The 72089-nt window shown below is 44.1% G+C and overlaps 1 protein-coding gene across 1 annotated transcript; it reads left to right on the plus strand.

Moving 5' to 3' along the window:
* Positions 1-17153: 17153 nt before the first annotated feature.
* LOC144491664 (coiled-coil domain-containing protein 3-like) lies at positions 17154-48124 on the plus strand. The gene is made up of 3 exons (XM_078209824.1): positions 17154-17733; positions 29597-29771; positions 45925-48124. The coding sequence occupies exons 1-3, from the start codon at positions 17378-17380 to the stop codon at positions 46216-46218; spliced, it is 825 nt and encodes a 274-aa protein (XP_078065950.1). The 5' UTR covers positions 17154-17377; the 3' UTR covers positions 46219-48124.
* Positions 48125-72089: the final 23965 nt, after the last annotated feature.

Below are 72089 nucleotides of genomic sequence, written 5' to 3' on the forward strand. Positions count from 1 at the left end.
AGTATCTACCCTGTCAAGCCCCTTAAGATGTAATTTTCCAATGTCAGCCAAGTTCAATGGAGAAATATTCTGAGTGCGACCAAGGTGCTTTCACCTTGATAGAACAGAGGGGAAATTGTGGCACTCGATCATGTCTGCAGTGCAAACTTCGGAGATCTGACAACAGGCCAATGACTTTGATTCGAGCTTGTTGTAAAGGGTGCTAAGACAAGCCTACAGAGGGAGGAATACTTAACTTGAAAAAGGGAGGATTCCTACAATATGTTCAGTGCAGATGAACTACCAATGTCGACGTGACTCTTAAAATGATCAATATACACATTTACCAACCCCACCTAAGGCACACAATCAAATTCAAGCTGCGCTGTAAACAACTCCATAACAACCAATTTACAATTAAGTTAAAGACTGATATATGTACACAAGAATTCTCCATAGTCACCCGTAGCAAGCATGTTCTAACCACTCTCTCAGACCCATTCAGACTTCTCTTCATGCCAATATTCACTTACTGATCCACGGCTTTTATGAGAAAAGGCTAATGTTAGTTTTCTGTATCTTATTTTTCTACATGTCATTGTCCAATAATTTAGAACTGAGATGAGGAGAATTTGTTTTCTCTCAGGAGGTTGGAACTCTCTTCCTCAAAAGGCGGCGGAAGCAGACTCTTTGAATGTTGTTAGTTCTCCTGTTGGGGAACATTTCAGCAGTCAAGGGCATTCAGCCTCCGATCTTCGGGTAAGGGTTCTCCAAGGCGGCCTTCAAAGACACATGATAACACAGAATCGCCGAGCAGAAACTGATAGCCAAGTTCCACACGCATGAGGACGGCCTCAACCGGGATCTTGGGTTCATGTCACACTACATGTAACCCCCACCATTTGGCCTGTGTTTGCAAAATCATACTAACTGTCCTGGCTTGAGCCAATTCACACCTCTTTAACCTGTGATTATCCCTCTCTCCACTCGCGTTGTCTGTGCCTGTAAAGACTTGATTACCTGTAAATACTCGCATTCCAACCATTATCTTGCAATTGTGTCTCTGTCTATATATGCCGAGTTTGTGAACCCACCTCTCCACTTACCTGGTGAAGGAGCAGCGCTCCGAAAGCTTGTGATTCCAAATAAACCTGTTGGACTTCAACCGGGTGTTGTGAGACTTCTTGCTGTGCCTACCCCAGTCCAACGCCGGCATCTCCACAATATTATTAGGGCAGAGGTAGATGGGTTCTTGATAAACAAGGGGTGAAAGGTCATCGGGGAGAGGCGGGAATGTGAAGTTCAGGTGACAATTAGATCAGCCATGATCTTATTGAATGGCGTAGCAGGCTCGAAGGGCCGAGTGGCCTACTCCTAATTTGTATGTGCAATCTGTCCTTTAAAAATTGTTGTTATTACTGAATCTTTCCCTTGAGAAAGGAACAGTAAGCAATTGTGGATTTTTAAAAAAAATCATTATTTTATCATCTTTATTTTTCATCTGCCAAAAATACGCTCCCACTGTTATTCTAGGCAATTGGAAGCAGAAAGCTGCCTGATTACTATGCATGCCCTAAATAGAATAGAGTGGGATAAAACCGACTGACAGACTGCTACACAGAAGACAATGGAATCATCACTGCTCACTATTATGAACATGAGGTTCAAAATACTGGGTTGAATATTTATTTCCCTGTAGCAGAATCTAACGGTATTGGGACAGAAAACCTACAGTTTTATTATCTCCCATTTATTAAGGTTAAGTCAAGTAGACCTATATTTGAGGAAGTGAATGGTTCAGTGGTTCAAATCCAGGACAGATTGATGGAAAGAGATTTCTCTGGATGAGCATGCATCCAACAGAATGTGAAATTGGGCAGATTCAATCCACTTCTCATGGGGAATAGACTTAAGTCTCAAAGTTTTTCGTAATTCAGCACTAATTGGCACAGTGGTTAGCACTGCAGCCTCACAGCAGTGCCAGGAGCCTGGGTTCGATTCCCGGCTTGGGTCACTATCTGTGCGGAGTTTGCACATTCTCCCCATTTCTGCGTGGGTTTCCTCTGGGTGCTCCTCCCATAGTGCTGGTTAGGTGCATTTGCCATGCTAAATTCACCCTCCGTGTACCCAAACAGGTGCCAGAGCGTGGCGACTGGGGGATTTTCACAGTAACTTCATTGCAGTGTTAATGTAAGCCTACTTGTGACACGAATGAATAAACTTTAAACTAATTAGCCATCTCATCTTGAGGAACCACAGTATCAGGAATGACGATCATGGAATGACTGGATTGTTGTAAAATCTACCTGGCTTACTAATGCCCATGAGGGAATGAATTCTGCTGCCTGGTCGGTCCTGTATGTGACTCCACAATAATGTGATTGACTCTTAACTGCTCTCAGAAATAGTCTAGTAAGCATATCAGTTATAAAGAAGGCTCCTCATGACCACCTTCTTAAGGGGAATTAGGGATGGGCAATAAATGCTGCCCTTGTGAGCAACATCACATAAAGGACAAGAAAACAAATATTTCTACTAAACTTAATCATTCTATCCTTTATGCATTTAGAAAATAACATAACTCTTGAATGCAGCAATTTTGTTTTTTGTAATTTCATTTGCAGGATGTGGGCGTCACTGGCTAAGCCAGCATTTATTGCCCATTCCTAATTGCCCTAGTGAAGTGGTAGAGAGCTGCCTTGAACTGCTGCAGTCCCTATGTTGTAGATATATCATGAGGTGGAGATGCCGGCGTTGGACTGGGGTAAAGGTGTGGCTTTTGCTACCAAATAAACTTGTTGGACTTTAACCTGGTGTTGTTAAACTTCTTATTGTAGATATATCCACAGTGTTGTTCGGGAGGGAGTTCCAGAATTTTGACTCAGCGACAGTGAAGGAATGGTGATATATATTCCAAGCCAGGATGGTGAGTGACTTGGAGGAGAATCTCCAGGTGGTGGTAGAATCATAGAATAGAATCCTATAGTGCAGAAGGAGGCCATTTGGCCCATCGAGTCTGCACCGACCACAATCCCACCCAGGCCCTATCCCCGTAACTCCTAGCTAGTCCCCCGACAATAAGGGGCAATTTTGCATGGCCAATCCGCCTAACCCGCACATCTTTGGACTGTGGGAGGAAACCAGAGCATCCGGAGGAAACCCATGCAGACACAGGGAGAATGTGCAGACTCCACACAGACAGTGACCCAAGCCGGGAATCAAACTCTGGTCCCTGGTGCTGTGAGGCAGCAGTGCTAACCATTGTGCCACCGTGCATGGTGTTCCCGTGTCTGCTGCTCTTGTTCCTCTAGATGGTACTGGTTATGGGTTTCAAAGGTGCTTGTTGAGTTCCTGAAGTGCATCTTGTAGATGACACACACTGCTGCCACTGTCAGCGATGGAGGAAGTGAATGTTTGTGGAAGAGGTACCAATTAAGGGGGCTACTTTGTCCTGGATGGTGTCAAGCTTCTTAAGTGTTGTTGGAGCTGCACTCATCCAGGCAAGGAGAGAGTATTCCATCACACTCCTGACTTGTGCCTTGTAGATGGCTCCAAGGGTTTGGCTTTGGGGAGTCAGGAAGTGAGTTTTCTCTGCAGGGTTGCTAACTTCTCATCTTTTCTTGCAACCACAGTTTTTATATGGCTAGCCCAATTCCATTTCTGGTCAATGGTAGCCTCCACGATGTTGATTGTGATGGCTCTAGTGGTGGTAGTGCCATTGAATGCCAAGTGGCAATAGTTAGATTTTCTCTTGTTGAAGATAGTCATTGCCTGGTACTTGTGTGGTGTGAATGTTATTTGCCACTTATCAGCCCAAGTTTTGATATTGTCCAAGTCATGCTGCATTTGGGCATGGACTGTTTCAGCATCTGAGAAGTTGTGAATGGTACTTAAGATTGTGCAATCATCAGCGAACATCCCCACTTCTAACCTTATGATGGAAGGAAGGTCATTGGTGAAGCAGCTGAAGATGACTGGTACGAGGACACTACTCCGAGGAACTCCTGCAGTGATGTCCTGGAGCTGAGATGACTGACCTCCAACAACCACGACCAGTTTCCTTTGTGCCAGCGGAGGGTTTCCCCCCTGATTCCCGTTGACTTCAGTTTTGCCTGGGCTCCTTGATGCCACATTCAGTCAAATGCTGCCTTGATGTCAAGGGCAATCACTCTCACCTTCTTTTTGGAATTCAGCTCTTTTGTCCATGTTTGAACCAAGGCTGTAATGAGGTCAGGAGCTGGGTAGCCTTGGTGAAACCCAAATTGAGCATCAGTGAGCAGGTTATTGTTAAGAAAGTGCTGTTTGGTAGCACTAGTGATGACCCCTTCTATCAATTCACTGATGATCGAGAATAGACTGATGGGGCAATAATTGGCTAGCTTAGAATTGTCCTGCTTTTTATGTACAGGATATCCTTGGGCAATCTTCCATGTTGCTGGGTAGATACCAGTGTTGTAGCTACACTGGAACAACTTGGTTAGGGGCGTGGAAGTTCTGGAACATAAGTCTTCTGTACTATTACTGGAATATTGACAGAGCCCATAGACCTTGCAGTATCCAGTATCTTCAGCTGTTTCTTGATATCATGTGGAGTGAATCGTATTGGCTGAAGACTCACATCTGTGATGCTGGGGACCTCAGGAGTTGGCTGAGATGGATCATCCACTCGGCACCTTTGGCTGAAGAGTATTGCAAGTGCTTCAGCCTTATCTTTTACACTGATGTGCTGGGCTCCACCACCATTGAGGATGGGGATACTTGTGGATCTTCCTCCAGTGAAGTGTTTAATTGTCCACCACCATTCACGACTGGATGTGACAGGAGTGCGGAGCTTAGGCCTGATCCATTAGTTTTGGAATCGTTGAGCTCTGCCTATTACTTGCTGCTTATGCTACACATATGCAGCCATCAGAAGTTGCTGTCAGATTTCTGATTGGTAGTCTTCTAATTATTTCCACAGCAAAATGTAGCCCAATAATCATTTTTCATATAAGTGCATTTTTCTTAAAATTATCAGAATATACTTTGAGTTAAAATCCAATATTTAAAAACTAATTCTTTTTCCTCTCTGACAAAGTGGTTAAAAAAATTGTGAAACATGACATTATTCTAACACAACAGCTCAGAAGTCATTTGTTCTTAAGATGCAGCGACTTTTAATCTGACACATTTTCCTTAGGTGTGGTTCCATTAATACCATAGACCAATGGTTCCCAAAGGGTGCGGCGCGCCACACTGGTGCGGCGAGAGAGGATGGCAAGTGTGGTGGGAAGATTCAAGGACAGTCAGAGAAACCTTTAAACATGGTTTAAACAAGCATTGTTTTATACTTTCTGGATGTCCCATGATCATATTATAAAGTAGTTGTGTTCTATGTTATGAATCAAGCACTGCTAGGAGTTGTTTTTTTAAAATGTATTTCTTATCAATAAAAAATTCGGTGTGGTACGAGCAAATTTTTATTCTGAAAGTGCGGCCCAGTGAAAAAAGTTTGGAAACCACTGCCATAGACTTTTCCCCAACAGATAGCCATTCAGCATCTCTATTGCCACTAAGGGTGGCACAGTGGTTAGCACTGCTGCCTCACAGCGCCAGGGATACCGGTTCAATTCTGGCCTCAGGTCACTGTCTGTGTTGAATTTGCACATTCTCCCCATGTCTGCGTGGGTTTCCTCTGGGTGCTTTGGTTTCCTCCCACAGGCCAAAGATATGCGGGTTAGGTTGATTGGTCATGCTCAATTGACCCTAGTGTCAGAGGATTAGCAGGGTAAATATGTGGGGTTATTGGAATAGGGCCTGGGTGGGATTGAGGTCAGCGCAGACTCTATGGGAAATGGCCTCCTTCTGCACTGTAGGGATTCTATAATTCTATGATACTCGGTGCTCATTGTTTACGTGTATAGCTAACACCTCTCTTTCCATCAAAGTCAGGGGGTGCAATCTTACTGGCTGTTCATGCCACGCTCCCACTGCAGCAAAGTCGAAGAATTTGACGGCCAGCTAAATCTCCGTTCACTGCAGCAGGATGGGAAAATCCCGCCAGTGGGAACAGTGGTAATATTCCAGCCAAGGACTATTCTCTCTATACGATTCAATGTTTCACAAACCAACTCAAAATAATGCCCAATGCAATTTCTCCCATCTGGAATAGACAGCTAGCTTAAGCCAACCAGATGTTTCAGAAAAGGCTCTTTGCTGAAATATCCAAGGTGAACAGATCAGAAACAATGTAGTCACTTTGCACTTCATGGAATCGAAGTAGCATTGTCAAAGCCATCACTGTTGATTAAACTTGTCATTACTCTAAACATGTTAACAGAATCTAAGTTGCTTGGTGAAGTTGAAACCAAGAAAAGAAACTTTTCCTTGTTGAGAGAGTTTATTGACTTATCACAGCTTTCCTCCCACACAACCCCGTGTCCCAGCTATCCCCGATTTATAATCTTGTGAATAAAATGCAACATCAGTAAATTAAAACAATATGGTGTGGCGCGGGGTGGGGTGGGGGGGTGGGGGGGTAACCCTGTAAACGAAAATAAAACATCCAAATGGAACTTAACTAATTAAACCAAAATGTCATTACCGGAGGGTGATGATACACCCCAGCCCTGCATCCCCTGTTAAATCAGGCAGCACGGTTGCACAGTGGTTAGCACCGCTGCCTCACAGGACCTGGGTTCAATTCTCGGTTCGGGTCACTGTCTGTGTGGAGTTTGCACATTCTCCTCGTATCTGTGTGGGTTTCCTCCGGGTGCTCCGGTTTCCTCCCACTGTCTGAAAGGTGTGCTGGTTAGGTGCGTCGGCCAAATTCTCCCTCAGTGTATCTGAACAGGCGCTGGAGTGTGGCAACTAGGTGATTTTCACAGTAACTTCATTGCAGTGTTAATGTAAGCCTACTCGTGACAATAATAAATAAACTTTCAACAAAGACAATTAATACACATCACTTGTTTCTCTGAACCATAACAATGTAACTGACATTAACAAACTGTAACAATGGAATTGCTGAGGCATTGACATAAGGTAGAAGATTTGGTTGTACATACTAAATTAACCCTTAGTGTCCTGGGACGTGATAGGTTTGAGGGATTAGCAGGGTAACCAAGTGGGGATAGGGCCTGGGTGGGATTGTTGGCGCAGAGTCGATGGGCTGAATGGCCTCCTTCTGCACTGTGGGGTTTCTATTACAGTTCTATTTGTAATAAATAAAATGTAACCTTCCCAAGACCATTGGAATGTGGCACTGGACACGTCACAGCAAAAAAAAGGGACATTAATGGTAAGACCACATTTGGAATATTGTGTGCAGTTCTGGTCACCTCACTATAAGAAGGATGTGGAAGCACTGGAAAGAGTGCAGAGGAGATTTACCAGGATGCTGCCTGGTTTGGAGGGTAGGTCTTATGAGGAAAGGTTGAGGGAGCTAGGGCTGTTCTCTCTGGAGCGGAGGAGGCTGAGGGGAGACTTAATAGAGGTTTATAAAATGATGAAGGGGATAGATAGAGTGAACGTTCAAAGACTATTTCCTCGGGTGGATGGAGCTATTACAAGGGAGCATAACTATAGGGTTCGTGGTGGGAGATATAGGAAGGATATCAGAGGTAGGTTCTTTACGCAGAGAGTGGTTGGGGTGTGGAATGGACTGCCTGCAGTGATAGTGGAGTCAGACACTTTAGGAACATTTAAGCGGTTATTGGATAGGCACATGGAGCACACCAGGATGATAGGGAGTGGGATAGCTTGATCTTGGTTTCAGATAAAGCTCGGCACAACATCGTGGGCCGAAGGGCCTGTTCTGTGCTGTACTGTTCTATGTTCTATGTTCATGGGCCATTGTGTAGAAACAATCATTTGTTTCCCCTAGCTATGTACAGTTTTGTTATTATCTTCTATTAATTCATTATATACCATTTGAACAGGACTGAATTGGCATTGGGACTTACCTGCAAAGTGTAGGCACAACAAAACCAGGCGTAGCGAATGATAGATGAGATTGATCTGTTAGTTTATCAGTTCCGTCTCTGGTTAATATATTACCACAATGCAGTTTATTAATTAATGCTAACATTAGTTTCATCATTGTTTACTTTGGCTTAAAGTCAACTCTGAATATTTAAATAAGAGTCTCACATAAGGAAGAGCGTGGAAAAGGACTCGCAGATATTGTGGGACTCCCTGCCCTTTACAAATTGTTGATCCAGTTATGGTGAGTGAGGGCCCGAAGAAAGGGACACGTTTCCCTCCTTTGCCACAGAAGGAGAACCAGGGGCCTGCAAGCCAGACTCGGAGGAATGGTACAGACACCTGGACTTGGTCCAAACCCATCGGCAGCACCGAGACATCGCTTCACTCCAAACTTCAACCCAGCAGAAACTGTCGAGCTCGCTCAGCTTCGCTTGGAGCCTGTGGGGGAGGCGAGGAGCCGGGCTGCCCCTTCCTAAAAACACAGCAACCTGCACACCCTCCAAGGAGATCCATGGTCAGCTTCAGTCTCCATTCGAAGGACTTCAGGAGGAGGTTCTCCGTCCCGCAGGAGGCAATTCTGATGCTCCCGAACAAACCCATCCTGAAAAAGGCGAGCCCCGAATTGCCTCTGGGTCGGGAGGGGAGCATTTGCCTAAGTTGCCCGTCCTCTGACAGCTCTCCAGGCAGAGACTTGACTCCTGCTCTCTTCCTGCACACTCCCCGCAGAAGATCCAGTCTCCAGGGGGTGATGTGCAGCTCAGAATTCACCTCGGTTCTGCTGGAACTGCAGAAAGGGGACCAGGACCAGCCGCCCTCGCTGTAACCGGCGGCAAGTTCGCAAAGTTTACTCGCCGTCTTAAGGATTTGCGTCCGGAAGATTGGCGAGGACTTTCTTTTTGGAAGATGAAGCCTTCGAGAATCTAACACAAACCTCAGAACCTGTGGCTGGAAATGCCCTTCCAGCACATGGACAGAATGAGACAAGATGGACTGGGGGACATCTCAGAATTCCAGCTTTCAAATATTGTGCCATGCAGAGAGGACAATGTGAGATTCTGCTTATTTGTATTCACCATGCACTGAATCATGTTAGAATGTGATTATGTCCTGAAGCGATTGCGTGTACCAAATCCTCGCCCAAAAGGGCTTTTTAATAGTCTCATATCTTTTGACCCTTACATGTATCCGGTGTTTTATAGTTTTACTCAGCAGCATTGAATAAACTTTAAAAATAATCCTGCTTTTTATTGTCTTTATGGCTCCCTTCATTCATTAACATAAGAACATTACAATCGCCACGCATCTGCTGGAGAGATAGGTCCCTGACTTTTCACCCGAACTGGTACAAGATAGAGATGTAATAGGTTTGAAACAATTACAGGCTGGGAGATTGGGCGGAGGGGAAAGAATAAATGGAAAGTAAGTTTATTTATTAGTCACAAGTAGGCTTACATTCACACAGCAATGAAGTTACTGTGAAAATCCCCTAGGCCACAATCCGGCGCCTGTTCAAGTACACTAAGGGAGAATTTAGCACAGCCAATTCACCTAACCCACACATCTTCGAACTGTAGAGGAAACCGGAGCACCCGGAGGAAACCTACGCAGACATGGGAAGAACATGCAGACACCACACAGACAGTGACCCAAGCCAGGAATCGAACCTGGGTCCCTGGCGCTGTGAGGCAGCAGTGCTAACCACTGTGCCATCCCAGGTCAGTGACCAGCAGGAGAGATGAATTGACAAATGGGATGGGAGTGGGAGGTGGGTATGAGATCAGTAAAGGATGAAAAGATGGGTGCAGGAAATTGCACTGCACATCTTCACAAGTATGTCTTTTATGGCTTTGCAGGAAGAAAAGAATGCAATAGCTCTGTGATTTTCATAGAGAATAGCACCATATCAGGCCATGCTTGCCACGATGAAGAGAGGACAAGACATTTATAGCTTTAAAAGATGGCCTTGAAAACTAGCAAGATGAGAAAAAGTCAATTGACACAATGGCTTTGAGTAAAGGAGGCAGTTGAGTATTTACAGAGATTGTCCTTCACAAAATTATTTCCTTAGATATGTCTTGGACCAGAGTCTTGATGTATCCACCATCACTGAACCTCAGGTCAGTGAACCTCTTTCAGTCCTCCGTGTGGTAGAGCTTGCTTGACTGCTTCTGTCATCTCCCTCCAGACATGAGTCTCATATGGGACCTCCTCTTCACCCAAAGGGTTGTGAATCTGTGAAATTCCCTGCCCAGTGAAGCAGTTGAGGCTACCTCGTTGAATGTTTTTAAAGCAAAGGTAGATAAATTTTTGAACAGTAAAGGAATTAAGGATTATGGTGAATGGGTTGGTAAGTGGAGCTGAGTCCACGAAAAGATCAGCTATGATCTTATTGAATGGCGGAGCAGGCTCGAGGGGCCAGGTGGCCTACTCCTGCTCCTAGTTCTTATGTTCTTACGGCACCCAAGACTGGGAGCATATGGTTTGACCAGAACCCTTGAAATCAGTACCAAAGATTCCCTATATGCATTATCATTCCATGTCAATTTCACCGGCGTAATGCAGATGGCCTACTCCTGCTCCTCGCTCTCATATTCTTATGTTCTTATGTTCCTGCTCTCAATGGTCAGCAGACACTCCTTCCTGACCTTCACCTCTGTCAGCTGCATCTCGAAAGACATATGAGAATTTCCAGCTGCTGATACCTCCAAGGTCATTCTGCCATCTTACTGAGAGGGAATGTTGCCCTTTAATTGCCAACATGCCAGAACTAGATTTCCCTTTCAGCAGTGATATGACATTGAAAAATGGTCTTCCAGCATCCAAGCTGTCCTACATCGTGAATGAGGAGAAAATTGCAGTAGGCAAGGTCATTTTGGCAGATGTGAGGGTTTTCCTAACGCCAACCTACCACCAAGAGAAAAACCAAATGGGAGGGTAATTGGAGCAGGACTGTTTGACCAATATCTTTATTCCAAAATGACTTAACTATTTCTTGTGACTGCCCACAAACCGGGCAACCCTCGAATACACATTGTGAAGTGAAGAAACGTTTGACTATTTCATAGAATCCCTACAGTACAGAAGGAGACCATTCGGCCCATCGAGGTTGCACTGACAACAATCCCACCCAGGCCTCATCCGCATAACTCCACATATTTACCCGCTAAACCCTCTAACCTACGCATCCCATGACACTAAGGGGTAATTTAGCATGGCCAATCAACCTAACCCGCACATCTTTGGACTGTGGGAGGAAACCGGAGCAACCGGAGGAAACCCACACAGACATGGGGAGAATGTGCAAGCTCCCCACAGACAGTGACCCAAGCCAGGAACCAAACCCAGGTCCATGAAGCTGTGAGGCAGCAGTGCTAACCGTGCCACCCCTAAATCAAAGTGGAGAATGTGGGCATCAATCCCACCACCTCTCACAAGACTGGCATGTAACGTTGGTGTGTTGCTTCCATTAGTCTATCTTGAAGTCAAATCAAATCAATGAGAGTTTGCAACGCTCCAACTTCAAGGGAGAGAGGAGCTCACTTTCAGAAGTGTTCTAGAATGTTACATAGCCAATAACCAGAATAATTTGCCTTGAAATATCTCTGCTTCATCCCCTTTATGCCGTGCTCCATTATGCATTGATTAGAATCAATGAACCACTAATGCTGTTGCTATCTCTTGAATTAAAATATTTCATTGAATTAAAAGTGTATTGAATTTTCCAGGATTTCTTAAGTTTCAAAGACTCCACATCTGTTCAGGGCTCCCTGAAAAAAAACTACCCAGTCTAATTGAATTAAATATCCCAACGTTTTAAGGCATGTGACTGGATTTCAGGAAGCCATTACCCCTACTTCCCAGGAAGTTCAAGTAATGAAATTTTTATTAAGTAACAATGTTACTCATTGTAATTTTTAACTTTGGATCTTTCTGGTCTGTAGGGCATATATCACTTATACGGTGTAACCTGCTGAGTTTTCAAGAGCGTATTCATGAGGGAGCCTTTCTCCACATGCAGGAGAAAGGATAATCAGAGGGTTATGCTGGTGGCACAGTGATTAGCACTGCTGCCTCACAGCACCAGGAACCCAGGTTCGATTCCCGGCTTGGGTCACTGTCTGTGTGGAGTTTACACATTCTCCCCGTGTCTGCATGGATTTTCTCTGGGTGTTCAGGTTTCCTCCCACAGTCCAAAGATGTGCAGGTTAGGTGAATTGGCCATGCCAAATTCTCCCCCAGTGTACCCGAAGAGGCGCTGGAGTGTGGCAACTGGGGGATTTTCACAGTAACTTCATTGCAGTGTTAATGTAAGACTACTTGTAACTAATAAATAAACTTTTTAGATTAAGATAGATGGAAGGAAACTTGTGTGAAGTATAAATTGTGGACCAGTTTCTGTGCCGCACACTCTATGCAATGTAAGGTGAATGGTGCACAAGTAATATGAACCTGAAAATGGGACAGGATAGCCCATGAATCAAATGATGATTTGTTGATTAAAATGTCCATTCTATTTTGTTGCAATACTTTGATATCATAAACCATTGGATTTGCTCGACCTTGTCTGTTCTAAGAAATTAAGCAGAGTCAGATTTAGTTTGTACTTGCTCAGGACACTGTAAGCTTTGCCTGTGGCCATGCTGTTCCCCTTGTGTCTGATCTCTGAATATAATCAGACTCAGGCCTGGTCAGTATTCAATTACACAATAATGCTCTTGAATGCTAAATGCAACAGCCTTTGCATAGATAAGGTGAACAGTTGGAAGCATTTTCCCAGGGCAGAAATGACAATTAAAAAGGGGCACCAGTTTAAGATAAGTGGGAATGGTTCAGTAGAGATGTGCGGGGGATGTTTTTTACATAGAAGGTGGTGGGGACCTGGAGTGCACTGCCAAGTGAGGTGGTTGAGGCCGACACCTTAGTGACACTGAAGACTTATCTGGATAGATACATGAACAGGCGTGGTGTAGAGGGATACAGGCGGTTGGTCTAGATAGGACAACGTGATCGGCGCAGGCGTGGTGGGCTGAAGGGCCTGTTCCTGTACTGTACTGTTCTTTGTTCTTTATTCCTGCTACCTAATGTGTCAATTGTGATTGTACTGAATGTTTAATTTGGGTAAACCATATGTCATTGTTAGCTGCGCCGCTTAACAAAGTGCAGGAAAGGGAATGAGTTTGTAGAACCCAAAGGGAGAAAATGCTGGAAAATCTCAGCAGGTCTGGCAGCATCTGTAAGGAGAGAAAAGAGCTGACGTTTCGAGTCCAGATGACCCTTTGTCAAAGGGTCTCGAAACGTCAGCTCTTTTCTCTCCTTACAGATGCTGCCAGACCTGCTGAGATTTTCCAACATTTTCTCTTTTGGTTTCAGATTCCAGCATCCGCAGTAATTTGCTTTTATGAGTTCGTAGATGCTTCTGGTGGCACTGGGAAAACAGCGCACCAACAATAATTTTTAATTAAGTATATCAACAGCAAGAACAGATTTGCATTTATCTGGCACTTTTAATGTAACAAATTGTCCCAAAATGCTTTGCAGGAACGTGAAAGCTACATAAAGAGATATTAGAACATGTCATCCAAAGCTGGTGAAAGTGCTAGGCTTAAGGAGCATCTTACCCCAAGGAAGAGAGGGAAGGAGGCGAAGAGGTTTAGGGAGGGAATCCCAAAATTTAGGACCTAGGTAGCTGAAAACACAGATACCAATGGGGAAGTGCTTAAAATCAGAGATCAGAGGAGTGCAGAGATTTTGGAGGGTTGTAGTGCTGGAGGGGGTTACAGTGATGGGGAGGGAAAAGTTCAAGGAGAGATTTGAAAACACAGATGTGAAATGTAAAATTGAGGCATCTCCATTTCAGGAGCAAATGTGGATCAGGCACAGGGGTGTTGGGTCAATTTGTCTTGTTTACCAGGAAACAGTAGTGTTACATCTTCCATCCCATTGGATTTATCATGCTAAATTTTAGGCAATTACTTCTGATTATTTTCATTTCTTCTTCTGTTGCGATTGAAAGAATTATCATCCTGGCTCTGTGAAAAGCAACCATTTTATTTCTTCAAGTGATGGATCTTTATCTGGTATAAACTAAGAGCTTATAAATAGCACAGCAATTAAACTGAAAGAGAATGACCCACAAGGAGATATTGCGAGTAATTAATTGGGAAAATTTGAACTGAACAAATGGGTTAAAGTGTCTCCCAACGACACTATGCAGTGAGTAAATGTACTTTGGCCCCTAAGAGACTGCTCATTGCAGATTCATTATCTCCTAATGGCTTCATGTTTATTGATTCAAGTGGTATTATCCTTTAGTACACAACTTTGGCATGCTGGTACCTAGTTACAGAAAGCTTTGGAAGTGTAATTTATGCAGCAATTATATCATAGATCATAAAATCATACAATCCCCACAGTGCAGAAGGAGGCCATTCAGCCCTTCGAGTCTACATCGACCACAATCCCATCCAGGTCTTGTACCTATTGCACAACAACAATCAACTCTTTTGTTTCTCAGGGATTCCATCAGTAGTCTTGGGAAGTCAAAAGGGTTCTACGGCCAGGAAAGATTGGGAAACCCTGCCCTAGATTATGTGCTATGATCCTGGAGTAAAATTAAACCTGCAACCTTGTGACCTGAGTCAAACTGACACTGAAATCTGTGGCCTTACTCCAGCTGTGTAGCGTTAGATTTCAGATAGATCCACATTGGAAATGTTCCGAGGGATGGAATCTGTTGCATCTGTACCTCCCAATCATTTTCCAGAGGGAAACCCAGTGAGCGAGGTAGGTCCATTCAAAATCTGCTGGCAGCAGGGAAGAAGCTGTTTTTGAGTCGGTTGGTACGTGTCCTCAGACTTTTGTATCTTTTTCCCGATGGAAGAAGGTGGAAGAGAGTATGTCCGGGTGTGTGGGGTGCTTAATTATGCTGGCTGCTTTTCCGGGGCAGCGGGAAGTGCAGACAGTGTCAATAGGTGGGAGGCTGGTTTGAGTGGTGGACTGGGCTTTGTTTACGACCCTTTGTAGTTTATTGCAGTCTTGGACAGAGCCAGAGCCATATCAAGCTGTGATGCAACCGGAAAGAATGTTTTCTATGGTGCATCTGTAGAAGTTGGTGAGAATTGTAGCGGAAATGCCAAACTTCCTTAGTCTCTTGAGAAAGTAGAGGCGCTGGTGGGCTTTCTTAACTATAATGTCCGCATGGAGGGACCAGGACAGGTTGTTGGTGATCTGGACACCTAAAAACATGAAACTCTCGACCATTTCTACTTCGTCCCCATTGATATAAACAGGGGCATGCTCTCCACTACGCTTCCTGAAGTCGATGACTATCTCCTTCATTTTGTTGATATTGAGGGAGAGATTATTGTCACTGCACCAATTCACCAGATTCTCTATCCTTTTCCCGATCTGTGTCTCATCATTGTTTGAGATCCGACTCACAATGGTGGTGTCATCAGCAAACTTGAAAATCATGTTGGAGGGGAATTTGGCCACACAGTCAGAGGTGTATAAAGTGTATAGTAAAGGGCTGAGAACACAGCCTTGCGGAGCACTGATGTTGAGGATGGTTGTGGAGGAGGTGCTGTTGCCTACCCTTACTGACTGCAGTCAGTGGGTTAGGAAGTCTAGGATCCAGTTGCACTGAGTTCAACAACTTCAGAACATGAACTCTCCCCTTCACCTTCACCCCATTTCCATTTATTTTATTTCATTCTGTTTCTTCTTACAGTGGTTAGCACTGCTGCTTCACAGCTCCAGGGTCCCGGGTTCGATTCCCGGCTCGGGTCACTGTCTGTGTGGAGTTTGCACATTCTCCTCATGTCTGTGTGGGTTTCCTCCGGGTGCTCCGGTTTCCTCCCACAGTCCAAAGATGTGCGGGTTAGGTTGATTGGCCAGGTTAAAAATTGCCCCTTAGAGTCCTGAGATGCGTAGGTTAGAGGAATTAGCGGGTAAATATGTGGGTGGGATTGTGGTCGGTGCAGACTCGTTGAGCCGAATGGCCTCCTTCTGCACTGTAAGGTTTCTATGAATTTCTATGAATTCATCTACTTTTATCATTCTTCTTTCTCTCTTCCATTGTTCCACTTTTCCATTCCTGCTCTTCCCCCCCCACTCCACCCCCCAAAAGCAGGTAGCACTCCTTTTGTTCACGCATTTCTAACAGCAAAATAATGTGTGAATTGCAACCGTTTTAAGGACCAAGAAGGCACTGAGGTGACCGGAACAGAAGGGGAGATAAATTGAAGCATTGTGGAGGGTTGGTGTGTAGAAATTCTAAAACAACATCCACTGCCCTAATGATCCTGTTCCTTTCCCATTGCCTTATGGACGGGAACGTAACCAAATATAAATTAACGCAGAAAGATGGATGGCTGCATGGTGGCACAGTGGTTAGCACTGCTGTCTCACAGCTCTAGGGTTCCATTCCCAGCTTGGGTCACTGTCTGTGTGGAGTTTGCACATTCTCCTGGTGACTGTGTGGGTTTCCTCCGGGTGCTCCGGTTTCCTCCCACAGTCCAAAGATGTGCAGGTTAGGTACATTGGCCATGCTAAATTGCCCCTTAGTGTCCCGGGATGCGTAGGCTAGGTCCAAAGATGTGCAGGTTAGGATAAATTACCCCTTAGAGTCAGAGGAATTAGCAAGGTAAATAGGTGGGGTGACGGGGGACAGGGTCTGGGTAGAAATGTTGTCAGTGCAGGCTCGATGGGCCAAATGGCCCCCTTTTTGCAACTGTAGTGATTCTGTGATTGAAAAAAAACTCTAATCTGCCCCTTTCCCTTTTGCTGGCTGCTGTGACTCTGCAACACTCCCTGTGTTTATTACTGATTGCCAAAAGTTGCATCTTTTCCCTTTGTAAAGAATAAATAAATAGTTGTTTGTTTGCAAGCATAAATCCAAAGGAGGGTCTTTAGGGAAGTAAATCACTGTGATTAAACCCAAGTAAAAGTCCCAAACAAAAAAATCACTGAATACAGCCATTAGAAGCTCAAACTGTCAGGAATAGAATGTTTTAAATGCAACTTTGTAAGTTCATAGCCAGCTTTTGAACTGCTGCCAGAGGCTGCTTCTGGTGCGCTGTCGCTTTAAGAAAATGTTGGCGACTCAAACCCCTTGAAAACTGATCTTGCTTCTGTGAGGTTTTTTTTTAAAAAAAAAAGATTTGCATTCAGTGCCCGGTGACAGATTAGCCACACACAAAACAAAAATCACACAAATTCGGCAAGCCACTCGGTGGATGGCATGTTATTTGTGGTTAATGAAGTTATTTTTTTAAAAAAACAAAAGATGCAGGGAGGTTGCAGAGAGTAGTGAAGAAAAAAAGAACAAGAAGAGGTTGTACAAGTTGGTGAGGGTTTAAAGGATTTTGCCTCCTGACTCTGCAGACTCTTATTGAAGACGGTTCCTCCACTGCTGGATTGGGGCTGTGATAGAATGAGGTGGCTCTTCCCAATCCTGCTGCTGAGCCTCCCGGGGGGAGGCTGGGGCTGTCAGCTACCCCACGACTGGAGACCACAGAGTGAGCCGTGCCGAGCTGAGCTGGCCGAAATCATCATCTACGCCAAGGTGCTGGCTGTGCACAAGGACACTTACAGCGTGTACAACTACCTGCCCTGGCAATATGACACCCACCTCTTCTACTCGGCTGAGGTCGAGCTGCTGTGTGACCAAGCCTGGGGCAGCATGTTGGAGATGCCAGCAGGCGCCAGGTTTAACCTGACCGGATTGGGATATTTCCCTTGTCACTCCTACACGGTCGTGGAGAACAACACCTACTATTTCTTCGTCAGGTAAGATTGAGGCAGTGTGGAGTGAGGGTTGGGGGGGCGGGGGGTGCAGGGAGGGAGGTGGTCTGGCTGGTCAGTAGTTCACAACAACTTGGACTTCACTCCCCCCTCCCGCCCACCCCGCACTGAGTGCCTTTCTTAGTCCAAGTACCGAGGACCAGTTTGATCCCAGTTGCAGTCAGCTGCATCCAACCTGTCCTCCTTCCATTCGGATATGTTCTGAAGTACTGTTCAAGCCGCCTTACATGGAAAAAGAAAGGCAGGATCCATTCACATTGGTGGGCATCTTTTGGACAGATGTGATTGTGCCTTAACTGTGGGATAGTAGATCTGACTGTACGTTAACTGTGAGGTAACAGGTCTGACTGTACCCTAACTGTGGAGTGACAGGTCTAACTGTACCCTAATTGTGGGGTGACAGATCTGGCTGTACCCTAATTATGGGGTGACAAATTTGACTATACCCTAACTGTGGGTTAACAGGTCTGACTTTAACCATCTGTGGGTTAACAGGTCTGGCTGTACCCTAACTCAGTAAGAGTTTTAACAACACCAGGTTAAAGTCCAACAGGTTTATTTGGTAGCAAATGCCATTAGCTTTCGGAGCTCTGCTCCTTCGTCAGATGGAGTGGAAATCTGCTCTCAAACAGGGCACAGAGACACAAAATCAAGTTACAGGTAGTTCTGTAACTTGATTTTGTGTCTCTGTGCCCTGTTTGAGAGCAGATTTCCACTCCATCTGACGAAGGAGCAGCGCTCTGAAAGCTAATGGCATTTGCTACCAAATAAAACTGTTGGACTTTAACCTGGTGTTGTTAAAACTCTTACTGTGTTTACCCCAGTCCAACGCTGGCATCTCCACATCATGTACCCTAACTGCCAGGTAACAACTCAGACTATACCGTAGCTGTGGTGTGACAGATCTGACTGTGCAGTGACAGATCTGACTGTACCCTAACTGTGCAGTGACAGATCTGACTGTACCCTAACTGTGCAGTGATAGATGTGACTGTACCTTAACTGTGGGGGTAACAGCTCTGACTGTACGCTAACTGTGGTGTGCCAGATATGACTGTACATATGAGGAATGTACTGTCTTCTTCAGTCGGGAAACCCAGTCCAGCGTCAGAGACAGCAATGTAACTTCGAAGGATCTGTCTCCCGCCAATTTTCTGCTTTAGTGGTGAACCTTCGTAACTATTTCTGCATTAGCTTATCGAAATACTTATGACAGAAATCAGGTCCATTTTGGGGCAGGGGAGTTTAATGGGGAGGTTACAATGGAGGGTGGGGAGAAGAAGATGTTCCTGTTATTTAATGATGGCGAAAGTTCTTATTTACATCTAATGGCATTGCTGCCTTATTTATGTTTATTTTGATGGCAAATAATACAGAAGTTGAAATGGTTCAGGTAATAAGTTAGAGGCTTCAATATTTCTGCTCAGTTGAGGTTTGCTGTCCTGTCACATTAATATTTTCTGTGCAACTAAATTCTAGTCACTGGAGAGACATTTCTTTCTAATGGAAAAAAGGAATGTCCTTTTGTCATTGTTTGGAGCTGGGGACACGCGGTACATGCTTCAGGTTCTCAGACTGGAATGGGAATGTTTCCGCTTGCCTGATGAAGACACTTTGCTCCATCAATCACAGATGTTTTCTTTCCTGGTGGAGATTTTTTTTCTCTGTTCATCAGAGCGAGGTGTTTATATTTGATACAGATGTTTCTCTCCATCAGAAGCAGGCGCTTCTGTTTATCTGCTGGGGATGTTTATATCTGGTGGAAATGTTTCTGTTGATCAAGCACAGATGCTTCTGTCCATCAGATGCAGCAATTTCTGTCTATCTGATGGAGATGTCCCAGTCTATTGGATGCAGAAGTTGCAGTCTATCCAATGCAGATGTTCCTATCTGATGCATAGATTTCTATCTGCTGCAGATGTTTCTGGCAACGAGATGGGCATTTTTCTGATATTTCTGACCATCTGACATTTCTGTCTCTCGAATGGAGTGGCTCTAGTCTGTATAATGCAGGTGTTTCTAGTTTTTTTTTGAAGATTTTATTTATTAGTGTCACAAGTAGGTTTCCATTAACACTGCAATGAGGTTTCTATGAAAATTCCCTAGTTGCCACAGTCCAGCGCCTATTCGGGTGCACTGAGGGAAAATTTAGCATGGCCGATGCACCTAACCAGCACATCTTTTGGACTATGGGAGGAAACCAGAGCACCCGGAGGAAGCCCACGCAGACAGTGGGAGAACATGCAGATTCCACACAGACAGTGACCCAAGCCGGGAATCAAACCCAGGTCCCTGGCGCTGTGAGGCAGCAGTGCTAATCACTGTACCACCGTGCCACCCCCCCCCCCCCTCCTCAATGAGACACTTTCTATCAATAGGCCATTTTAGCCCAACTGGTGTGATTGGAGTTGGAAGACGTTTCTCTCCATCTGATTTCAATACGGATGTTTTGGAAGTCATTTGCCCTTAAGCAATCTTGAATATGATTGATAATAAAACCGGCACTGGATTTTCTCAGAATGCGCTCCGCAATGAATTAAACAGTTATTCAAAATGTGACAAGTCAAACTGTTGTTTAGAAATTCATTTGAAAAATAATAGTGCAAGTTGATATGTTCCGATGGTGGACCTCTCTGTGACAAATACGACTGAATCTAATAATAGGTGTGGCAGATTACAGGAAAGAGTTTGCAAAAACAGTTATCAAAAGACTTTTTGATGATTTCCCTGTCTCTAGTTTTCAAGCAGCTGGAAAAATGAAATGGAAAGTTCAAAGTGGCGGCTGAAGACAGCAATCTTTCACCTGAAAATTAAATTATTCTTCGGTCTTTTAATGAAAAAGCTTTGATATGATTGCAAGTGAGAGTGTGAGCAGCCTGCATGGTTAGAATGTGCTCCGACTTGGCATTGCTGTCCCTATTATCCGCATCCCAGTGTGAGGTCAGTGGTGCTGTGAGGCTAGCACATCTTGTTCATTAACTGTGAGTTTTATTTTAAAAGGAAGTATTCCGTCATTGGATGTGGGTGTCACTGGAAAAGGCCAACCTACATTTATTGCTCATTCCTAATTGCCCTTGAGAGTGTGGTGATGTGATGCCTGCTTGAACCACTGCCCTCAGTGTGATGACGGTACTGGCACAGTGCTGTTACCGGGCATCCATGGTTTTGACTCCACAATGATGAAAGCATAGCTATAGATTTCATAGAATCATAAAATCCCTACAGTGCAGAAGGAGGCCATTTGACCCATTGAGTTTGCACCGACCACAAACCCACCCAGTCCCTATTCCCATAACCCCATGCATTTACCCTGCTAATCCCTCTGACACTAGGGTTAATTTAGCATGGCCAATCAACCTAACCCACACATCTTTGGAGTGTGGAAGGAAACCGGAGCACCCGGAGGAAACCCACACAGACATGGGGAGAACGTGCAAACTCCACGCAGACAGTGACCCAAGCCGATAATTGAACCCGGGTCCCTGTCACTGTGAGGCAGCAGTGCTAACCACAGTGCCACCAGGCTGCCCCTTTTCCAAGTCAGGATGGTGTGTGACTTGGAGGGAAAGTTGCAGGTCACGATGTTCCCATGCGCTCGCTGCTCTTGTCCTTCTAGCTGGTAGAAGTCACGGGTTTGGAAGGTGACTATCGCAGAAGTGAATTACCGCAGTGCAGCTTGTAGATGCTGCCATTGTGCACTGGTGGTGGAGGAATGATTGTTGCTTTAGGTGGTGGATGGGTGGGCTGCTGATTAAAAGTTTAAAGTTTATTTATTAGTGTCACAAGTAGGCTTACATTAACACTGCAATGAAGTTACTGAGAAAATCCCCTAGTCCCACACTCTGGCACCTGTTCGGGTACACTGAGGGAGAATTTAGCATGGCCAATGCGCCTAGCCACCCCTTTCGGACTGTGGGAGGAAACTGGAGCATCCAGAGGAAACCCACGCAGAACGTAAAAAAGCTTGCTTTGTCCTGGATGGTGTCAAGCCTCTGGAGTGTCATTGCAGCCACATTCATCCCAGGGAGTATTCTATCACACTCCCGACTTGTTGGTGTTGGAAATGCTTTGGGGAGTCAGGAGGTGCCCACTAAACACAGAACTCCCAGCCTCTAACTCGCTCTGACAGTCAAGATATTTACCAACTACAACTTTAACGTGACCAGACAGGTAGTGATCCCCAACTGTTTATGGCGGGGATTCAATGATAATAATACTATTGAACGTCAAGGTGAGGTGATGGTCATTGCTGCTACTTGTGTGGTGTGTATGTTCCTTGTCACCTCCTCCCCAAAAACTTGAATGAGGTGTTCAAGTATTGTGGCAGGCAGGTATGGACTGCATTATCTGACAAAATGCAAACAAAAGTGAACACTTCAGTCAACAGCAACCATTCCCCTTCTGACTTTAGATGGAGGGATAGCCATTGATGAAACAGCTGAAGATATGCGGGTTAGGTGGATTGGCCATGCTAAATTGCCCCTTAGTGTCAGGGGGAGGAGCTAGCTTAAATGCATGGGGTTATGGGGATAGGGCCTGGGTGGGATTGTGGTCGGTGCGGACTCGATGGGCCGAATGGCCTCCTTCTGCACTGTAGGATTCTCTGATTCTATGAAGATTATTGAGCCAAGAACACTGTCTTAAGGAACACCAGGGGCAGTGTGCTCTGCTCTGAATGAACAAGGCACTTAGTCTCCCAGCTGCCAGCTGGCATGAATTCCTCTGTATAGTTATTATCATTTTAATAGCACTCTTTAAAATTCAGTTCAATTGTCTAGTAAAACAAACAAAATTATCTCAGAAATTAATGCTCCCCCTGAGAGGATTTTGCTTGTTTTAATGGGGCAAAATGCAGTAAAAAGTATGTTTGTTTAGGGATTTCCATGGAACATGTATTTTCATATAGAGACAGATATTAACATTGTTGTTTGGCTTTTAGTTTGAAATGCAGTCCAAACCGTCAACCTGTTTTCAAAGGATTTCACCATCAAAACTGCCGAGTCCTAAATAAATTCAGATTAAAGGATATCAAAGCATGCCTTGATCCTCACCAGGTTTAATTCGCCATGCAAGGAAAGGAAAACTGTCATATAGGCAACCATATTAAAATTAGGCTTCCAGCTTTTTATTACAAGCCAACCTGGGAAACCAGGAAAAAGCTCAGCAATTGTTTCCAAAAGAGATAACAACTCAAATGTGTTACCCCAGAATTTCCTGTATTGCCTGCATTTTGCTAGATTTGCCCTTGCACAGTTAATTTCTGTGCTCAGATACAGAAGGTAAAATTAAGGAGGGAAGGTAAAGTAGGTTATAGAATAGGTTAAAAGAAATAAAGTCAACAAAGGAAAAAAAAAATCCTACAACGAAAAGCTAAAGGAATGAGATTCCACACTTGTAATTTGTAACTTCCAATGGCAGAGAGGTTGTTTGACAGTAATTAAGAGATATCACATCATTTAAAAAAGGGATTTGGATTGAATTGGACCAGCCCTAACTTTCTGTCGTGAGCTTAGTCCATATCTATGATACAAGTGCAGGAACTTTACATCTTTCAATATATTTGAATGGGGAGTCAGATGATGAGAGACTTTTTACACACACTCTAAAGCAGAACAGCTCACCAAGGCCAACAACTTGGGGATTTTGCATTTAACTGTCCATTTGCACTTACCTGAAATTTCTGTCTGGCTTGTGTATAGATAATGTTCCACACTATTATCCTCACTAGTACAGTAAATTCTGACCTAATATTTAAATACATTGAAAGTGCAGTGGGATACCAGCTTCTCATAACTTAATATGCTTGTACAAGAGAGATTTTGGAAAATCTGCAGAGAATTTCACTTATTTCATGCAGAGTGGTGGCACAGTGGTTAGCACTGCTGCCTCACAGCATCAGGGACCCATGTTCCATTCCCAGCTTGGGTGACTGTGCGGAGTTTGCACGTCTCTCCGTGTTTGCGTGGGTTTCCTCCAGGTGCTCCAGTTTCCTCCGACAGTCCAAAAGACGTGCCGGTTAGGTGCATTGGCCATGCTAAATTTTCCCCCCCGTGTACCCAAACAGGTGCCAGAGGGTGACGACTAGGGGGTTTTCACAGTAACTTCATTACAGTATTAATGTAAGCCTACTTGTGACGGTAATAAATGAACTTAAAGAAGTTGTTTTGAATATATTGTGGTGTTCTTCTGCTAAACCTGATTGGTAACTTGTTTTAAAGCCATGGATATGTTCTGCTGTATAACATGGAGGCACACTTCTCTCCCTCTCCCAGATGATGCTGGAGCTCTCCATTCCTCACTTTCATTTGTTTAAATGGTTATTTGTCTCCTCAACTCAGTTTTTTCTCCTTCAGTTCAAATTTGTGTTGCATTCTTCTCCTTTCCCCTCTAGTTCATGACAGTCACCCTTCACCCTTCTGACCTTAAGCCGCTGACTAGCCACACATGTATTTTTATCGTGCTTTTCGAGGCCAGAGATCTTCGCAGAAGGAACACTGAATGCAAAGCATAAAGTAGAACCAAAACCCTTCTCTCTTTCCTCAGGGATGGGAACAGCCACAGCTCCAGCTCATTACTGAATACTGCTCCATGGTTATTATTAAAGAGGCTAGCATTGGAACATCAGACCAGCAGCACAGGTCAACAGGTTAATGCTACTTTGCTAGGTTGTCATGACTGTACGAGACTAACTCAACTGAGAGATTAGGCCTGAAGCTTTATTTACTATGAATATTGGCCTTCTATTTCCGGCCTCTACTGTTTTTGCAACTATTAAAAGGTTATATCAGTGCCAAAATGATTTAATAATGATGTACAAGACTAGCGTCGCTAAATCCATTCTTCACAACAGACTCTTAACGATTCATCAGCTTATTATTCTACCAACATAACACAATATTGGCAAATCAGATTGCATTTGCAATATCAAAGTGATATCAGCCAAGAACCTCCGCATGAGCTTATAACCAGACAGTGCTAATTGTTGTCACATTGATATTAATTGCATCATACTTCTTAGTAGAATGTTCATTAATAAGAACAATCATACCACATGATTACTTGCCTCCTCAGTTTAAAGTTTATTTGTTAGTGTCACAAGTAGACTTACATTAACACTGCAATGAAGTTGCTGTGAAAATCCCCTAGTCGCCGCACTCCGGCGCCTGTTCGGGTACACTGAGGGAGAATTTAACATGGCCAATGCACCTAACCAGCACGTCTTTTGGGACTGTGGGAGGAAACCGGAGCACCCGGAGGAATCCCACACAGACACAGGGAGAATGTGCAGACTCCGCACAGTGAGGCTCATATCACAGTTCCAATATGACAACACCACAGGGAGACAAGCTGATGTTGCGCAAGATGACTTCGCAGTGCACATTGTGAGTTTAAAACAAATGATTTGGAATGCACAGCATTACTATATGAAAATTGGAGTCAATTTCTGTATGATCTAAAAAGCATTGTTTCGGGTTATTTCTACAAACCGCTGTCCCTCAAGTTGCATTTGAGTGAGCCCTACTTATTGACAAATTATGTTTTGATGCATTTACAGGGATATGTAGCAATCATCTAATTCCTGTTTATTTTGAACAAGGCAGCCAAGTTTTAGAATTAACTGTCTCCTTCTTTCAATAAAATCTCTCAACGGATTTGGTCAAATTTTGTCTCAAAACATATGGTAACATATCATCAATCATGCAGCGAGACCACTGGGTCGAGCGTGGAGCATTAATCACAGAATGCGACCACCCACTAATCCCATCAATCACACGGCAAAACTGCTGGATAGGACATCGCGTACCAAGTAACATTAAATTACTGAATAATCATGTGTTATTTCTGCCTCCATTAATTAGTTGATGGTTAAAATTTTCTTTATACTGATCCAAAAATGATATCTGAAGGAATATTTTGGAACAAAGCTCCACAATCCATCATTAAAGTTTCTAAGGGCTGAATTTTTGAAGTCCTTAAGCAGGGTTGTACGATATATATTTGTTCACTATTAATATTACAAGAGAACAGAAGCCAGTATGAATCAAGATTAAAGCAAATTGCGGTGGATGCTGGAATCCGAAACAAAAACAGAGAATGCTGGAAAATCTCAGCAGGTCTGACAATATCTCTGCAGAGAGAGAACAGAGCCAACGTTTCGAGTCTAGATGATCCCAGACTTGAAATGCTAACCCAGTATGAATCAAGATGTTCCAGAAACTGTGTGGGATATTTTGGCAGGCAAGGGGATTCATAGAATCTCTAAAGTGTAGAAGAGCTCATTCAGCCCATTGAGTCTGTACTGACTCTCTGACAGAATATCTTACCCAGGCCCTCCCCTCTGCCCTATCCCCGTAACCCCACACATTTCCTACGGCTAATCCATCTAACCTATACATCTTGGGACACTAAAGGGCAATTTAGCATGGCTAATCCACCTAAACTGCTCATTCTTGGAGTGTGGGAAACCCACGCAGACACGGGGAGAATGTGCAAACTCCACACAGCCAAGAATTGAACCTGGGTCCCTGGCACTGTGAGGCAGCAGTGCTAACCACTGTGCTACTGTGCCGGGTTGGGTAAGGGTACTCAGTTAAAGAGCCTCAGCAAAGACTGCTGTTGCTATAGTTGGGTTCCTGAACTGCTCCATCTCCTGCCAATTCAGCAGGGACCATCAGCTAAAAATTCCATCCAGTATCTTTAAGTAATCTGTGTTTACATGATTGGGATAATTTGTAAGCGATCTGTTTTCTGCACACTGGATGGCTTTGCACTCTTCCCAAATGGCCACAAGTTTAATGTAGACCAGCATGTTAAAACATCTCAAATAGTTACTGAGAATTAAATGGAATTAGAAAGCATAAAACAACTTACCAAACACTATCTAATAGGATTAAAGATGGGGTTGTTTAAGTGCCAAGATGCCATTTCTGGGACGTTGGCCTTCTTTAACCAATGGTGGTCTGAATCGGCATTGAAGAAAATCTGGATATCTCTCAGGCCTTATTACAGATTTCCATATTCTAACTTCACACATTGTAACATGGTAAAGAGAAAGTTAGGCCTTAAGCTACCAGGCTATCTGATTTAGGCCATGTTGGTATAGTGGTAAACAAAGTAAGAAGTCTCACAACACCAGGTTAAAGTCCAACAGGTTTATTTGTATAGTGGTGAGCATAGTTGCCTTCCAAGCAGTTAACCCGGATTCGATTCCCAGCCATCGCACTGACGATCGGATTTAGGATCACTCAGACTAACAATCTTTATCCAACTGTTGCAGCAACCAGCTACTGAAACAGATCCATAAAACATGCAGTTTAATTAGGGCAGAAATTTGGAAAGGGTAGGCATCTCTTCTCACAGAAACTGTGTGTAACATCTGCCCCGATGGTCCCTTGAAATGAGGACAGCATTTTTGTTTGATTTTCCACCCTAAAGAGAGAAAGATCTTACATTGAGTATGTTTCACATTTTCTGGACAGCCCAAAATGCATTGCAACCAATTAATTTACTTTTGAAATGTAATTATTATTCATGGAATCATAGAATCCCTACAGTACAGAAGGAGGCCATTCGGCCTATCGAATCTGTACCAATCCAGGCCCTATCTGTACCACCCAGGCCCTATTCTCGTAACTCGACACTTTTACCTTGCTAGTCTCCCTGACACAAGGGTCAATTTTTGCATTACCAATCAACCTAACCCACACATATTTGGACTGTGGGAAGAAACCGGAGCACCCGGAGGAAACACACGCAGACACGGGGAGAACGTGCGAACCCCACACAGACAGTGACCAAGGCTGGAATCGAACCTGGATCCCCGGCGCTGTGAAGCAGCAGTGTGCTAACGACTGTGCCACCGGGCCGCCCTACCACTGTGCCACCATGCCGCCCTATTGAAACACTGACAAGCACAGACAATAGCCATTTGGTAAGGTCGCAGATATAGCAACCAATTGAATGACCAAATGATCCGATTCTGATGAAAAAAGAATGTTGGAAAAGGTATCAGACTGCTCTACCCTACTGCCAACAGTGGCATAGAATCTTTTACAACCACGTAAAGGAGCAGATAGATTCTCAGCTTACCATCTCACCTGAGAGACGGCATTTCTGACATTGGGGCACCACTCAGTATTGCACTGGAATCTCTTTCTGGAACTGGGGTTTGAACCCATATCCTTCTGACTACAGAAATAAAAATTCTCTCAATTGAACCAAGATTACATTAGTGGACTTCCTCCCTGTGCATTAAGACTGATCTCGGTCTTTTCTCCTTGGAGAGACGTAGGATGAGAGGAGACCTAATAGAGGTATATAAGATGTTGAGAGGCATAGATCGGGTGGACTCTCAGAGGCTTTTTCCCACGGTGGAAATGGCTGCTACGAGAGGACACAGGTTTAAGGTGCTGGGGGGTAGGTACAGGGGAAATGTTAGGGGGAAGTTTTTCACACAGAGGGTGATGGGCGAGGGGAATCGGCTGCCATCAGTGGTGGTGGAGGCAAACTCAATAGGGTCTTTTAAGAGACTCCTGGATGAGTACATGAGACTTAATAGGATGGAGGGTTATAGGTAGGCCTAAAAGGTAGGGATATGTTCGGCACAACTTGTGGGGCCGAAGGGCCTGTTTTGTGCTGTAGTTTTCTATGTTTCTAAACCTGCAGGTTGGTCTTCGGTCTTCTATTTTGCGTGCCATACTTTAGGAAGGATGTCATGGCGATGAAACTTGTGCAGAAAAGATTCATTAAGTTTATAACTTGGCAACAAAAGTTATTATTACTGTTGAAAACGGAATATTTTCCACTATTTTCACTTTCAATTTCAGACTTTCGTCACGTGCAGTATTTTGCTTTTGAACTAATATTACCATGCCCAATTCTAAATATAAGTATTGAACATTTTATGGCCCTCAGTGTAGAAGCAGCAACTATCCAAGCTCTTCAGAAAATGTGACAAATGTTCTTACCCAATCCCCACCTCAGAGATACTGGCTCTTTCTTCCTCTTCTTTACGTCTTTCCTGAGAAAACATAGAATCATAAAATCCCTACAATGCAGGGGGAAGCCATTCGGCCCAATGAGCCTGCACTAACAACAATCCCACCCAGGCCCAATCCACATAACCCCAAGCATTTCCCCCAACACTCGGGGGCAATTTAGCCAATCAACCTAACTTGCACGTGCCATGGGTGGCACAGTGGTTAGCACTGCTGCCTCACATTGCCAGGGACCTGGGTTCGATTCCCAGCTTGGATCACTGTCTGTGTGGAGTTTGTACATTCTCCCCATGTCTGAGTGGGTTTCCTCCAGGTGTTCCAGCTTCCTCCCACAGTCCAAAGATGTGCAGGTTAGGTGGATTGGCCCCTACTAAATTGCCCCTTAGTGTCAGGGGAACTAGCTAGGGTAAATGCATGGGGTTATAGGGATAGTGCCTGAGTGGGATCGTAGTCAGTGCAGACTCAATGGGCTGAATGGTCTCCTTCTGCACTGTATGATTCTATGGTTCTATGATCTTTAAAACAATCTCCGCCCTTCCTCCTGCCCTGTTACTCCTCTGAAACTAAGCCTATTAGTTTATTTGTAACTGAACCATTGGTTCATGGTGTCCAAAGAAGTCAAATTCTATTTCCTGCACATGCAAAAATAAGTATCGTCCATTATTGCTATTTCATCAAATTTCTCGCACGTGCTGGAGGGAATTTGAGGTGAAATATATATCTGAGGTTCTCAATAGAAGTGCCGTCAGCCACTGCAATGCTACAATGCTTTAACATACAGCAAGCGGTATTGTGTAGTAGACACCTTGTCAATTTCTCGCAAAGCATTATGAAATTTCATTCTATTTCAGGCTGGATGAGAATTACAACATTGTGCCGCATGGAATCAATTTCCAGGATCCAATTTTTCTAGATACCACCGAGAACAAGCGGATGTTTGCAAGTCTCTTCCAGTTCTCTAACTGTACCAGTGGCACCCATCATCACATCTACACATCGGAATGGGAACTGCAAGAGGATAACCGGGTAGGGCTATATTGAATAATTAAAATACCTTGCATAGGGTCTAATAGAGCAGGGTTCTGCATGCACTCATTCCATGCTAAAAGGGTGTAACAGCTGGTTAGTAGGCATCTCGGGTCTTGCCTATTACATAAGCAAATCAGGGGCTTAATGCTGATTTGGATCTCAGTGTTAAATTGGACTGCAAATAACCTCATCTTCTCTCATGTATGGTATAGTCAGTTTCTCCAGGTGCCCAGCGCTATCCTTAAATAGACTACTGAAACTGTCAGCAAAAAGGTAAGTCTAGTGTCATTTTATTTTCCTTACTGTGGAGCCATGAGGAGCGGGATTCCTTCTCAACCACCCCACTTCCGTCCCCTTTTCCCCTGACCCCAGCCTGGATGCATCCCAATTCCTAGGATCTTTGCCATGCCACATTTTTCATACCACAACGCCAGAAACATCATATGTCTGTGATACACAAAATTACAATTGGCCCATAACAGTGGCATAGTGGTATTGTCACCGGACTAGTAACCCAGAGACCCAGGGAAAGAGCTGCGGACCTGGGTTCAAGACCCACCATGGCAGATGGTGAAATTTGAATTCAATTTAAAAAATCTGGAATTAAAAGATGACTTGAAACCATCGTCAATTGTTGGAAAAACCCATCTGCTTCACTAATGTCCTTTAGGGAAGGAAATCTGCCATCCTTACCTGGTCTGGCCAACATGTGACTCCAGAGCCACAGCAATGTGATTGACTCCTAATTGCCCTCTGAAATGGGGGCAGTTAGGAATGGGCAATAAATGCTGTCCCAGCCAGCGATGTCATATGCCGAAAATGAATTTAAAAAAGTTGGCTGTTAAGTGAGCACAGGTCCAATTGATTGGGGCGGCATGGTAGCACAGTGGTGGGGCCGCACGGTAGCACAGTGGTTAGCACTGCTGCTTCACAGTGCCAGGGACCTGGGTTCGATTCCTGGCTTGGGTCACTGTCTGTGTGGAGTTTACACATTCTCCTTGTGTCTGCGTGGGTTTCCTCTGGGTGCTCCGGTTTCCTCCCACAGTCCAAGAGATGTGCAGGGTAGATTGATTGGCCATGCCAAAATTGCCCCTTAGTGTCCTGAGATGCATAGGTTAGAGGGATTAGCAGGTGGATATGGGGGTAGGGCCTGGGTGGGATTGTGGTCGGTGCAGACTTGATGGGCCAAATGGCCTTTTTCTGCACTGTAGGGTTTCTATGATTCTATGTTAAAAGATTAATAAAAGATTAGTAAAGTTAATAAATAAATGAGAGCAACCAGCAGAAAGCAAAACAACGGAATCCCTCATATTTGTAAAATAAAACCTATCCTTTAGCAAGTGCAAAAGAACCAAATTATTTCTTAACACAATTCTTGTGAATGCAAGTGTCACGCAAGGCAGAGAGAAGGAGAAGCACATCATTGACATAACAGGGAATTGGAGGTTTGGGGAGGAATTATCAAGCTTCACACTTTCTGCAGGTTTTGCAAAGTTTGGGAAATAGTGAGTGGGAATTAGGAGCTGGTGGCTGTTTCAACATTCATAACATTTATACCTTCATAAGTCAGTCAACGCCGCAGTAAGTTTGTTGTGTGAAAGTGAGGGGTGAACTGCTGTCAACATTAAGGTGCAAAGGAGACTCAATAGATGTGAAAAACTACATAGGAAAGCTACTAGTGCCATTATTGTGTACAGTTTACTTCCTTGTAATCTGATGACAGGCTTCTGGTATTCTGACACCTCAAGAATCCATGGTGCTTTTTCTTTAATCCTTTCATCTACAAATTGCTCTCTTTACCATGCTCAATATATGCATACCTTTTATGAATTTGGTCTTTTGTTTAATCCAACCTTTGAGCTTGTTGAATAGCCTCTGGTGGTCAATAAGACCTTGCAGTATTTTTTTTTGATGTTAATGGGACTGAGGAGAGGGCAATTATTTCCCCAGAGTTTGGGTTCTTTTCTCCGCTCTCCAACCCAGTGCCCTGACATGCGAAGCACAGGCACACTATCCCAAGGCTGCGGAATGACTCAGCCAAAACAGAAAAGCCCCTGACTGGAGCCGAACCATCCAAAGTCATTCCACATTGCTGAGGAATTTAAATAAACCAGTGGTCTGGCACCAGGAGTTCTGGTTTTATGCATTTACAAAGCAAATTTGAAAAGCATGTTCCAGTGTAGCATTCACTTGGAAAATAACAACTGCAGTGTTGTTTGCGAGAGAAGAATCTACTTTAAATTCTGCCTGGTTGTCTCTGTACAAGGGATCTCTGCTTTCAACTTTTCAAGCTATTAATTTTGGTTGATGTGTTTAGTTTAAACTCAGGGTACCGGGATATTTATAACTTTCACCAGTGATCTGACTCTGTTGTAGGGGGTTGGGGTGGAAGGGTGGGGAGGGTGTACATTTTCAAAGGAGGAATTTAAAAAGAAATTTCTAAGATATCTTCCCAGAGCCAAAAGAAATTTTAGTTTCACCTTCCAACCTGTTTCTCAGTAAGAAAGGGAGATGTTAGGACAAAAATTGAAAAATAATTGTCATCGCTGGCTTACCTCTTGACAGTAAGAAGTCTCACAACACCAGGTTGTGAGGGAGCTTCATCAGGTGACTGGAGATTAGTTCCACTCACCTGATGAAGAAGCAGCGCTCCGAAAGCTTGTGATTCCAAATAAACCTGTTGGACTTTAACCTGCTGTTGTGAGACTTCTTACTGTGCCCACCCCAGTCCAATGCTGGCATCTCCACATCAATGTTACCTCTTGACATTTACCTGCTCTAGTTTTCAGGTGGACCTCAGCCTAGGTAGTCACACACCTGCCAGAAACAGGCAGGGTCCTCCTAAATATATCTCAGTGAGGATGTTGTTTAGTTTCAAATTTTCATTTAAATCAGGATTCATCTGATATTTCATCAACCCATCCACAAATCATGGAAGGAGGCCACCATTTAAACAAGATTATTATTAGCTATAGATGAGTCAAGCTGGAAGAATTTCTTATATTTACATTTTTTCATTATTTTTAAGGTTTTAATCACTTATTTAGGTTCAATTCTTCACCGGCTTTATGGGTTCTTTGTAATTCCTTGCCACTTCAATTTGTTGCTCTGTTTACCTTCCAACCTTTGCCATCCTTCCCTTTAAGGTATTGCTTCAATGTTTGGCAAAGCAGCTTTTGGGTGTGATGCACTGTCAACACTCAGAGACGGAATCTGGAATAATAGGCTTTTATTAACTATAAAAGGGAACTAACTCTACAGTAAACTCTCACCGAGGGACCGGACCAGAATGAGGCAAAGGGGAGGAGCAGCCACCTTTATACCCCAGTGAACAGGGGAGGAGCCTCAGGCAGCACCGGTAGGGGTATGTCCAGTCACCAGAACATAACGGTGGTTAGCAGAACATAACAGTGGTTATCAGGACATAACAGTGGTTTACCACAGGATGGCACAGTGGTTAGCACTGCTGCCTTACAGTGCCAGGGGCCCCGGTTCAATTCCGGCCTTGAGTGAATGTGTGGAGTTTGCAATTCTCCCAGTGTCTGCGTGGGTTTCCTCCGAGTGCTCCGGTTTCCTCCCACAGTCCAAAGATGTGCAGGTTAGGTGGACTGGCCATGCTAAATTGCCCCTCAGTGTCCAAAGATGTGTAGATCAGGTGGATTAGCCATGGCAAATGCATGGGTGACAGGGATAAGGTAGGATGTGGGCCTGGGCAAGGATGCTATTTCAGAGAGTCAGTGCAGACTCAATGTGCCAAATGGTCTCCTTCCGCACTGTAGGGATTCTATGGATTTTCCACCCTCCGACAAAGCGAGCTGCTATTCCCATCATTAGCAGCAGTTTTCCTATTCAGTGAGAATGAGACTCAAGCATGAAAATCGATCGGGTCTCCTGCTGATGATATCAGGGGAGTGGATCAGAACCTCCCCACCACAATCCATCCATTGAATGCAGAAGCAAAGTTGACCCTGGTAGATTAAGTGGTCTTTGATTCATTTCTGAGAAATCAGGGAAGAAGCCTTGAAAATGAATGGGCCTTCTGGTCTACTCTACTCCAAGTCTGTCAGGTGGTAGGGGCTGGTACTTTGGAAATACCAGGGAGTGGTGGTGTCTGAATAGTTTCAAGAAGACCCTGTCTGGGGTGGAATCTCTGTCCCCTGCATCAGAGTACTGACTTCCTGAGAGGTACATGGGCCTCATCAGTGGGATTCAGGCTGTGGTTGGGGCCTGGATCCCTGAAGATTGGAGCGAAGGAGAGTTAGAAAATAAATCAATATTTTTAATTTGACAGAATGGACGGATTTTCATCATTGAGGTGGATAGCGGGAGTTGGGAAAATTCCCAGTCAGCCCACCTCAGGAAAAAGTGCCTACAAGGACAGGATTTTCATTGTGGGGGTCGGGTACAGGCCCATAACATCAAGTCTCGCCTTGATGGTACGGGACTTCACCCCAGTTAAAATAAGAGCAAGGTCCGCCCCTCACACCCTTCACCCCCACACACTCCCCAGGCCCCATCCATACCATCACATATCCCCCACTAGCCACCCCCTATGGCCTTTCATGACCCTAACCTGAAGTATGCCCCCATCCACCCCTATGGCCCCTTATGCTCCCCATGCCAAGATATACCCACCAAACAAATTCAATGGCCCCTCATGCCCCCATGCCAAGCAATGACACCTCTATGCCCATTCACCCATTAAAAAATGTATAGAAGCAATTAAGCCAACAGCGACAGTGTGATGTGTAAGAATGAACTTTTTAAAAAATCATGCGTTGATAACTTTCCACTCAAATGGATTTCTGGACTCTAACCAAGCTTACATAATGAAGACAATGCATACTAAATGGTCCCATTTTAAAAGGGGTGCGGGAATAGAGAGTTTGGGATGTTTGTACACCAATATTTGAAGGTGGCACAACAGGCTAACAAAGCAGTTAATGAAGCATAAGAGGTGCTGGGCTTTTTAGATAAAGGCACGGTGTATAGCGGCCAGAAAGTTAAGCTCAACCATTATTAAACAGTCATTTGGCATTGTTCTCCTTGAAGCAAAGAAGGCAAAGAGGTAAGTTTCTAGAGGTGTTTTAAACCATGAAGGATATGGACAGAATGCATAATCAGAGCAACTGTTTCCGATGGCTGAATTGTCACAATGAGAGATGGGAATGTGGGAAGGGTTGCCTGGGTGGGCATAGATTCAATGATAGAGAATAGGATCAATACTGAAAGAGAAATCATTGCACAGTTATGGAGAAAAGGTAGGGGAATGCAACCATCTGGATTGCTCATTGCTTAAAAGTTTATTTATTAGTGTCACAAATAAGCTTACATTAACACTGCAATGGAGTTACTGTGAAAATCCCCTAGTCGCCACATTCCGGTGTGTGTTTGGATACACTAAGGGAGAATTTAGCATGGCCAATTCACTTAACCTGCACATCTTTCGGACTGTGGGAGGAAACCGGAGCACCCGGAGGAAACCCACGCAGACACGGGAAGAGTGTGCAGACTCCGCACAGGCAGTGACCCAAGGTTGGAATCAAACCCGGGTCCCTGGCATTGTGAGGCAGCAGTGCTCACCACTGTAAAAGGCTGTTGCAGCCTTGATGGACTAAATGACCTCCGACATGCAATACTATTCTATCTACTTGATATGTAAAGAAAGCACAGGATCCTCCAGCCCCACCGTGGTGGGAGTTGCGCGGGGGATGCAGCCAGCCGGCTAAAAATCCATTGACCTTCGTCGAGAGTGGACAATCCCGGTGGTGGGCAGGGCTGGAAAATCCCAGCTTTCTTGCCAGTATATTGGTCAATATTTATTCCTTAACCAAGAGTTAAAACAGATGATCTGGCCGGTTTGTTGGTCACTCTTTGTCAGTCTTTGTTCAGTGACTGCCACATTTATAAAAGTGACTACACTTCAAAAGCACTCCAATTGCTAAAATGTACTTTGTGACATCCTGAAACACTGTATAAATGTAAGTAAAAGTGCTTTATAGAAAAGCACTTTGTACATAGTGATAAGCAAAACATGCAGTAAATATGCTGGTTGGGATTTTATATGAAGGCAGTGACTCAGCCCACTGGCTAGAAAGTCGGGGGCAAACATGCCCTGGAACTCATGGTTCAATTCTACGTTGTTTTCACTCTTAAAACAGGATTTTTAAAAATTCCAACATGGGATGTGGGTACCACTGACTGGTCCAGCACTTATTGCCAATCCCCAAATTACCCTTGTACTGAGTTACTTGCTAGCCCATTTAAGAGTCAACCACATTGCTGAGGGTCTGGACTGGGTAAAGACGGCAGAATATCTTTTCCAAAGGACATTAGTGAACCAGCTAGGTGTTTGCGACAATCGATTCAAGGTCATCATGAGACTTTAATTCCAGATTTTTAAAAAATTGAATTCAAACTTCACCATCTGCCAAGGTGGATTCAAACCCTGGTCCCCAGAAGCATTATGGCGTGCCTCTGGATTAATAGTGTAGTGACAATACCTCTATACCACCACCTTGCCTCCCAAGAAGCCCCTGGCGAACTCGAGGGCTTTGGTCCCAGCAGTGCCACCTGCACTGTGGCCACTTCTGGGATTGCAGCCAGTCCCACAGCGACAGTCCAGAGTGCAGGTAAATAGTCCTGGGGATCATCAGTAAGTTCCCAGCGAGATGGAGGGGGGGGCTGATTTTGACAAGAGGGAGATCTCTTTTGGCAGAGGTGGCCCCTGCCGATAAAGGGGATCACTCCCTGGGCCACAGGGTGCCTGATCAGGTGGGATTCCTCACCCAAAGCCCCAGGGAGTGGTAAAATACCAGTGGCGGCAGGAAGAAGCCCTCAAGTGACCATTGATTGGCCACTTAAGAGCCTCAACTGGCCTAAGGGCAGGTGGGTCCCCCACCACCTACCTCACTGCTGATAAAATAGCAGCAGAGGTGGGAAGACAATGGACCCAGCACCCCCTGACATCCCACCCAGTTTGATGTCTCCCAACCTGCTCCCAATGGGCTGAGGTAGAAAATTCCAGCCGCTGTATTGTATAAAAAGGCAGCTGGTGCGGAGGCGATGGATGGCCTTGTGGTATTATCGCTAGACTATTAATACAGAAACTCAGCTAATGTTCTGGGGACCTGGGTTCAAATCCCACCACGGCAGATGGTGGAATTTGAATTCAATAAAAAAAATCTGGAATTAAGAATCTACCGATGACCATGAAACCATTGCCGATTGTTGGAAAAACCCATCTGGTTCACTAATGTCCTTTAGGGAAGGAAATCTGCCATCCTTACCTAGTCTGGCCTACATGTGACTCCAGAGCCACAGCAATGTGGTTGACTCTCAACTGCCCTTGGGCAACTAGGGATGGGCAATAAATGCTGGCCAGCCAGAGACGTCCATGTCCCATGAAATTTAAAAAATTAAATTCAATTAATGAAATCTGGAATTTTACAAACATCGCTGCAAAGATGGAATGCCACCAGAATGTCCAGAGACCAATTTCCTTCCTAATAGTATTCCATAAAATGGCAAAGCTATTAAAATGATAAGATTGAGGGCTCTTTCTCCAAACTATACTTTATGTACCTTAAAATAGTGTTTTATGATATTCGTAATGAACATAATGGGTCTAGAGAGTATTTTCCACAATGTAGGAATGATACATGCTGATGTTCCAGCAAACATACCAATTCACAAAGTGCAATCCAGAACCCAGCAGCATGTTCTCCAGAGGCATAGTTTGGAACTCAGGAAGATAACTTTGTAGAGTACACGGTTCGGAACTGAGGGACATACCTGTGCAGAGGAGACAGTTCAGAAGCCAGGAGTATATAGCTATGTAAACAGCACAGTCCAGACTCTGTGGAAATTGTCTCCATTTAGAAAATGCTCTAAAGAAAATGGAAAAATGTCAAATGTGTTTTTCTTGGCTGCAGTATAGAGACCTTACGCAGTTCCTGCAGAATGTTTTAATCTCTGATAAGGATCAATGGATTTGAAGAGGAAACATTTGTCTTTGATTTTATCTGTGTTTGACTATAGAATGTGGATTGATCACATCCTGCTTAAGGACTATATATTTATTTAAGTGCAGCACACAGTTTCATATAGATGCTGATAAATTAATCACCCTTCCAGAGGCTCCCATCAAAACTATCGAATAGTTCTGAAACACGTGCAATAAAGTGGCTACAATGTCATTTCTGATAGTAAGGAGCTGATTTGTGATATGGGGAGGTTGGAGTGATTGGATAACTCCGTGCAAATATATGGGATTGAATCCATAAATAGTAAGGAATTAAATAGGTCACTGTAAATATTGGGGGGTGGAATTGCCACATGGGGACTGAGTTACCATTGTAATGTAGATGGGCCAAGTCATTCATTGTAGCGAGGGATTCATTGCAATAAGGGGGTCATGTACCATTCACTCCAATGTGGGGAATTTAATGAATTACTGTGTAATGGGGGCTGAATCCACTGTTGTAACATTGAAATGATGTGGAGATGCCGGCGTTGGACTGGGGTAAACACAGTAAGAAGTTTAACAACACCAGGTTAAAGTCCAACAGGTTTATTTGGTAGCAAATAAACCTGTTGGACTTTAACCTGGTGTTGTTAAACTTCTTACTGTAACATTGAAAAGCAGAATAGAACTGGAAATCTAAAACAGAAACTGAGAACGCTCAGCAGGGTTATGGCATCGGCCTGAAGTGTGAACTTTGTTTCTCTCCACAGATGCTGCCATAACCTGCTGAGTATTTCCAACATTTTTAAAGTTTATATGTTCGTGTGACAAGTAGGCTTACATTCACACTGCAATGTAGTTACTGTGAAAATCCCCCAGTCGCCACACCCCAGTGCCTGTTTGGATACGCTGAGGGAGAATTTAGCATGGCCAATGCACCTAACCAGCATATCTTTCAGACTGTGGGAGGAAACCGGAGCACCCAGATGAAATCCACGCAGACACGGGGAGAATGTGCAGACTCTGCACAGACAGTGACCCAAGCTGGGAATTGAACCTGGGTCCCTGGTACTGTGAGACAGCAGTGCTAACCACTGTGCTGCCCCAGTTTTCAGTTTTATTTCAATAATTGTAATGTGACCAGTTAACCATTTGATATAATATGGTGGGTGGGCAGGGAGAACTGAATCATCAATGCACAAAGAAGAGAACCAAGTCTATCAGAGTATTGCTGGGGATGCTCATAAATTCATAAGATATAGAAGCAGAATTAGGCCATTCGGCCCATCGAGCCTGCTCCGCCATTCGATCATGGCTGATATGCTCCTCATCCCCATTTTCCTGCCTTCTCCCCATAACCCTTCAACCCATTACCAATTACAAATCTGTCTATCTCCTCCTTAAATTTACTCACTGTCCCAGCATCCACCGCACTTTGGGGCAGCGAATTCCACAGATTCACAACCCTTTGGGAGAAGTAGTTTCTCCTCAACTCTGTTTTAAATTTGCTATCCCTTATCCTAAGACTATGACCTTTTGTCCGAGAATGCTAGCAGGCGCTGTGAATGACTTGCTGTAATAGGGAAGAATAGAAGCAGTTGCTATGCTGTTTGTGGAAAGTTATATGTCAATTGGACAATTCAATTGCCCCCGAAAATGGAATTGCATTGCACGATTAACTCAGCCATTCAAAGCAATGCAGGCAGCATGCAAACTGGGTGCTGCCTGCTAATTATGATGGTGCATGCAGCCCAACTGTAAATGTGCCACTGAGTGGCTGCAAGCCTCAGCTGGGACCCAAACCTGTGTGACATTAGCACCACCTAAAGCCAATCTGCATTACTTAAAACCAGAGCGTACCTCTTAAAGTGGATCAAGCACTGGAACTGTTGGTAGAAGACAGTCTGAGTAGGAAGAGAGTGTGCTTCAGGGTTCCCTGTTGCAGCACTGAACACATTAATGCAAAAGTCAGACAGGAGAGGAGAGAAGTCCTCTTCCCTCAGTGGGTCAAGAAGCCTTCCAGACAAACTTTCAGAAGGCATTAGGAGCTGATAGCTGGATGCAGGGCAGGAAAATGTTTAACGACCTTACATGAGTGGTCAAGGTCAGTGAATGCATCTTCAAATGCCACATCCTTACAAATCAATCATTACCACGTACATCGCTCCATTACATAGATGATTTGGAGTTGGGGACCAAGTGTAGTGTGTCAAAATTCGCAGATGACACTAAGATGGGTGGCAGAGCAAAGTGTGCAGAGGACGCTGAAAGTCTGCAAAGGGATATAGATAGTCTAAATGAGTGGGCGAGGGTCTGGCAGATGGAGTACAATATGTTGGTAAATGTGAGGTCATCCATTTTGGTAGGAATAACAGCAAAATGGAGTATTATTTAAATGGTAAAAAATTGCAGCATGCTGCTGTGCAGAGGGACCTCAAGGAGTTGGTTTGCAGGTGCAGCAGGTAATTAAGAAGACAAATGGAATTTTGTCCTTCATTGCTAGAGGGATGGAGTTTAAAAACAGCAAGGTTATGTTGCAGCTGTATAAGGTGCTGATGAGGCCACACCTGGAGTACTGTGTACAGGTTTGGACTCCTTACTTTAGAAAGGATATACTGGCACTGGAGGGGGTGCAGAGGAGATTCACTAGGTCGATTCCGGAGTTGAGAGGGTTGGTTTATGAGGAGGGACTGAGTAGACTGGGGCTATACTCATTGGAATTCAGAAGAATGAGGGGAGATCTTATAGAAACATATAAGATTATGAAGGAAATAGATAAGATAGAAGCAGGGAAGTTGTTTCCACTGGCGGGTGAAACTAGAACTAGGGGGCATAGCCTCAAAATAAGGGGAAGCAGGTTTAGGACTGAGTTGAGGAGGAACTTCTTCACACAAAGGATTGTGAATCTGTGGAATTCCCTGCCCAGTGAAGCAGTTGAGGCTACCTCATTGAATGTTTTTAAGGCAAGGATAGATACATTTTTGAACAGTAAAGGAATTAAGAGTTATGGTGAGTGGGCAGGTGAGTGGAGCTGAGTTCACGAAAAGATCAGCCATGATCTTATTGAATGGTGGAGCAGGCTCAAGGGGCCAGATGGCCTACTCCTGCTCCTAGTCCTTATGTTCTTATGTTCTTTTCACCTGCCTTTCACACACTTAACAACACATCCCATCAAGCAAAGCTACTACCTTATGTTGATCGTCGCACCTCACCTTCAAACACTTAACACTGCTGCAAGCTTCACACCTACACATTGCATTTGTGCACACTGTTAGCTATGAATCCATGGCAGCTACATTATCCAGTAAGCAGTTTAACAACACCAGGTTAAAGTCCAACAGGTTTATTTGGTAGCAAATGCCACTTTTAGCCTTCGGAGCGCTGCCCCTTCATCAGGTGGAGTGGAGAAATGCTCACAAACAGGGCATACAGAGACACAAACTCAATTTACAGAATAATGATTGGAATGCAGTCTTTACAGATAATCAAGTCTTAAAAATGCAGACAATGTGGATGGAGGGAGCATTAAGCACAGGTTAAAGAGATGTGTATTGTCTCCAGACAGGACAGCCAGTGAGATTCTGCAAGTCCAGACAAGCTGTGGGGGTTACAGATAGTGTGACATGAACCCAAGATCCCGGTTGAGGCCGTCCTCATGTGTGCGGAACTTGGCTATCAGTTTCTGCTCAGCGACTCTGCGCTGTTGTGTGTTGTGAAGGCCGCCTTGGAGAACGCTTACGCAAAGATCAGAGGCCGAATGCCCGCGACTGCTGAAGTGCTCCCCAACAGGAAGAGAACAGTCTTGCCTGGTGATTGTCGAGCGGTGTTCATTCATCCGTTGTCGTAGCGTCTGCATGGTCTCCGAGTCTCCAAGCTACATTACCCAACAGAATGCAATGCACTCAGTAATACATTCTCTCTTACAGTATAAGATGGCACATAACCTCTGGCAGCCTCATCTAACTGGCAAGGGACAGGCATGGCTGTATTTTCTCACACCCATGGAGAAGATGGTGTTCACCAGTATAGGAACAGCCATGACTCAGGCTGTGGTCAGCTGTGGGTCTAAAATCAGACAAGATGAGTGTATGTTCTCACCTAATTGTTCTTCTCACAAAACACTTTCCCTCATCCCACAAACTTCTCTGATTTACAAAATACAAATGCACGTGATATGCACTTCTTGCTTTTTGTCCACCTCCCTGTGCTACAGCCCTAGTCTTGTGCCATTTTCCTTCCATAGACCATTGGCTGCCACCTGATCACTCACTGCCTGACGGGTCTGAAGAGCAGAGACAGATATTGAAGAAACACTAATTTCACACTTCCCACCACGAGCTCAAATACCAACAGGATATTTTGATTTGATTTGATTTATTATTGTCACGTGTATTAACATATAGTGAAAAGTATTGTTTCTTGCGCGCTATACAGACAAAATGTACCGTTTTGGCATAGGGACTTCCCGGCCACGCTCGCCGCAAGACTGGAAAATCCCACCTGAGGTCAACGACCTTTGCATGGCCCGTGTCCCACCTGCTACAATTCCCGTGGTGGGCGGGACAGGAAAATTCCACTCAAGATCTGATCATTGGTGAGCCACTGGTCATGATTAGCCTGCACCCAGGGAAGGGAAAGGTTAGAACAGGTGCCACCTGACCAGACTATGAAGTCTTAAAGAGTTCAGGACTGCAATGAAGGCTTTGAAGGATATGTACAATGATGCATGTGATGCATCGGTAGGCCTGACAGGAAGCTTGCTATCGCTGTCAAGGAGCATGGGGGGATCTGCCACCAACTTGGCACAGGGTTGTGGACAGAGCTTTTTGGCATGGATGTGGTAGCCAATCTCATGATCCAATCACGATGCAGTGTTTAATGACTGATGTCTCGGTTTCCATGGCAGTGTGGGCAAAAGGGGGGTAACAGCTGAGAGTTGTACTGGAAACTCAGACTGAGAACATGAAACATCAGCTTGTTGCTATGCAGGCTCAGGCTGGCTGTAGATACCAGTAATCCAAAGGGCTTGCAGGTTCTCATAGCCGTCCAGCAATCTGCCCTCCAACAGGTTACTAGGATTGCTGAGGAACTGCCTTGAGGGGCTGGCGGTAACTCCATGGAGTTTTTAACTGCTGCCCTTTCTCAGGATAATAAGATTTGTCTACCCACTATTGCAGATCTGCAAATGCTCTTGCCATTTCTTGTTGGCCAACCAGCCCACTGTGCTGCCACCCTTGCCAAGATAGTGTGATCCAAATCCAGGCCTCTAGGCCCAGAGTCTCTCAAGGGCATCCTACAAGCTCATCAGAGTCTCCCCCCACTGAAAGTCAGCAGCCTTTCACCAGCCGTATGAGCATTAGGACAGGCAAAGAAACCTTCAGGACAGGCATTAAGGGTATGCACAAGGATGAATAATTGACTTTTGCATGGATTATTGGATGGTTTGTTTGATAAAGCTGGTTTGAAATGGTTGCTGATCCGTGACAGAAGGAAGGTTGTTGTAGAATGGGCATTTGGCGTTGTGTTCAGTGGAGCCATTGTTGTATGAGGTGGCCACGCACAGTCTAGCCAGGAAGAGGGATGTGTTGTCTGCCTCCTCCAATCCTCCTGCTCTTCCTCTTCCTGCTCCTCCTCCTCCTCTGCCTACTCCTCCTGCTCCTGCTGCTTGCCATATCCCTGGTGGCATAGTTTGCCCTCATGATGGTATTATGCCAGGCACAACACACCACAATGGATCGGGACTCATGATCTGACTGCGGGGCTCCCATAGAATAGTGGGATTTCCAAGCCCCATGAGGTGCCCCATGATGTTTCATGTGGTAACATGTCTCTCAAAGTAGACATGCAGGCCACATGTGATTGGGCTCACTCAGCAGAATCACGTAAGCAACCCTTGTCACCTAGCAGCCACCCTCTTGTTCAACCCGGTGGCTCAGTTAATGAGGAAACAGCAGGTTGGAGCAGAATCAATACATCATGATTATGGATATTTGTTTGCCTGGTATCCTGCGCACGGTCACTGAGCACTTGCACATTCAGTGAGTGGAAGTCTTGGCAGTTGAAATTTCTTCACGCAGATATGGCTCCTGCAAAGCCACATGTGTGCCCTCGATGGCATCCTGCATCTTGTAGAACCCCTTATCCTAACAAAGCCACGTGCACGCTAATCCTGTTTCTCAGTGTAACTTCCCTTACACAGCAGTGACAGCAAACTGAGAGGTGCTTACAGATATTGCCTGCTCCAGCCCGGAAGGACCCTAAAACAAAGAGGGTTATAGTAACCTTCACAGCCATGCCCTGAGGCTGCACGTCTGCTTCCAGATTTCCATCAGCACCTCCTTTGTCAAACAGATACTGTTCCTGGCTAGGTTAGAAATATAGAAACTTCGAGCCTGATCCACCATTCATTATGTTCATGGTTGTTCATCCAACTCAATAGCTTGCTCCCGCACGCAAACCACCCCAATATCCTTTTATCCCCTTCCTCCCAAGAGCTATATCTCCTTCTTGAAAACATTCAATGTTTTGGCCTCAACTGCTTTCTTTTGTAGCGAATTCCCATGCCCATCCCCACAACCCCACATATTTACCCTAGCCAGTCCCCCCGACACTAAGGGTCAATTTAGCATGGCCAATCCACCTAACTCGCACATCTTTGGACTGTGGGAGGAAACTGGAGCACCCAGAGGAAACCCACGCAGACATGGGGAGAACATGCAAACTCCACACAGACAGTGACCCAAGCCGGGAATCGAACCCGGGTCCCTGGAGCTGTGAGGCAGCAGTGCTAACCACTGTGCCACCATGTCAAAAGTTTATGCATGCAACATAGATGCCATTTTGGTACCAAAATGGCAACTATAGCCCCAAAACTACAGGTGTTACAGAGTTGAATTTTGTGAACCTTTAGTTAATGTTATTTATATAAATGGATATGTAAGCAGAATCTCCTTGGAGCTGAGGACACTGCAAAATGATATACCTATTAGGATGGCACAGTAGTTGGCACTGCTGCCTCACAGCGTCAGGGACCTGGGTTCGATTCTCGGCTTGGGTCACTGTCTGTGCAGAGTCTGCACGTTCTCCTTGTGTCTGCGTGGGTTTCTTCCGGGTGCTCCGGTTTCCTCCCACAGTCCGAAAGGCATGCTGATTAGGTGCATTGACCATGCTAGATTCTCCCTCAGTGTACCTGAACAGGTGCTGAAGTATGGCGGCTTCATTGCAGTGTTAATGTAAGCCACTTGTGACACTAATAAATAAACTTAAACTAAACCTGATTATGGTAATTTGGAATTGACAATCTAGTCAGGAATCCAATACCTTAAGCAGGACAGTCTGCAATTCTCCAGGTATCATTAATGATTGACCTGCCAATGGAACCTGGTGGCGTAAACCTCTCTTTGGAGCCTGGGGCTTTTCCTATTTGGCTCCAGATAACACTGTCAACCAGTGCTTAAAAGGAGAGGTGATCCTGACTGGATGTGCAGTAGGAAGCTTACCAGTATTTAATATTTGTAAATACTGCAATTTTAGCTGAGTAAAGTCTGGCGTCACCCTCGTACACTGCTTGGATCTCCTAAAATACTCTAAGAGCTTCAAACTTGGGTATATTGGATACGTCTGTGGAGAGAGAATGTGCAGTCTGTATTGGTCAAGCAGAAATTTGCATGTATTGTATACATTTGCAAGTTGTGTGGTTTGGAGACTCTTAAACATGGGGCTGCCACATACATCCTCGTTAATCATAGAATCCCTACAGTGCAGAAGGAGGTCATTTAGCCCATCGAGTCTGCACCAACAACAATCCCACCCAGGCCCTAGCCCGTAACCCCATGCGTTTACCCTGCTAGACCCCCTGACACTAAGGGGCAATCTAGCATGGCTAATTAGCCTAACCTGCACATCTTTGGATAATCTTTGGTTAATCAAAAAGAAATACAAAACATTGTAGGTAGCATTACAAAAATGCCTCAATTGGTGATATCTAAAAACCAGTGGTGACCAATTTATTTGATAGAGATACTCCCAATGTTAAAATCTAGCACAGTGAATCTCAGTTTTTATATCAAGTAGGTATCTACTTTATGGACATTTTACTGGATATCCTATCAGAACCATTGCTTAAAAAAAAGCAGCAATCTTGATGTCCTGTTTTCTAATGGATGTTTCCAATGTCTCTTTCAGCTCCTGTGCTCAACTGTGCAGAAGGCGCTTTATGAGGAGGAAGAACGGGTGCGGAAACTCTCCCAGAAAGTGAGATCTCTTGAAAAGGCCAACAATCACCTGCGTGAGAAGGTGAAGAGGATTAAACGCTCCCTTCGGCAGGTGAAAAAAGAGAGCAAGCGAGAAGCCATACTCCTGAAGCAGATCCTGCAGAAGGAGCAGAACAAGGAGAGGGGCAAGTTGAATGCCAAACAGGAGACTGGCAAGCAGATCCTGAAGAAACCAGTGAAGAAACCAGTCAGCCATAAACTGTAGCATTGAGGGCTCATTTGCAATATTCTATAAATCAAAGGTGTAATGCTCCCCTTACCAAGGGGGAACATGAAACATGTGGAAACTGCCTGCACCACAGTGACTATCCATTCCCTGTAACCCTATAGTGCAGCAAAATAGAAAACAATGTTATTTGGCTTTCACGGTTGCATTATTATACAGTTGTACTTTTTGAGCATTTTATATCAACTTTTTGTTTTTAGTTAACACTTGTACAATTCCTAAGTGAAAATAGTTTGGAACAGGATGAAGGAGATCCACTAGCAAAAAAAAATGATAAAGCTTTGTTATGATTCTCACTAAATTGGAAATCTCACTCAGAAAACAGGGGCTGATATGAAAAACAATAAATGGTACCATGGCAATAGTTCTGATGTACTGGGGGGGCTGGGAGGAAGCATATTATCGGTAAAAGAAGTTTTACTCTCAGTGGTTTATAATGTACCAGCTGTTGAGAATACTTGATACAGACATTTGCTTAACAAGGTGAAAAAACATCCTTTATCCAAGTATTGACTTCGCTCACTAATCAAAAATCATGGCACATTAAATGCACAAATTTATTTTCCAATCCCTTGTGAGTGAATTGGCCATTCTGTAAGTAAATAGTAAAGCTCAGAAGGATTTTAAATGAAAGAAAATCATACACAGCTTGTCATAAAACATAAAGGATTGTCATTAGCATTCCATGTAAATCACTTCAGCTTGTATCTTACAGCTCATCACATATTCTGAACTCCTTCAGTAGATTATAACTTCATCCCTCTGCTATTCCTGTCCGCAATGCCACATTAGCTACCTGTTATTTTCTATGTAACTGGAAGAGGTGACTGAAATCTGTGGACCTGATATTAACTCTGTGGAAGTGAATGAGTGAGTTAAAATCTTGCCCTCTAAGTGAGAGAATGGAATGGCCAGGATACTCCAACCATGGACAAAGGCTGTCAGTCATTGAAGACATCATTAATACTCTGTTGTGGAATTGGTAATTACAAGTCAAGCAATTTGAGTCAGTTTATTTTACCTGTTCCCTGTCCCCAAATATGGTCCGTTAACTTGAACTACCATCACTAGCAATCCATTGATGAACAATGTTCAGCTGACTCTGTTGTGGTTGCTTTGGACTAGAGTGTGTAGATTGCTTCCTGTTGTAACCACTTTGCATCTTTGTGCTTATAATGCTTTTTTTAAAAAAATCTCTTTGTTTGGCCAGAACAGATCTATCTGGTTTAGTTTATTTTTGTTGAAGAATTTATAGATTAGATGGAAAGTACTGCAGTTTATATGTAAATGCTTTCTCCTGGAGCTTGGCAACTTTGGCAGCAGGGGGAATGGAGACGGCAGTGAGGGAGGGTGATCTTAAATTGCAGTCATTACTCCTGCAGCTAAGTAATGGAGCTCAGTAACTCTTGGGAAGAATTCCCATGCTGTGGTTCCTCATTGAATTTATAATTTTCTGTGGGGAGGGTGTGTATTCAGCAACTTGCAGGAGAGGTTATAGCGTGGTGGTTACTCTGGGATTATTCGGTTAATTTGGGAAAGAGTTTATTCCTGTTAGTTGAAGGAAGAACCACACAATGACATCTCACCTTTCAGAAAACCTTTAGCAAACTTTTTCATTTAATTACAAGCACAATAAAATAACCATGGAATGATTGGAAAGATTCTGATGAACTTTTAAAACCAAAATATCTCCTTAGAAATAAAGTTGTTATTTAAAGGTTAGTTGTGTATTTGCGTTGATATACTGACTTAATATACTTGATGTAAAAGTATCACTGACATGTAATCAGTGATCTCAGTGTATACACAACTGCAGATTTGTTATTGATTGAAGGGTCTTGATCCAAGTATTGTATTAATAAAACAGTTCTCACCTTTTCTAGTTTCTTGGTTTCAAGATCTACTTTCTTATTCAAAAGCGCAGATTAAACCAAGATTATAGGAGAAGGCAATTTAGGAAGCAGTGTAGTGATTCATAGTTAACTACAAGTGGCATCCTAATGTCTTAGGAACAGTAGGGCACCCATTCCTCACACCCTGAGCTTCTGGTCTCAACTGTGTGATCTCAAAGAAACACAAGTGGAGATTGACATAAAAGCATAAAACACTGGATAAACTCAGGAGGTCTGGCAGCACCTGTGGAGAGAGAAGCAGAGTTAACATTTCGGGTCAAATGACCCTTCTACAGAACTGTGGAGATGAGTGGAGACTGAATACAGTAGCCACAGGGCGAAGGAGAGTAAAACCATTTGATCCAATTCCGTGCCACCTCTTATGCACTTCTTACCATCCTGCTGAGAGCACATCCTGTGTTTGCTTTCTCAACTCGTGAAAGACCTCAAGGGAAAATGCGAGTAACTCATAAAATTGCATGCCAAACAAAACCAAAGTAAGTAAGTGGATTGTGCCATTCCTATGCTGTTGCAAAATGTCTATGCTACTCTAATAAAATGACGATAGCTTCGATTAAAAGCAAAATATTGCAGATGCTGGAAATCCGAAATAAAAACAGAAACTTCTGGAAAAGCTCAGCAGGTCTGGCAGCGTTTGAGGAGAGAGAATTAGACAGAATAAGCTGTTTAATTTACCTGTGTTGATAATTGTTGCACATGACAACAGCGCTTCCAAAGTACTTTATTGTCTGTGAGGCCCTTTGGGGTGTCTTGGGGAACGTGTATGGTGCTACATAAAATCAGCTTTTCTTTTCCATTTTTCCTTGACATTTTACTGTCAAAACTCGCGCAGTTTCCAGCAACAAAATCAGAAAATGCTGGAAAATCTCAGCCGATCTGACAGCATCTGTGGAGAGCGAATAGAGCCAATGTTTCGAGTCTGGATGACCCTTCGTCAGAGCAGGTTCCAGCAAACTATTTTGGCCATGTTTGATATTGTAGTTGAACTCAACAACTAATATTCAGGATTGCAAAGTGGAGGTCGACAAGATATAGGGGGGGCTGGATATTTCCTATGTCTGCTGATCATTTCTAGAGGTGAATACTCACCAATATTTTGAAATAAGATGGCAATAACCTTTTACTATGGGAGTGTTTTTCAGATAGATAAACTGCTCATTCTGTTCTCAAATCCCTTCCCCAGTCAAACCCATGTGTAGTTTCTGGAAGGAACAACACTCCATACAGAGAGAAAGTTCCAAATCATATAATACGAGTTATATTTTAACCTGCTCCTCTAATAACCTAAGTATAAATCTGTGTGAATCAACAGAGTAAGTAAATCTTATTAACTTTTCATAGAATCATAGAATGTACAGCACGGAGACAGGCCCTTTTGCCCAAACTGTTCCATGCCGATCAAAAAGCCCATCTAAGCGAACTCCATTTGCCTGCATTTGGCCCGTATCCCTCCAAACCTTTCCTAGCCATATCTCTGTCCAAATGCCTTTTAAATATAGTCAATGTCACTCCCTCAGCCACTTCCTCCAGCAGCTCATTCCACATACGTACCATCCTCTGTGTAAAATGATTGCTCCTCAGGTTCCCAATAACTTAAACTACTAAACTGAGTCTTGGAATGTTTGGGAATAATACTCTGTTTATAGGCTGGAGATGTCATTAAGATGCCCTTAAAAGGATGTTCCTTACTTACTAGATTAGCAACTTGATTCTAGATTGACTGATCCTACATTCCTGAATGTAACAATTTGTCTCAAAGGTTCCTACTTGTCAACTGAATGAGAAATAAGAAATAGATGGGGACAAGCCTCCCACATTGGTACAAGATCAAACTCTAAAATAATGGTCCTCTGAAGTACGTGTCATTATGTAAAAGGGAGGAGGGGCATCCAATGGCAGGCAGGGCAAGAAATGATGGACATATCGAATCAATCAAATAATGCACATTGAAAAGCACAATGATGAGAAGATGCAACATGTGGAAAGCAGAAGAGAAAATGTGGATTCGACTTACACCTGCACATAAGTTCCAAACACACACACAAATAGATTACAGAGTGGGACAGTCGATTAAGTAATTTCGAGTTCAGTAAAATCAAAGAGGCCTTAGAGTTAATGAAGCTTGGTGACTGGGGGGCTTTAGGTAGAACTCATTGGTCCTGCTGCTTTTGGTGGGCGGACTTTTAAAGATTCGGACAGATTTACCTGTTCTTCTGGAGACAGCAGTGCTGGGTAAAAGACTTGTTCAAGATCTCTGCACCTGAATAGTCAGAATCAACAGACCGGGTTCAAAACTTGCAATGGAGTGAGTGAGAGAAAACCCAATCAAAGTCTTGCATTTTCAGCATCCCTGTTGTGTGTCCTGGCTTGGAAGTTAATTATTTTGTCAAATCGGTCTGTCAGTGGTTTATACAGCTTTTTATTATCATACAACTCAAACTAATAAAACTGATTATCAGCATCCCTGTTGCATGTCCTGGTCTGCAGATAAATCAGGTGATTAAACACAAAAACAATTTGCTTGTCAAATTACCTTCTCTCTCCAACTGTCCAGTAATCCAAATATGGTCATGGCTAGTGTATTCAAGGTAAAACTTGAGTAGATCATGGCTGGGCATGCCTCTCTCAGATAGGGTTCCATTGTCCAAGTGATTATGTCTAATAGTTTGTCTCCACCCAGCTGAGTACCCAGATAGTTGTCTGGATATTTTGCTAATGGGATAGGAGATGGCCTCCATGCATACTCCTCCAAGGTCATTGTCCATGGTGTTTCAAGTTTTTAAAAGTCTAAAGTTTATTTATTAGTGTCACAAGTCGGCTCACATTAACACTTCAAAATCTCTGCACTTGGATAGTCAGAACCAACAGACAGGATTCAAAACTTGCAATGGAGTGAATGGGAGAGAATCCAATCAAGGTCTTGCACTTCCAGCATCCCTGTTGTGTGTCCTGGCTCTGAAGTTAATTATTTTGTCAAATAGGTCTGTCAGTGGTTTATACAGCTTTTTATTATCATACAACTCAAACTGATAAAACAGAATTTGTAGACAGAACATATAGCTCAAGCACAATGGCAAATGGCCCGAAGAGGTGGGTTAGAAATTTCATTATAAGTCACATTCAATAGTTAATATACATGAGCTGAAACAATGGTTTAGCACACCACCTTTGCAAGGAATGTTCATGCTGGCAGCTGTTCTACTTGAAACCTTTGAGTGCAAAATGTAGTTTCCAGTATTATATTCTAAAGAATTGTGTCAATACAAACACAGTCCACCACAGCAAATAAGATATTGTTTGTTATTCTATTCCTGCCTCTCCTTGATTTTGATCCTCCAAAGCCATGCTTTATTTACTGACTGGAAACCCCTATTGATTAATGAAAAGACTAAAGCCACAATCCAGGGATTTAAGATCACAGTCAAGGATGGCTGCACATTTGCATCATTGTATCGTCTACAATTCAAATGTAAATAACTTGTCTGCAAAGCCACACTGGTGGCACAGTGGTTAGCGTTGCTGCCTCACTGCACAAGGAACCCTGGTTTGATTCCCAGCTTGGATCCTATGTGTAGTTTGTACATTCTCCCCCTGTCTGCTTGGGTTTCTTCTGGGTGCTCCGGTTTCCTCCCACACTCCAAAGGATGTGCTGGGTAGGTGCACTGGGCATGCTAAATTCCCCCTCAGTGTACCTGAACAGGTGCCAGAGTGTGACGACTGGAGGATTTGCACAGTAACTTCATTGCAGTGTTAATGTAAGCCTACTTGTGACACTAATAAATAAATGGACACTAGTTTTGCTTCTGTTCTTTGATTTGATTTGATTTATCATTGTCACATGTATTACCATACAATGAAAAGTATTGTTTCTTGCGCGCTATGCAGACAAAGCATACCGTTTGTAGAGAATAAACAAGAGAGTGCAGAATGTAATGTGACAGTTATAGCTAGGGTATAGAGAAAGATCAACTTAATGCAGGGTAGGTCCATTCAAAAGTCTGACAGCAGCAGGGAAGAAGCTGTTCTTGAGTCAGTTGGTACGTGTATCTTTTTCCCGACAGAAGAAGGTGGAACAGAGAATGTCCGGGGTCCATGGGGTCCTTAATTATGCTGGCTGCTTTGCCGAGGCAGCGGAAAGTGTAGACAGAGTCAATGGATGGGAGGCTGGTTTGCGTGATGGATTGGGCAACATTCATGACCGTTTGTAGTTTCTTGCGGTCTTGGGCAGAGCAGGAGCCATACCAAGCTGTGATACAACCAGAAAGAATGCTTTCTATGATGCATCTGTAAAAGCTGATGAGAGTCGTAGCTGACATGCCAAATTTCCTTTGTCATCAAATTTCCTTAGTTCATCACTCAAATTGCAAAAGGTCACAACATGGGCTGAAAGTTGAGTTCGAAAGCTTCTAAATTACTATTCAGTAGCCTCTCCATGTGCAAACACAAGGGGAAGGATACTAAGCCTAACTGCTGTTCCTGTATCCGGCTTCCAAGGACTTGAGCACATAATCTAGGCTAACACTTTAATGCATTGTGCACTTTAATGTTGCAGTGTTGGAATTGCAATATTTTATAAAAATATTAAACTGAGGCCCCAACTGCCTGTTTAAGTAGATGCAAAGGTATCATGGAGCTGTTTGAGAAATAGCAAGGTGTTCTACCAATGTTCAGACCAATATCTAGCCCTCAAACAGCAGCATAGAATCATAGACATTTACAGCATGGAGAGAGGCTATTTAGCCCACTGTGTCTGTGCTGACTGGGTAAACAGCCATCCAGCCTAATTGGAACATTCAGTTCACGGTACATATCCTTGTAGTTCAGTGCATATCCAAGTACTTTTTAAGTGTTACGAAGGTACCAAGATAACAAGGACACCAATGTCAGACTCCTATTTATTGACTACAGCTCAGCCTTCAACACTATTATTCCCACAAAACTCAACTTCAAACTCCGTGGCCTGGGCCTCGGCACCTCCCTCTGCGACTGGATCCTAAACTTCCTAACTCACAGACTACAATCAGTAAAGATGGGCAACAACACCTTCTCCACGATCATCCTCAACACCGGTGCCCCACAAGGCTGTGTTCTCAGCCCCCTAATATACTCCTTATACACCTATGACTGTGCAGCCAAATTCCCATCCAATTCGATTTTCAAGTTTGCTGATGACACCACCATTGTGGGTCGGATTTCAAATAATGATGAGACAGAGTACAGAAATGAGATAGAGAATCTGGTAAACTGATGTGGCAACAACAATCACTCCCTCAATGTCAAAACTTTCATTGCTCTTTTCACAATGAAGAACAGTTCATCAGTTTTGGTTTTTACTATACCTTACTTTACCCCTACTATACTCCTTATACACCTATGACTGTGCGGCCAAATTCCCCTCCAACTAGATTTTCAAATTTGCTGACGACACCACCATAGTGGGTCAGATCTCAAACAATGACGAGACAGAGTACAGGAATGAGATAGAGAATCTGGTGAACTGGTGCGGCAACAATAACCTCCCCCTCAATAACCTCCCCCTCAACAAAACGAAGGAGATTGTCATTGACTTCAGGAAGCGTAAAGGAGAACATGCCCCTGTCTACATCAATGGGGATGAAGTAGAAAGGGTCGAGAGATTTAAGTTTTTAGGTGTCCAGATCATCAACGACCTGTCCTTGTCCCCCCCATGCTGACACTATAGTTAAGAAAGCCCATCAACGCCTCTACTTTCTCAGAAGACTAAGGAAATTTGGCATGTCAGCTACGACTCTCACCAACCTTTACAGATGCACCATAGAAAGCATTCTTTCTGGTTGTATCACAGCTTGGTATGGCTCCTGCTCTGCCCAAGACCGCAAGAAACTACTAAAGGGTCATAAACGAAGCCCAGTCCATCACTCAATCCAGCCTCCCATCCATTGACTCTGTCTACACTTCCCGCTGCCTCGGCAAAGCAGCCAGCATAATTAAGGACCCCATGCACCCCGGACATTCTCTCTTCCACCTTCTTCCTTCGGGAAAAAGATACAAAAGTCTGAGGTCAGATACCAACTGACTCAAGAACAGCTTCTTCCCTGCTGCTTGTCAGACTTTTGAATAGGCTTATCTTGCATTAAGTTGATCTTTCTCAAAACCCTAGCTATGACTGTAACACTACATTCTGCACCCTCTTGTTTCCTTCTCAATGAACGGTATGTTTTGTCTGTATAGCGCACAAGAAACAATACTTTTCACTGTTAATACATGTGACAATAATAAATCAAATCAAATATCTTTTTTTGCCACTCTTTCAGGCAGTGAATTGCAGGTCTCCACCATCTTCTGGGTGTAATGATTTCTCCTCGAATCCCCTTAACCTACCACTGACCCTAAAATTCATCACGCCAAGTTATGGACCCTCAACCAAGGGGAAGGGTGGATTCTTCCATGGCTTGTATGGATGAGTGCTCAGCCGGATACCATTTGTCTACTGTCCAGATTGGTGGCATGCGATATTAAGCCAAAACCTTACAGATCCGATTGCAAATACTAGATATAAAGTCGCCGTTCAAGACACTGGCTTTGCAGTGTACATCTAAATACATTTAAATCCAAAACAGCAAAACAGAATATCTGGCTATTTATGCCACAGATGTTAATGGGACCTTGCTGTATGCAAACAGCTGCTGCACTTAGCCATATAAAAATAGTGAATATGATTGAAAAGTAATCCTTTGCCTGGGGATATACTTTGGGACATCCTGAGGTTATGACTGTTATACAAAGGCAATATTCTGTTTTTTCCTATCCTTGAAGTTTATTAATTCCTCAGACTGAATATTATATAAGGACCAAGAAACAATTCAATTGGTGGAAAATTGCTTGCTGCTTTGAATCTTTCTCCTTTAGTTTGGTATCCAAAGTGTGCAAATCAGCAAACCAGCAATGTGTCCTGTTCCTCTTTGTTTTTCAGGACCCTGTATCATGTTTTTCATTAATTTCTTCATGCTATTTGGCAGCAAGCCCTGAACCTGGGGTTGGATTAATTGTTTTCCAGTCACGTGTTGTTACAGGGCTGTCACGGTGTTTTTCTTGTTGTGTTTTAAACTATTGTTTCCCTCAAGTAGCCAAACAAAGCAATGGACTGGTTTTAAGAGATGATTTATTGACAAACTGCAGGACTCCAGCTGAGTCATTCAGACCAGTCAGAGTGCAGAATTCAGAAGAACACAGGCAATTATAGTTTCAATTTTGAATACAAGTAATTAGCATATAAAAGTATAGGAGTTATCTTGATCCACTCACAGTTATTGATTAAGGTTACATCATGCATACATAAGGGTATAGTGTCCAATTAAAACTTGTGCATGTTACATCATCAAACAAGGATAGCTATATCTCTCATGGTATATCAGCCTCCCTTTCCATTGTTCCTTGTTCTAATGGGCAAACATGAGTTGCAGCTGCACACTGTTCAATTAAATGGTCCTTGACTCTTATTTGGGTTTGCTTTAATCAAGACCTGTGGTTTTAACACATTTGTCCCTTTCTGACTGAGATTCAGCTTGCAGCTCATGTGATTTTTATACTTGTGTGATTATTAGCCCTTTCACATGTCTTGTACCCTGACTCACTCCTCCCACTGTCCAGCAGTGCACCCTCTTCTGGACTCTCCCCTCATGCACACAGCAGCGTTACATATTCGTGGCACACACTCTCATTCTCCAGTGGGTGTTCTTGGCTTGCTCCTCTTCTATTGCAGTCTGCTTTCCTCAGCTCGCTCACCCTGCTTTCCTGCATCACAATCCTTTTCCCCAATTTCTTCATCCTACCTTTCAGCAGGCAGTCCTATTCTGCACGCACTTAAGCTGCTTCCCCATTGTAGCCCTGCCTCATGTATGTTATAGTAAGAAGTCTCACAACGCCAGGTTAAAGTCCAACAGGTTTATTTGGTATAACGAGCTTTCGGGGCGCTGCTCCTTCATCAGGTGAGTGGAGAGTTGGGTTCACAAACATATATAGACACAGGCACAATTGCAAGATAATGGTTGGAATGTGAGTCTTTTCAGGTAACAATTCTTTAAAGGTACAGACAATGCGAGTGGAGAGAGGGATAATCACAGGTTAAAGAGGTGTGAATTGTCTCAAGCCAGGACAGTTAGTAGGATTTTGCAAGCCCAGGCCAAATGGAGGGTGTCACACATAGTGTGACATAAACCCAAGATCCTGGTTGAGGCCGTCCTCATGTGTGCGGAACTTGGCTATCAGTTTCTGCTCGGTGATTCTGCGTTGTTGTGTGTCTTGAAGGCCACCTTGAAGAACAGTTACCCGAAGATCGGAGGCTGAATGCCCATGACTGCTGAAGTGTTCCCGACTGAAAGAGAACACTCCTGCCTGGTGATTGTCAAGCAGTATCTGTTCATCCATTGTCGTAGTGTCTGCATGGTCTCACCGATATACCATGCCTCAGGACATCTTTTCCTGCAGCACATCACACCATGTATGTTAAATAGAAAATTTGACAAAGTAACTGTGATAACCCCCATGAGTTCCCTGGGGAATCTGTAATTGATTTCCCTGTGGGGCTCATTGAATAAGAGTTCCCTTGATAACAGGCAATGGCCAGCCCAGGTGGAACTTGTCAGCTGAGCCCTTTATAAGGCAGACACCGGAAAGAGTCTGCAGAACTATTGTCCTGAATGGGACTTGTGTGAGAAGTATTGTCCCGGATGGGACTCGTGTATCCTAGAAGGCGAAACACCAGACGTCGAAACCCCGAAAGGCATAACCCCCGAAGGCAAAACCCCAGAAGACGTAACCCCGGAAGCTGACAGATAACTTACAACTGTCTCCATTCTTCTTGGAAGGGAGGTTGTTTGCTGTTGTATTAAGCAAGGTATGTCTGCTGTTGACATTGTAATTCTATCAGCTTGTTGCTTTAATCATTGTGAAATTATAATGTATTTGAATTGTAATTTATAATGTATTTGGATTATGATGTATTTGGACCAATTGTTTAAATAAAAAGAAAGTTGGGGCTTGTGTATGTAGGCCACGGAGCAGTGGCTTTATTTTGCGGTTAACTATAAATATAATTCCTTTCCACTTGGGCTTCCTGAGTTATGACAGTAACTATTAATGTTAAAATAAATCTGGAATAAGAAGCTGATATTAGGTCTGGTGACTGAATTGTCATTGAAAAAAACCTCGTCTGGTACAATATTGCTCTTTAACCCTAACTCAGTCAAGGCAACACGTGAATCCAGAGCTACAGTGACTCTAAACCGCCCGCTGGAAGGTATTTAAGAAGGCAGCTCACCACCACCTTCTCAAGGGCAACCAGGTTTGAACAATAATTGCTGGACTTGCTAGTAATGTTCACATCCTGTAAATGCATTAAAAAATCCCAGATGCCAGCAGATAACATAAATTTCCCTCAAGCTGAAAATTCTCTTAAATTCACGGCAGACAAACAACGATTTCACTCTTAAACTGCAGCTGTAATGCACTGGAGAACCATTCCAATTCCGAGTGTCACTTTGAGCATAGGACTGAAAGGAATCCGTAGCATTTTACCAGAGCAGTTGAGCCACAGTGGAACCTGTGACAACCTCTGGACAGCATTGGGTATTTGAATCTTCAATGTTTTTAATCTGTAAACATGGACACTGGAATTAAAAATATTGGCATCTTTGTGCAAAGCCTCAAAGGTGAACAGTTGGCATATAGGCAAAGACATTTTAATTGGGATTTTAAAAAGGACATCAGGGCTTGCAACGAGCTTGTCATCAGGTAGCTTTGTTAATTGCCCCTCATCTTTCTACCTGCTGTCCGCAGTGTTTCTTTATCGGTCTATCATCAGTTTCCTAATTCGTTCACTTCACCTGATCAAACTACTCTCTGATGGGGAGGCGATGGCCTAATAATATTATCACTAGATTAATAATCCAGATACTCTGCTAATGTTCTGGGGACCCTGGTTTGCATCCAACCACGGCAGGTGATGGAATTTGAATTCAATAAAAAATATCTGGAATTTAGAATCTACTGCTGACTATAAAATCATTGTCAATTGTCAGAAAAAAACCCATCTGATTCACTAAGGTCCTTAAGGGAAGGAAATCTACTGTCCTTACCTGGTCTGGCCCACATGTGACTCCAGAGCCATGTGGTTGACTCTCAACTGCCCTCTGAACAAGGGCAACTAGGGATGGGCAATAAATGCTGGCCAGCCAGCGACGCCCATGTCCCACGGATGAATAAAAAGAATGGACCTGCAGGAGGCAAAAACCCAATGGTTCCAGTGGCAGCAGCTTGAATTTGATTTTGAAGTATATATATATATAATATATCTTTTCAATTTATTCTTGGGCAAAGAGCAACACCAGCAATGATAGCAAAAAGGTCATCGACTTGAAATGATGACCTGATTTTGACCATGGGTGACTGAGCAGCCCTTTTTGAAAAGGCCAACCATTCCCCAATTCTAGGATTGCTGACCTCATTCTGATGGTTTCCAATTCCCAGGGGCACCTTTTAAAGGTGTGGGCTGGTTCAGGTCAAAGGCCAGCACCTTGCCTGGGGGAGTCTCACCTTGCCTTTAAAGAAAGGTGCTCTGGACTTGCAGTGTTGATTTGCCAAGTCCATCACAGGGATAAGCATGTCCTCGTCCTCTGCAATGTTCATGGTGTTAGGCCAACGTTTCAATGAGTTGTAGTTCTCAGAACTGTCATGATCCATAATCTGTGTGAGGACACCATTGGAAAGGTGTCCAAACTGTCTTAAAAATATTCAGTGACCCCACTTCTCCTGCCTTTTGAGCCAAAGAGTTCCAACATCACACAACCCTCACCATGGGTGGCACAGTGGCTAGCACTGCTGTCTCACAGCGCCAGGGTCCCCAGTTCAATTCCGGCCTTGGGTCATTGTCTGTGTGGAGTTTGCACGTTCTCCTCGTGACTGCGTGAGTTTCCTCCGGGTGCTCCGGTTTCCTCCCACAGTCCGAAAGACGTGCTGATTAGGTGCATTGGTCATGCTAAATTCTCCCTCAGTGTACTCGAACAAGCAACGGAGTGTGGCGACTAGGGGATTTTCACAGTAACTTCACTGCAGTGTTCATGTAAGCCTACTTCTGACTCTAATAAATAAACTTTAAACTTAAACCTCTGACAGAAAGAATTCTCCTAATCTCTGTCCTATGAAGGTGACCCCTAATTTAAATCAGTGCCCTCCTAGTCCGTTAGGGGGATTAACGGGGTACATATGTGAGGTTCTACGAATAGAGCCTGGGTGAATGCTCTGTCAGAGAGTCAGTGTGGACTTGGTGGGCTGAATGGCCTCCTTCTGCACTAAATTCTATGATCCTAGTTCTGGACTTGCCCACAAGAGGGAATATCATTTCTACTTCTACCATTCAGGATCTTATAAACTTCCATCAAACCACCCCTCACACTTCTAAACTCCAGTGGAAACCAGTCCAGGCTTTCTAACCTATTCTCATATGACCACCCAGTTATCAATCTAATAAACCTCCTCTGAACCACCTCCAACACATTTACATTCTTCCTTAAATAAGGATACCAAAACTGCACACAGTATTCGGGACACGGTCTTACCAATGCCCTGTATAACTGAAATATATGTAACATCCTTACTTTTATGTTCAGTTCCTCTATCAATGAAGGATTACATTCCATTATCCTTCTTGATTCCATGCTGCACATGCATAATAACTTTCTGAACTCAGTCAGGAGAACATCTTGATTCCTCTGCATCTCGGAATTCTGCAAACTTCCTCCATTTAAGTGACACTCTGCTTTTTTATTCTTTCTGTCAAAGTGAACAACGTCACATTTGACAAGCTATGGCAGACAGACAGAAATAGAGACATATGTAGAGACAGACGTAGAGTAACAGAGAGAGAGAGAGAGACACCAAGGCAGTCTCAGACAGACAGTGAGATAGAAACACGAGACTGGCACAGATACAACAACAGACACAGAGTGAGATGCCGAGACAGACAGCGAGATAGACAGAAACTGAAACATACACCGAGACAGGTACAAAGACAGACACAGACAGCAGAGACAGTGTTGGAGAGAGGCACAGTGACGGACTCAGACTCCGAGCCAGACACAGACACAGTGAGAGACAGAGACAGAAAATGATTGTATTAATACACAATGTTAGTACCTGTGCCTGAACGATTTTATCAAAGGTTTTTCATGGAGACCTGTGTGGGAATTTTAAGCTGGAGTTCATGAAGGTCCATTGCTTGTTAGTTTGTAACATTGTAGCATTAAAGAAATGTTTCTGACTTACAACAAGACTGCTCATTTCGACAATATACTTGGGGCCCGATTTTACCTTTGCGTCACGCCCATTTTCAGGTGCGAAAATGTGGTAAAGTCAGGTGAGAGGCCATTAACGCGATCCGCGCCCACGTCCGCGCAGATTGCCACTTTACCGAAACCCGGGAATGGCGGCGATTCAATTCGCGCCCAAAACGGGCGCAACAGCAATTGAAATGCATTTGCATGAATTTAAATTGAATTAATGAACTGCCCACCCAACTTTATCAGCATTTCCCCCTTTACCACCGCGTTTGCCAATCCGGAACCGCACCGTAATGGACCTGCTAAATAAACGTCTGAATCGGGCGCTCCACCTGCTGAAGAGCGCGTTCAGTGCTTCCAACAGCTCTCTGACTCAGAGCAGTGGCGGGGGGGAGGAGGGAGGCGGGCCTGATCATTCTCTGGTTGGCGGGGGGAGGGGGGTGAGGCCAGATCGTTGTCTGGTGGTGGGGGGGAGGAGAAGGTGGGTCAGATGTATCTCTGGTGGGGAGGAGGGGGAGGGCTAATCGTTGTCTGGTGGGGAGGGAGGAGGAGGCAGGTCAGATGTTCCTCTGGAGGTTGGGAGGGTGAGTGAGGCCAGACCATTCTCTGGGGGGGGGGTGTGAGTGAGGCCAGATCGTTGTGGAGGGGTGGGGGAGGAGGGAGATGGGTAAGATGTATCTCAGGCGGGGGGGGCAAATATATCTCTGGTCGGGGCGCGGGGGGGCTGGGGAGTCCACTACCACTCTGCGGGTGATCGGTGGGGGGGAGGGGGCAGGGGTGGAGATCAGTGGGGGGGAGGGGGGCAGGGGGTGGCGATCGGTCTGGGTAGTGGCAGGGGTGGATAAGGGGGACAGTGATGTGTGTGGGTGGGGGGGTGGATATGGGGGACAGTGATGTGTGTGGGTAGTGGGGGGGTGGATAAGAGGGACAGTGATGTGTGTGTGCACCATCACTCCTGCTTTTCGCTCCCGGGCTGCTTTCTCCGTTCTCTGTGGGGGCCCGGGGGCGATCTGACACGGGCGCGCTTTTTCAATTTTTTTTCTAACTGCGCATGCGTAGTTCAGAGCTCCGATCGTTTTGGCCGTGCTAAGCCCCGCGCACAGCGCAAATGGGACTGGTGATTTTTTGTTCAGGCTGAGTGCGTATGGGGGTGCCTGAGAGCAGATTTCCAAGTCGGATCTGCATTACGCCCAGATTCAGCACTTAGAATGAAAATGGTATAATTGGGCCCTTGAACTTGCAGCTAGTAAAACCAGCTACTTCTGATGAGAAGTTACTAAACACATGAAAAGCTCCAGGAAATTATTTAAGAAGCAACAAAAGTGCTCAGAATTTATTGCTTTATATAAAAATTAGATAAAGGCAAAGGCCTATCGGGCAGCATGGTGGCACAGTGGTTAACACTGCTGCCTCACAGTGCCATGGACCTGGAATCGATTCCTGGCTTGGGCCACTGTCTGTGAGGAGTCAACATGTTCTCCCCATGTCTGCATGAGTTTCCTCAGGGTGCTCCAGTTTCCTCCCATGGTCTGGAAGTGCTGGTTAGGGTACATTGGCCGTGCTGAATTCTCCCTCAGTGTACCTGAAGAGCTGGAGTGTGGCGACTGGGGGATTTTCACAGTGACTTATTGCAGTGTTAAAAGAAGCCGACTTGTGACACTAATAAAAAATAACCTTAATAAGGATGAAGTTTTTTTACGTAGGATTGGAAACAGAAACGTATATAATAGATCTGGAATTCCAAAGTTTATTTTAAAACTTTGTGGATAAAACTGTTGACAAGATTTTTTAAATTTCCAGACGTTATTGGTGTCTCTAACGCTTTGCCACTTGCTGTAGAATTCACAGATGTGCTTGAATTTGATTGGGATTATGGATCTCTCAAAAGGCTTCATCATTTTATTTAAAATCCTTTGTAAATTATAATTGGTTAGAATTGGTTACATTGTAGTAAGATCACCAGACATCCTAACCAGCCATCCTGCGGCCTTTCTGAGTGAATCTGTCAAGTCCTGCTAATTTATTGGTGGTTTAAATTCCCTTGACAATAATTCCCTGCTTGAACAGAAGTGCTGTATACGTGGGGAGCGTGATTAGTAAGTTCGCAGATGACACAAAAATTGGCGGAGTTGCGGATAGTGAAGAGGATTGTCAGAGGATACAGCAAGGTATAGACCGGTTGGAGACTTGGGCGGAGAAATGGCAGATGGAGTTTCATCTGTGAGATAATGCATTTTGGAGGGTCCAATGCATGTAGGAATTAAACAGTAAATGGTAGAACTCTTAGGAGCATTGGCAGGCAGAGAGATCTGGGTGTACATGTCCATCGATCACTGAAAGTGGCAATGCAGGTAGATAAGATAGTCAAGAAGGCATCCGGCATGCTTGCCTTCATCGGTCGGGGCATTGAACATAAAAATTCGCAGGTTATACTGCAGCTGTACAGAACCTGAGTTGGCCTCATTTAGAATATTGTGTACAATTCTGGTCGCCACATTACCAGAAGGATGTGGATGCTTTGGAGAGGGTACAGAAGAGCTTTACCAGGATGTTGCCTGGTCTGGAGAGTATTAGCTACGAGGAGAGGTTGGATAAACTCGGTTTGTTCTCACTGGAATGATGGAGATTGAGGGGCGACCTGATACAGGTCTACAAGATTATGAGTGGCATAAACAGAGTGGATAGCCAGATGCTCTTTCCTCGGGTAGAAAAGTTAAGTACTAGGGGACATAGATTTAAGGCGCATGGGGAAAAGTTTAAAGGAGATGTGTGAGGCAAGTATTTTTACGCAGAGGGTGGTGAATCTCTGGAATGTGCCGCCTGGGGAGGTGGTGGGAGCAGGTATGATAGCAGCATTTAAGGGGCAACTAGACAAATACACGAATAGGATGGGAATGGAAGGATACGGACTCTGTAAGTGCATACAGTTTTAGTTTAGGCAGGCATCATGATCGGTGCAGGCTTGGAGGGCCGAAGGGCCTGTTCCTGTGCCGTACTGTTCTTTCTTCTTTGTTCTTAGACTATAGTAAACAATTGTTTTTCACATCTACGACCTAGGTTTGAATCTTGTCTAACATAAAGAACAAAGAAAACTACAACACAGGAACAGGCCATTCGGCCCTCCAAGCCTGTGCCAATCGTGATGCCCTGACTAAATTTTTAAAAAACACCTGCTGCCCTTGGTCTGTATCTCACTATTCATGAACCCATCTAGATGTCTCTTAAATGTTGCTAATATGCCTGCTTCCACCACCTCTGGCAGCGCATTCCAGGCACCCATCACTCTCTGCGTGAAAAACTTCCCCCACACATCTTCCCTAAAATTTCCCCCTCTCACCTTGAATCTGTGCCCCCTTGTAATTGACACTTCCACCCTGGGAAAAAGCCTCTGACTATCCACCCTGTCTGTGCCTCTCATACTTTTGTAGACCTCTATCAGGTCTCCCCTCAGCCTCCGTCTTTTTAGTGAAAACAATCCTGGTTTATTCAACCTCTCCTCATAGCCAACACCCTCGAGACCAGGCACCATCCTGGTGAACCTTCTTCACACTCTCTCCAAAGCTTCCACGTCCTCCTGGTAGTGTGGTGACCAGAACTGTATGCAATACTCCAAATGCACCCAAACCAAAGTTTTATATATCTGCAACATGACCAGATCTTTCATTGGTTGCTTGAGGACCCTACATTAATAATATGGGGCAGTCTGGATGCAGTTCTTGTGTTCAGCTCAAAGCTCAAACTTGTATTAATTGGCATCCTCATGCCAAAAGACCATAAGATGATGTGATGAAGGGAGAAGTACTACACTGGTCACTGGCTGTGTTCCGTGGGAGTTGGAGTGCTGTAGTGCTGAGTGCCATCACTGGGGAGGTGATGGCCGAATGGTATTATTGCTAGACTATTAATTCAGAACTCAGCTAATGTTCTGGGGACCCGGGTTCGAATCCCGCCAAGGCAGATGTTGGCATTTTGAATTCAATAAAAAAATTCTGGAATTAAGAATCTACTGATGACTGTGAAACCAGTGTCGATTGTCGGAAAAAAAAAACGTCTGGTTTACTGATGTCCTTAAGGGAAGGAAGTCTGCCATCCTTACCTGGTCTGGCCTACATGTGACATGTAATCTGCACGCCTGGAGAAGAAAACAGTTCAAGGATGAATGTGGTTGACTCTCAACTGCCCTCCATGGGCAACTAGGGATGGGCAATAAATGCTGGCCAGCCAGCGACGCCCATGTCCCACAAATGAATAAAAAAAAGATTGTTCTTGGTCTGGAAGTCATTGGGATCGACACTGGCTTTTCAAAACGGAAGGTGCCCATTCCTCATCCTGAAGGATAGAAAACTAACATTTTCTCTTAACCATAAGAGGAAAGATTGTGCTTGAAGAGTCCCCTGATGATGCAATGAGCAAACTGTCATCCTGCTATAACTTTCCAGCAGTCTGGTACAGCACGTGCATTTTCTACTTCTTTAAGATTTCACTTGTCTCCGAGGACCTCTCTGTGGTTGTTTCTAGTTTACATAGCAGATGTGAACTATAACCCCAAGTTTTACTCCTTTCACTAAATCCCCAAGTTCATGTGTTCCTGATTTATTAAATACATCAAGCTGCGTGGATCCTTCTCAGTTGTTCATGTAAAGCACATTCAATGACATTTCAAATGGGTTGAGCGCATTGTAACAGGTAGGAAGTGGAAAAATGGAGTGTGGTCTGGTTTTGGGTGTCAGTGCTCCACAGTAATAAGGGTAGCAGATGTAAAGGCTTGAAGGTATATCTTGCTGTGAGATCAAGGCTAGCTCAGATAGGGATAAATGCATCCATCTTACTGTCAGAGTAGAGGAACCATTCGCTTGTTTTCATCACCTTTGAACTGTTTTCTTTTCCAGGCATGCAAATTACAGCATATCAATGTGATTGGTGCAGAGACATTCTTCAAGCCACACTGACTTCGTCTGACAATATTCGCTGGACTGCAGCTTTTAAAATATGTTTAATACCTGATCATAAACCCTTATCATCTACTATTAACTTTTAAAACTACAGTTGTCCAATATATAAGCCAATAGGCGCAATCTAGTTAACAAAATTACACAGTCCCCATTATGTATTGGTGAGTTTGCACTAACATGATTTGCCTAATCCTTGTGTTCGATGGTAAAATCACAGCAGGTTACATACAGTATAAAGTAACTCTGAAGCTGTCTGAAGCCTCCATTTCTGATTACTACCTGTAATTGATAATTCTGCAAACAGTATTGTACCTAGGTCTGGCCAAAGTGACTATCTGCAGCTCCAGGCAGCTCTCCGTCAAGCGGATCGCGTGGCTCAATTGCCTGCCTCAATTCTGCAGCTATGCTTGCACCCGAGTGCACTGAAGTGGGAACAGTACCTGCCGCTACTTTTGAGGCCTACCATGACATGTGGGCATGAGAGGAATTGGAGTGCATCAAAGATCCACTGACCACACTTTAATGTAATGTAAAAAATGAAAATGTTGTAAAAACCCAACAGATCTGGCAGCATCTGTAGAGAGAGAAATAGGGTTAATGTTTCAAGTCTGTACATTCTTGTAAAGATTCCCCGGACATTGATGTTAACAGACATGCTGATTTTTTGCAGCGCTTTCAGTTTTTATTTCAAATTTCCAGCATCTGCAGTATTTTGCTTTTAGTTTAATAGGTTTTCTTTTCATTGTTTTTATAAATGTTTTATAAATGTTTATTGATTGTGCTTCGTCAATGAGGAGCTTGCTACTTTCATTGATGACGGCCACTGTTGTTAATAGCATATTAATTTTATTATTAATGTGAAGGATACATAGGTGAAGGGCAAGGATTCATTAAACACCTTAAGCTCATGTAAAGAGAGTGTGCTGCAACATGGGGTGCTGGTTAGGGAGCCCTTGAGGCAGATCTTTGTAACATTGCATTCTGCAAATAAATCTCATAGTAAGAAGAAGATTAGTGATTTGATTTGATTTATTATTGTCACATGTATTAGTTTACAGTGAAAAGTATTGTTTCTTGCTCGCTGTACAGACAAAGCATACCGTTCATAGAGAAGGAATGGAAAGGCTGCAATATGTAGTGTTACAGTTATAGCTAGGGCGTAGAAAAAGATCAACTTAATAGAAGGTTAAGATCAACTTAATATAATTCAAAAGTCTGATGGCAGCAGGGAAGAAGCTGTTCTTGAGTTGTTTGGTACATGACCTCAGACTTTTGTGTCTTCTTCTCAATGGAAGAAGGTGGAAGAGAGTACGTCCGGGGTGCGTGGGGTCCATGATTATGCTGATTGCTTTACCGGAGCAGTGGGACGTGTAGACAGAGTCAATGGATGGGAGGCTGGTTTGCATGATGGACTGGGCTACCCTTTGTAGTTTCTTGCAGTCTTGGTCAGAGGGTGAGCCATATCAAGCTGTGATACAACTAGAAAGGATGCTTTCTATGATGCATCTGTAAAAGTTGATGAGAGTCATAGCGGACATGCCAAATTTCCTTAACCTCCTGAGAAAGTAGAGGCATTGGTGGGCTTTCTTAATTATAGCATCGGCGTGGAGGGACCACGCGTCTGGTTTCAAAATGATTTAATAGCTGAAAATCAGAATTAACAAGGCAAGCAACTGATTGATTCCCCTTCGAAGACTTGACTTGGCCTGAAATCAGCAGAACTTTTAAACCAGTAAACAATGAACTGCATGAAATAGCCGGCATGCTTCACTCAGTTCATGCAATGTCTTTGTAATTGACCCAAATGGTGATAACAAATGGCCATTTACCTGATATTGGTGGCTGTCCAGTCTCAGCATGGATGATGTACACGGTGGGGACTGTAATAGATGTCTTTGTTGGGTACAGGATCTGAATGATCATATTTGCATGGTGCATGTAAGTGCACTTGGACTTTTTCCTTTAGTAAAATGATCAGAGGAAAAGCAGATTGTGTGCGAGGTTTGTTTTGGGAGTGCTTTACTTTCTTGGTTAATGAATGGTGGTAGATGTTTGTTAAGTAAATACACAACATATGAAGTTCATTTATTTGCATTGTGAGTGCATGTAAATTTCTTCCATAAAATCTTGGAACTTTACAACATGGAAAGGGACCATTTGGCTCAATGTATATTTTCTGTCTCCTTGATGGAACTATTCTATTATTACTGCTGCCCTGTTCTGTCCCCATAGGCCTGCAATATTTTTATTTTCTATTATATATCCAATTCCCTTTTGAAAGTTACTATTGAATCTGTTTCCAACCTTTCAGGCCAGACTATAAAAACTCAATTCATAGAATCGAATCATAGAATCCCTACAGTGCAGAAGAGGCCATTCGGCCCATCAAGTCTGCACCAGCTCTACAACAGAGTATCTTACCCAAGCCCTTTCCCCCACTCTATCCCTGTGACCCCATACATTTTCCATGGCTAAACCATCTAACCTACACATCTTGGGACACTAAAAGGCAATTTAGCATGGCCAATCCACCTAACCCACACTTCTTTGGAGTGTGAGAGGAAACCAGAGCACCCGAAGGAAACTCACACAGACACGGGGAGAATGTGCAAACTCCATACAGACAGTGACCCGAGGCCAGAATTGAACCTGGGTCCCTGGCGCTGTGAGGCAGCAGTGCTAACCACTGTGCCACCGTGCCACCCTGCATAAAACAAATTCCTCCTCTTCTCCCCTCTTTTTCTTCACCCATTATCTTAAATGTATCCTTGCTTTACTGACCCACCCTCTATACTCCAACAAACCCCCCCCCCCCCAACAATTTTGAACGCCTTTATTACATTTCCTTTTAACTTTTGCTCCTGGAGCATTTCAGCTATAAGGAGAGACTACGTTGGATTGTTTTCTCCAGAGCAGAGAAAGCTAAGGGGAACATGATTGAGGTGTCTAAGATTATGAGGGGTATGGACAGGGTAAATAGGGAGCAGCTGTTCCCCTTGGTTGAGGGATCAATCATGAGGGAGCATAGATTTAGGGTAAGGGGGAGAAGATTGAGAGGAAATTTGAGAAAGCATTCCCTCAGAGCGGGGGTGAGAATCTGAAATGTACTGCATGGGAAGATAGTCAAGGCCGGAAACATTACAACCTTTAGAAAGTATTTGGATGACCATTTGAAAGATCATAACATTCAAGAATGTGAGACAAGTGCTGGAAAATGGGATTAGTACAACTTTAGTGGTAGTTATTGTTTGTGCAAACCTGATGGGCCGAACGACCTACTCTGCGCTGTATGGCTCTATAATTCTGAAAAGCACAATCCAATCTCCTCTTGTCTCTTCATGTAACTGAAGTCCCTCATCCCTAAAATTGTTCTGGTAGATTTTCTTTGTACCCTTTCTAAAGCCTTGACATCCTTCCTGAAATGTCATGCTTAGATACAATACTCTAACCAGTGATTTCTAAAGGTCTGGCTTGTTTTACCTACACTTATGGGAGAAAACTTCATCCGCATAGGGCCACCTCAAGTGATTTTTCACAGCCAGGTGATTCCTTGAGGCCAGATAGAGCCACAGGTTGCAACCCATGCTGTGCAGTGCTTAGTATTGACATCAATGAGGAAGCCCGCACAGGTAGACACCCATGGTGCTGTCTGACCCCAAGAAATCAATGTTGGTCAAGCATAGTGCCATTCAGAGTGCTGCAATGCAAAGCTTTCCCTCCCCCCACCTTCCCATGTCCCTGTTCATCAAACCAAGGATTTCTTGCACTCTGAAACTGTTGTATGAACTTGTCCTGCCTTTGAAATCTTGGTGTATGTAAACCCCCAAGACTTTCTGTTCCTACTCTCCCTTTTATAATGATAGTTTCATTTCTACTTAAAATTGGTTGCATGTGGCTGGAACCGGGTTACTGTAGATAATTCGGAGGCTTGTCAGGAATTCTTCTGCAATGGTTTTCAAAGCTTTTTGCTTAAAGGATCCCTTTTCAAATGGATTAGTAATCATGGAACTCCATCTAAATTATAATCATAGAAACACTATAGTGCAGAAGGAGGCCACTTGGCCCATTAAGTCTGCACCGACAACAATCCCATCCAGGCCCTATCCCCATAACCCCATACTTTTACCCCTATAATCCCTTTAAACTGCGCATCCCGGGACACTAAGGGCCAATTTAGCATGGCCAATACACCTAACCCGCACATCTTTGGACAGTGGGAGGAAACCGGAGCACCCGGAGGAAGCTCTCGCAGAGAACGTGCAAACTCCACACAGACAGTGACCCAAGTCGGGAATCGAACCCAAGTCCCTGGAGCTATGAGGCAGCAGTGCTAACCACTTGTGCCTCCGTGCCATGAAACAATTCTCATAATGCTGGAGTGAACTTGTATTTTGCTATCTTTTTGTTAAAGTAGTAACTAGTTAAATAATTAAACAGTTGGCTCCTCTTGAACAAGGCCAAACTCCTCTGGTAGCCACCAGCAGCCTTGGTAACCATCGGCCGACCCACTGCTCACTCCTCACCTTCCTCCTGGCCTCTGATGGGAGATAGCCAGTCCACTCAGCACACTACACTCCTCGCTCCCAACTCACAATAAGCCAGCCTCCAGCCGCCACTCATTTGCAAACTGCACAGTAGTTTCACAGACCACTTGCACAGTCTCTATGGACGCCTGCCCTTCTGTCTGTGGATGTCAAGTTGAGAAACACTGTTTTATTGGGCAACGGTATTCTAAATGTTCAAGCTTGTGGGTTTATCTCCCTCCCCCAGCATAACAGCAAATAAAGAAAATGATCCCTGATTGGAAATCAGATTATCCTGCAAGCACTGATTTGAGGGGGAAAAAAAGCAAAATACTGCAGATGCTGGAATCTGAAACAAAAACAGAAAATGCTGGAAAATCTCAGCAGGTCTGACAGCATCTGTCGAGAGAGAATAGAGCCAACATTTTGTGTCTGGATAACCCTTCATCAGAGCTCTGACGAAGGGTCATCCAGACTCGAACCATTGACTCTATTCTCTCTCCACAGATGCTGTCAGACCTGCTGAGATTTTCCAGCATTTACTGACTTGAGGAATCTTACCAAAAAGTGTCAGTTTCTGACTGGGAAACTGGCGTGTTTCTCTCTAGAGAAGCAACCAGGTTGTTTTCTCCAGATCCTATGACACTTTGTCAAAAGAAAATCAGGGAGGCGTGTTTCATGTCTTCATTTTGAGGGAGATTCACCAGGCTAATTCCTGGGATGAGAGGTTTATCAAATATGTCGGAGTCTGTATTCCTTGGAGTTTAGAAGAGTGAGGGGTGACCTTATTCAAACAGGGGGCTTGACAGGGTAGATGGTGAGATGTTTTCACTTCGTGGGAAATCTTGAACAACGGGATGTAGCTACAAGGTGAAGGGATGGATGTTTTAAACTGAGGTGTGTAGAAATTTCTTCTTGCAAAAGGTGGTGAATCGCTGGAATTCGCTGCCCCAATGGGTAGTGGAGGCTGGATCATTGGAAGTATTCAAAGTGGAGGTGGATAAATATTTTTTAGATTGAGGAATAGAGGGCTACGGGGAAATGGCACAGTAAAAGAGCTGAGGTCGGCAAAGATCAGTCATAATCGTATTAAATGGCGGGGTAGGCTTGAAGGGCCTGATGGCCCGCTCCTGCTTCTATTTCCTGTGTTCTTGTGTACGGGGTTGTGAAGACTTCAGCCAGGCGAATGAGGTTGGCTTGCTAGAGTATGAACTACCTGATGGGTCTTAGCCCAATCCATCACGCAAACCAGACTCCCATCCATTGACTCTGTCTACACTTCCCGCTGCCTCGGCAAAACAGCCAGCATAATTAAGGACCCCACGCACCCCGGACATCCTCTCTTCCACCTTCTTCCGTCAGGAAAAAGTTACAAAAGTCTGAGGTCACGTACCAACCGACTCAAGAACAGCTTATTCCCTGCTGCTGTCAGACTTTTGAATGGACTTACCTTGCATTAAGTTGATCTTTGTTGACACCCTAGCTATGACTGTAACACAATATTCTACCTGATGAGTCTTAACTGATGGTTAAATCAGGGAGCCTCATGATCTCTATTTAAAGCAGATGTGTCAGACTCCCAGCCTGCATTCAGCAGGGAAAACTGGAGAGCTGGCTGTGTACAGAGGTATGGTGTAAATAAAGTAACTTGGACTTTCGCCTCCATGGAGTTATTACAGGGGCCTAATCATGCAGATAAAGCCAGCTGCACTGAGATCGGGGCACCTTTTTTAAAGGGCACCCCAATCAGACCAAGGAATAACTTCCCCCCCCACCCCACCACAGAGGTCTCAGTTGGCAGAGCCAACCTGTGCCAGCGGTCAGTGCCAGGGCACTTCCTGGCCATGACTCACTCCCCCAGGGGTCATACTCACCTTTGTGCCACCGGGGGAATCCCCATGACAGTTCGACAGGGTGAACCTGTTGTAAACCTCACTGACGTGACGGGGGAAGATCTGAGGGGGGAGTGGGGTGTTTAATGATATTCAAATATATTTAAATGGGTGTAAATCAGGTTCCCACCCATTAAGGGCCCAAATCTCATTATGTCGCCAGCGTGGGTATGGCGGAATTTGGAAATCGCTGGTGAGAGTCGTGACTTCTGGGTTTTGCTGGATCTTAAGCCCCCGCCAGCCATCCTGCGGACGG

This window comes from Mustelus asterias, chromosome 3 (genome assembly GCF_964213995.1).
Source record: "Mustelus asterias chromosome 3, sMusAst1.hap1.1, whole genome shotgun sequence".
Taxonomy (NCBI): domain Eukaryota; kingdom Metazoa; phylum Chordata; class Chondrichthyes; order Carcharhiniformes; family Triakidae; genus Mustelus; species Mustelus asterias.

Coding starts and splice junctions, on each gene's coding strand:
- LOC144491664 (XM_078209824.1), top strand. CDS start 17,378: ATGAGGTGGCTCTTCCCAATCCTGCTGCTGAGCCTCCCGGGGGGAGGC. Junction 17,734..29,596: donor ACCTACTATTTCTTCGTCAG/GTAAGATTGAGG, acceptor ATTCTATTTCAG/GCTGGATGAGAATTACAACA. Junction 29,772..45,924: donor AACTGCAAGAGGATAACCGG/GTAGGGCTATAT, acceptor TGTCTCTTTCAG/CTCCTGTGCTCAACTGTGCA.